This window comes from Microcebus murinus, chromosome 7 (assembly GCF_040939455.1).
Source record: "Microcebus murinus isolate Inina chromosome 7, M.murinus_Inina_mat1.0, whole genome shotgun sequence".
Classification (NCBI taxonomy): Eukaryota; Metazoa; Chordata; class Mammalia; order Primates; family Cheirogaleidae; genus Microcebus; species Microcebus murinus.
Genome location: NC_134110.1, coordinates 59,715,582 through 59,787,670, shown reverse-complemented (window position 1 = coordinate 59,787,670; position 72,089 = coordinate 59,715,582). Strand labels below are relative to the sequence as shown.

General features: G+C 39.1%; 1 protein-coding gene and 1 pseudogene across 1 annotated transcript; both read left to right on the top strand.

The window, feature by feature from the left end:
- Positions 1–18,299: 18,299 nt before the first annotated feature.
- LOC105882128 (nucleophosmin pseudogene) lies at positions 18,300–18,894 on the top strand (annotated as a pseudogene).
- Positions 18,895–21,968: 3,074 nt separating this feature from the next.
- Positions 21,969–66,785, top strand: ATP6V1C1 (ATPase H+ transporting V1 subunit C1). The gene is made up of 13 exons (XM_012784311.3): positions 21,969–22,176; positions 39,954–40,128; positions 41,156–41,223; positions 45,563–45,648; positions 47,362–47,456; positions 49,288–49,379; positions 50,449–50,547; positions 52,627–52,695; positions 60,047–60,139; positions 60,225–60,318; positions 61,796–61,893; positions 64,668–64,794; positions 66,177–66,785. Exons 2-13 carry the CDS (start codon positions 39,997–39,999, stop codon positions 66,270–66,272), a joined length of 1,149 nt encoding a protein of 382 aa, XP_012639765.1. The 5' UTR covers positions 21,969–22,176; positions 39,954–39,996; the 3' UTR covers positions 66,273–66,785.
- Positions 66,786–72,089: the final 5,304 nt, after the last annotated feature.

The window sequence follows — 72,089 nt, the reverse complement described above, 5'->3', positions numbered from 1 at the left end:
TTTTTTTTTTTTTTTTTTTGAGATAGTCTAACTCTGTTGCTCATGACCTGGAAGAAAGGGTCCAACTCAAAAGGTGAATTCTGATGAAGGAAAGAGAAGGTGAAGATTCTGTGTGGATGCCCGAGCTGGGGCACTATGTGTGGGGAATCCTCAGCACCCTGGAAGGTTGTGCTTCAGAAAGAGAAAGGCAGAAGATCTGGTACCAAAACACAACAAACAAAAAAGCCACCTTCTGTCTTCACAGTGACAGTGGATTGAGGATTGAATGGGCCCAAACCTGGGTGTTTGTAAAAAAATATATAGATTCCCAAGTCTGGGGTAGAACGTGGGAATCTGTCTTTTCAATCAGCACCCCTGTGATTTGGGGATAAAGCCCAGCTAAGGAGTCTTGTCCATATAAGAATGTCAGGGTAGAAGAAAATGCTATAGTTTTCCAGGGAACAGCTCAGCTGTCCTGACATGCTAATTTGTACCAGAATTCCTAAGAAATGGAAATTTCATTTCCTGCTGGGTGATAACACAGTCCCCTACTGAGGCAGGTGGACCTTCCACCCCCAGGAATTTTAATTCCTGTGTCATTCATGAATATATCCTGCCGTATTTTTCAAAGCCCCAGGTTAGGGCTTTTCCTTGGACTAGATGAATCTTTTTAAATAGGTGTAAGTTCTAATTATACTTCCTGTCCCTGTTTTATAAACAGTGAGATATTTACTTATTAGCTGATGGTTATTATGTAAATCACAACATTTTAACATTGGTATAATTGAATACAGTTTTTCAGGGTTTCTTTTATAGAAGCTCTGAGGAGTAAATCCACAGTCTGGTTCAAAGACAGATTTAAATTGCTAATTTCCCAGCCCTGGAATGTGAGGAAAGATTGTCACAGATTTAGCATGAAAGCTGTGTATTTAACATTCCTATGTAATAACTGTCTCTTAAATTGCATTTTGGTTTGAGAAACAGCAAGAGCAAATTCAGCACTAGGGGGAAACTTTGTTGTTAATTTTAAAGGGAATGAGAAATTTTTGAAGAGCCTCTGCTACCAGGAAAGAGCTTTCTCTTTGGTTCTCCACATGATTTTTTTTTTTTTTTTTTTACCATTGATCACATTGGAAAGAACTTCTTTTTTCCTGATGCTGAGTTCTGCGTTTTGGTGCCCAGAACAAGGAAGTGAAGGGACACGTAATTGACACACATAATAGAAATGTAAAGAACAAAGCATATCACCAGACAATAGATGTAACTGGGAACAAAGACATTTTTATTTGTGTGAGGTTCAGAATGTCGTGCCAGGGATGCTGGGAGGAAGTGGTTGGGTCCCTCCTTCCCCACATCACATCCGGTGCTCATTCTCTTTCAAGTGGCCGAGATATGGCATTTTGACTGCTAGCAAAATATCATTATGACAACTCAATGGCGTAATTAGTGAAAAGTGCCAATTTATGTTGGGCACCTTCCACATACCCCAGGGTCTGTGCTCAGCCCCATTAGGTACATCGGCTCATTGACTCCTCACAATGACTCCATTGGGGAGATTTTATCACCCACGTTTTACAGAATGGATTTTACAGTGGCTGGCACAGAGTAAGCACCCAGTGAATGGTAGCTATTGTTTTTAATCAACATTTATTACTTTTATGAATAACTTTCATATGAGGTGGTAGGAAAATTTCAGATTTTGACTTGGGCCTTAGACAATAGGTTCAGTTTTAGTAGATGAAGGCAGAAAAGAGGGAAAGAACAATCTAATACAGAGCCCAAGCTGAAGGAAGGAAGCTCAAAGGACTGTATGAGTGATTGGGAGCAAATGCATGGGTGTCTGAACTGAAGGGTGTGTATTCGGGCTTATTTGGAGTCATGCCTAACAAGATAACTTTGGGTCTAATTTTGGAGGCTTGCTAGGCCAGGGAGCTTGGACGTGAATTTAGAGGCAGTGGGAACTCACGTTAAGGTTTCTGAGTGGGGAGCTGTTCTGGAGTTTGCTGGAAAGACTGGGTTGTGGGGAGTGGTGCGGGGAGGACAAGGAGAGGAATGCATTTTACAGATTGCAGTATTCCAGGTTTAACGTGATAAAGTCAGAGCCTGAACCGGGATTTGGCTGTAAGGACAGAGAGGAAGAGATATGTGTGAAAGAGATTGCAAAAGAGGAGTTGTTAGGACTTGGAGCCAGGTGAGAACTATGAGAAAGATGGAGAAATCAAAGGGGATCCCAAGGTCTTGATCTTGAGAAAGTACTAGAGCACCATTTTCAGAAAAAGGGGATGGCTCTTGAATATAATTTGGGCTGACATTGATTTTTGTTAGACTGGACAATCTCGGTGAAACCATCTGCTAAGCAATTGCAAGTGGAGAATGGCTAACTACTTTAAACTCCAGTAGAACAGAAGAATGGAGGATCCGTTCTTTGGAAAAACTCATCTTTTGTGGGTAGAGGAGAACGGGAGCCACTGAAGGAGAAGGAGGGGAGGTTCAATATATGGGAAGAGAAGCGACATAGAAAGTAGTGTCACATAAGTCAAGAGAAGAGATAGATGCAAGCCAGGGGATGGAGAGTGGTAAAAAAGGAAGAGGCAGCTTTGGCCACTAGAACATCTTTGGAGGCCACTCACCTTCTCCTGACCTCCCTGCTTCTGGATGGTATGTAAGAAGGTACTATGACTATGATGTGTTCTTACAGCACCACGCTATTTTGACATCAAATGTGTGTGCAGTTCCCCCTTCTCCTCCCCCTGCCACCAACCAATTCTCTAACATTCCAGACCCCAACTGGGTGTCCTACAATTTAATTCTAACACTAATTACCCAGAGCTAGTACAGACCCCATAGGTTAAGGGCTCATTCCCAAAAGACTGCCCCCACTGGAGATGCCAATCAAAAGTCTGGGCCACCTGTACTTCTAACCAACCAGATATAAAGTCAGGGGGTTCCCACAACACCACTTTGTGTTTGATAATTTGCTAGAACAGCTCACAGAACTGGGGAAGGCATGCTACTTACTATTACTGGTTTATTATAAAGGGTACAAATAAAAATAATAATAATAAAGGGTACAAATAAATAGCCAGATGAAGAGGTACATAAGGTGAGGTGGGGAAGGGTTCTGAGGACAGAAGCTTTTGTCCCTGTGGAGTTTGGGATGTGCCAGCCTCCCGGCACATGGATGTGTTCACTACCCAGAAGCTCTCAGAACACCCACACCCCTTCCTTTAGGGTTCGTATGAAGGTTTCATTATGGCACGATTAATTAAATCATTGGCATTGACGATTGACTCAACCTCCAGCCCGTCTCCCCTACCCCAGAGGTTGGGGGTGGGGCTGAAAATTCCAACCTTCTGCCAACAAACCCCCATCCTGAAGCTATCTAGGGGCCCCCAGCCAGTAGGTATCTCATTAGCATAAACTCAGGCATGACTGAAAGGGGGTTATGAGGGATAATAAAAGATGCTTCTCCCATCCCTATCATTCAGGAAATTACAAGGTTTTTAGGATTTCTGTGCCAGGAACTGGGGATGAATATCAAATATGTATTTCTTACTATATCACCATATCACAGAAGGTTCTAGAGCCTTAGGAGAAAGAGGGTAGCTCTGTGGAGTAAAGATTATAGGCCTTGCATGGATATTTTTATTCACAATTCTCCAAATAAATCTTAACCATAGTCAGTAGCAACATCTTTGAAGATGGTGATTCCATCATTTTTTTTTCATGTCATTGTCAGCATCTTGAACTGACACTTATTGAGCCTCAGTAAAGATGCTTTGGATGCAAATACAAAAGCAGTCTCAAGCTGGTGTTAACAACAAATTGGGAGTCCTGAGGTAGCACAGATGTTGCAGTTGATTGATTTCCATTTCTCCTCCCTGTTCTCCCCAGTAGAAGCCTCATCCTCAGGCAGGCAGCAAGGTGGCTACGGCAGTTCCAGATCACAGCAGAAGCAGGAGTGACTCTCTGGGGGGAAAAGAGACACCACCTCTTCCGGTTGTTCTCTCCTAGGAGTGGGGAAACTTCGGAGAAGCCTCCCGGCAGATTTCCCGTCATGGCTCATCTGCCAGAACTGTGCAAATACCTAAAGCAATCACGGGCAAGGGAACGGCATTGCCCTCTTCATACATCAGAACCGTTCCTGACAGTTTCCTCTGAAATACTTGACTAAGCTGATGGGTCTCTGAACAAAACTGTGATTCTGTTAGAAAGGAAGAAGAGGGAAATGGACCCTACGTGGGACCCTGGGTGGAGGGTACCTTTGTTATCAGTCTCTAGGACTACAGAGAAATGTTTGCTCAGGATCCCTATCGCAAAGGGTCTTTTAATCTAGTTGCTGGTAGACACACCAGAAAAATGAAAAAGAGTTTTTAGTGCTGGACACACAGTAGGCAACTAAAAATATCCATTGAGGCTGGGTGCAGTGACTCATGCCTGTAATTCTACCGCTCTGGGAAGCTGAGGTGGGAGGATCACTTGAGCTCAGGAGTTTAAGACCAGCCTGACCAAGAGCAAGACCCCATCTCTACCAAAAATAGAAAAATTAGCCAAGTGTGGTGGTACGCACCTGTAGTCCCAGCTACTCAGGAGGCTGAGGCAGGAGGATCACTTGAGCCCAGGAGTTTGAGGTAGCTGTGAGCTACTTTGAGGTAGCTGATGCCACTGCACTCTACTTAGGGTAACAGAGTGAAACTGTCTCAAAAAAACCAAACCCATTGATGAATGAATACATACTAATACACCCTAGATACTAAGTGAATAACACAGCCATGCCACAGAGGCTCAGAAGAATGACTGCTCAACAAACTATAGATCAATGATGTATCAAATCTGAGGTCCTATAAAATGCAGATACCCAGGCCACAACCTACAAACCAGGCCACAACCTTAGATGCATGGACCACAGTTATCTACATTTTTCACGAGAATTTCAGGGGATTCCAGTACAGGTTCTATTAGGGAAAGCATCAGTAGGGTATGGTTGAGGTAGGTAGGTATAACTTCCCATCCTTCCCAAAATCATGTAATGAATCATCAAATTAAAGAACTAGAGGGAGGATCAAGATGGCGGACCAGAAACACCGCTAGAAAGAGTGTCTCTGCAGAAAAGACAGATTCTAGCAGAAATTAGAAAAAAACAAGCAAGAAGACGAGCATATAGCAGACGAGGGCCGGAAGGAGGGGTACCTGAGACCCCGGGAGACTCCACGGGAGGAGGCTTCAGAGCAGAACTGGAAGCTGAGACCGCCAGAGCAGCCTGGAGACCAGCAGGAAGGGTAGGTGGATAAATAACCTTTCCCCTTCCCTGCGTTTGGGACTGCTGGTGGGCTCCCCAGCGGGTAGAGACCTGCGGACACCAGCCCAGAGACAGCCACCGCCAGCTAACGGTGAGCCTGTAGCGGACATGGCACCAGACTCCCAAATCCCTGTGCACCTCCGTGTGCACAGACCCGAGCTGCGCAGCAGGCGCCATATTGCCTCCTTCTCCCCTCCACCGACCCTACCTGCGGCTGCCCAGAGAGACAATACAGCCACCAGGCGGAGGCACCTCCAGGGAACGGGACCTTCCCTTTTGGGACCCTACAGCTGACTAAGGGGAACTCAGACTGTGAGCTCCCTACGCACCAGCCCTCCCAAGTGCTGCTGGCACGGTGTTCCCAGGAGAACAGTGCCGACTCAGAGGCTGAGAGACACAGACCCAGCTTGGGCTCCCTGTGGGTGAATTGAGACAGGAACTCCTCTCCCTGGTGGGGATACAGTTTGAACTCTGGGACCCAGAGGTCAGACCTGCAGACCAGATCCCGTGCACCGAGGTCTAGCATTGCCCGGGGCACAGAAGGGATATTTGTGAACAGCCCAGGCAGTGTTTCTGCTCAGGGAACCTCCCCGCAGGCATCACAATCCGGGGAGGCCTGGTGACGTGTGGTCTGGCCTGCTGGCAGAGGCCCAGGAGTAGCTGCGGAGTTGGGGAGGGTGGAAAGAAGCGAGGCCTGCTCCAGACTGCAGGTCTCAGACAGCCCCACTCCCACAAGCAGACTTTCTGGCTGAGTGGGACCATTCCAGCCCCGCCCTGACAGCTTTTCCTGGAAGCAGAGAACAGAACTTTGACCCCTGCTGACGGCATTGGTGGTGCATGAGGGCAGGCTTACCCAACCCAGCTCTGCCCAGAACAAGAGCTGATAACAGGACACAAAAACAAGAGCATAGCCTGTTCCTCCAAGCAAGCGCTACCTACTGACAGGGTCGGCATCCTGCACAGCCTTATCACAGCACCCACTGTGTCCCGGCCCTCGGGACCTTCTGTTACTTGCGGGGGTCAAGAGGGACTGTGCCTGAAAGAGATGGGCGAGAGAAAGGAGCGAGACCAAGCAAAGGGTTGTCAAGGTCTACTTTACTTGGATTTTTAGTAGGTTTTATATACAGAAAACAAGGAAGTAGAAACAGAAAAATTGAGTGGGGGGATGATGAGGCTTGGGTGTGGGCTAATCAGCCCCAATTAGCATCCCAATGGCACCGAAAGCTGTTTGTGATGGATCACTCAACCCCAACCTGGCAGGGGGTCTGGAACAATTGCAGGTAGCATGTCCTGGAGCAAGCATGTCATGGAATGCATTCTTCTCAGAACTATAGCTGGGGGGCTGGGTGCTATTTTCGTCTTAGGCTATTTTCCCTGCGTAGGACAAGTCAGGACAAGTCAGGACAAGTCGTTGGAATGTGGAGGGTCTTAGTCTCCAACACCACTGACTCATTATACAGGGAGTGGTTGAATCTCACCCACAGACACCACCTAACAGCTCAGAAACTAAACAAGGCGTGTGAATATCCAAACAAAAACCTAAAGGAAAGAAACAACAACTGATCAACATGGGAAGAAATCAGCGAAGGAACTCAGGAAATATGAAGAACCAAACGGAAAACACACCCCCAAAGAGGAGCACCAGCCCTCTAGAAATGGACACCAACCCAAATCAGGCAACCAAAATGACAAAAGAGGAATTTCATATGTGGATCATAAGAACACTCACCGAGCTGCAACAACAACTCAATAACCAACACAAAGAAACCACAAAAAGCCTCCAGGATCTGGAAAAAGAAATGGACACAATGAAGAAAAGTTTAACCAAACTCCTGGAAATGAAGAATCAATTCAGGGAACTACAAAATACAGTGGAAAGTCTCAAGAACAGGGTAGATCAAACAGAAGAAAGAATCTCAGAGCTTGAAGATAACACCCTCCAACTAAATAAAACCATCACAGAGATAGAGCAGAGAAACAAGAGAAAAGAGCAAAGCCTACAAGAGCTGTGGGATTATGTGAAGAAACCTAATGTGAGGGTCATAGGGTTACCGGAAGGGGAAGAAGACAACACCCAAGGGTTGGACAAGCTATTTGAAGATATAATAGAGGAAAATTTCCCAGGCCTTGCTCAAAATCTTGATATACAAGTTCAAGAAGCTCAGAGGACCCCTGGGAGATTCAATGCAAACAGGAAGACGTCACGACATGCAGTCATCAGACTGACCAAAATATCAACTAAAGAGGCCCTTCTAAGAGCTGTAAGACGAAAGAAGCAAGTGACATACAAGGGAAAGCCAATTCGAATAACACCAGACTTCTCTAATGAGACTTTACAAGCAAGGAGAGACTGGGGCCCCATTTTCACTCTTCTGAAACAAAACAATGCCCAGCCTAGAATCTTCTTCCCTGCAAAACTAAGCTTCATATATGAAGGAGAAATAAAGACATTCTCAGACAAGCAAAGTCTCAGAGAATTCACCAAGGCAAGACCAGCCCTACAAGAAGTACTCAAAACAGTGCTACGCACGGAACAACATAATAAAAACTCACAAATATAAAAACAACCAAAACCCAAAGATTAAAGGCCAGACAATACAATGGCTCAAGAGAGAAATCAAAGTAACAACATCCAACCCAACAGAATGAACAGTAATCTACCTTACCTATCAGTTCTCTCAATAAATGTGAATGGCTTAAACTCTCCACTCAAGAGACATAGGCTGGCTGAATGGATAAGAAAATACAGACCAAGTCTATGCTGTCTTCAGGAAACACATCTAACCTGCAAGGATGCATATAGACTAAAAGTAAAAGGGTAGAGATCAGTATTCCAGGCAAGTGGAAGCCAAAAGAAGGCTGGCGTGGCAGTTCTAATTTCAGACGATTTAGTTTTTAAACCAACAAATGTAGTGAAAGACAAAGAGGGTCATTATATAATGGTGAAGGGCACACTTCAACAAGAAGAGATAACAATTTTAAATATATATGCACCTAACTTAGGTGCACCAAGTTTCATAAAGCAAACCTTACTGGATCTAAGCAAAAGGATTAATAGCAACTCCATAATCACCGGAGATTTCAACACCCTACTGATGGCACAAGACAGATCCTCCAAACAGAAAATTAATAAAGAGATAATGGACTTAAACAAAACCCTGGAACAACTGGGTCTGACTGACATCTACAGGACATTCTACCCAAAATCCACTGAATATACGTTCTTCTCAACAGCTCACGGGACATTCTCTAAGATTGACCATATCCTAGAGATTTACACAAAGTAAATCTCAAGAAATTTAAAAAAATAGAAATCATACCATGTACCTTCTCAGATCTCAGTGGAATAAAAGTAGAAATCAACCCTAACAGAAACTCACATTTCTACACAAAAACGTGGAAATTAAACAACCTCCTACTAAATGATTACTTCATAAATGAAGAAATCAAGATGGAAATAAAAAAATTCTATACTCCTACACTGCTGGTGGGACTGCAAATTAGTTCAACCTCTGTGGAAAGCAATATGGAGACCTTAAAGCGATACAAGTGAATCTACCATTTGATCCAGCAATCCCATTGCTGGGCATCTACCCAAAAGATTCAATGACACTCTACAAAAAAGACACCTGCACTCGAATGTTTATAGCAGCACAATTCATAATTGCAAGGCTGTGGAAACAGCCCAAGTGCCCATCAATCCAAGAATGGATTAATAAAATGTGGTATATGTATACCATGGAGTACTATTCAGCTCTAAGAAACAATGGTGATATAGCACATCACATATTTTCCTGGTTAGAGCTGAAACCCATACTACTAAGTGAAGTTTCCCAAGAATGGAAAAACAAGCACCAAATATACTCACCAGCAAATTGGTATTAACTGAACAGCACCTAAGTGGTCACATAGGTACTGCAGTAATAGGGTATTGGGCAGGGGGGAGGGGGAGCGGGTATATATAATGAGTGAGATGTGCACCATCTGTGAGATGGTCATGCTGGAGAATAAGACTTGTGGGGGGAGGGGGGAAAATGGGCATTTATTGAAACCTTAAAATCTGTACCCCCATAATATGCTGAAATTAAAAAAAAAAAAGAACTAGAGGTTTACCTTATGGTATTTGAAAAGTGATTGCTAAGGTCCACAAAACAGTGTTTTGTAGTTCTTACCAAAGAGCCATATGTTCAAAGGATTGTGCAACTCTTCCCTTCTGGGTCTAAAGTTATTGACTGATGAAGCAAAGGTGAATCATGTCTTAACAACTAAACAATGTTTCCAAGTTCAAAAGTATTTGTTTTATTTTAGAATACAATCCTATAAAATTATGAGGCTGCTTTTTGAAAATGAATGGGAAACATTTGCTTATATTTATCTTCCCTAACACCAATTTATTCCATTGGGTTGATTTATAGTTTATTGTACTCAGTCAACTTATAGGTATCGAGAAAGAATATTATTTCTTCCTTGATTGCAAAATTAATGTTTTCTTTTTTCTGTTTAAACAGAGTCTTGCTCCGTCACCCAGGCTGGAGTGCAATGGCACAATCATAGCTCATGGCAGCCTCAAACTTCTGAGCTCAAGTGATCCTTCTGTCTCGGCCTCCCGAAGTGCTGGGATTACGGATGTGAGCCACAGTGCCCAGCCCTATTTTTCCCCTCTCTTAATTCACTCTTTTACTTCTGGACTATAGTCATTCCCTTTGCTTAGCGTATGGGTATGTATGTGTGTCTATTTTATCTTCTCTATGAACCCACTGGCATTGATAAACCATTTTGGATTGGATAGTTCTAAAGCCTAGCTGGAGAATGTATTTTATAATCATAAGCATAATTAAAACTATATCACAATTATGATTTCAAAGCACGCTCAGTTCTATTATTTCAAACCCCAAAACTCATGAGGTGCTAATATTAACATCATTTAACAGGTTAGAATCTTGGCATTTTCTCAGGATCATGCAGCTAGTAAATAGTGGATCCAGGGCAGTTTTTGTTTGTTTGTTTTTATGTAATGGTGGATTTGGAAATGTTATATACACTGGATTTAATTTTGAGGGATTTTTTTAAATGCATAAGTTTATCTCATATGCTTTTATACAGTATTAGCTATATCTAGATACTCTGTAAGCAAATTGATTCTTTCTGGGTGTTCTTCATGTCAGGGATTGTTTTAGTGTAAACTGGATGTTTAATGATACTTTAGCTTTGAAAAACTAAAGTTAAAAAAGAAGTTTCAGGCCAGGTACAGTGGCTCATGCCTGTAATCCCAGCACTTTGGGAGGCCAAGGTGGGAGGATCGCTTGAGGCCAGGAGTTCCAGATGAGCCTGGGCAATATAGCAAGACCCCATCTCCATTAAAAAAAAAAAGGTTTTAAAAGTATGTGTGTGTGTTTTAACAGAAAATAGGTTGTGATTGTTCCCATAGTTCTTTAGGCACTGCTTATGTTCAGTTTCTGCGGCAGTTGTTTTTCTGGGGTCAGGGTTCTGCTCCCAGGTCTGAGGCCTACCCTTTGAAGCAGAGACGTGAGCCCCTAGCTTACCACGTGGCAATTCCTGATCGTCAGTCTATGTCTGACTGATCAGCTACCTCTGTTCTGGTAACCTGGCTACTGCCTTTTTTGAGACTCCATTCCCTTTCTTGTATTTCTAATTCTATTCATAAAAGTGATCATTATGGTTAGTGTTTTGTGGGGACTCCCTGGGTGCCAGGTTCTTGCTTAAATGCATTATGTGCACTATCTCATTCAATCCTAATAACCCCAATTAGGGAGGGTTACAGGTGAAAATATCGTGATTCATACACATTAGCAAGTGGCAGAGGCAGGCCCCCCCCATTCATTGCAGCGTCCCTGCCTCCCCTCAGTCCTGCGGAGAGAGTGCTTTACAGCCCTCCTTCCCTGTGTTGTCCATGCTTCCTCTCCACAATCATAAGACTCTCATGTCCCCAGAGAATCAGTTATGCCAAGAATATTTTGTCAGGTGTTAATATCTATAATTTGTATGAAACACACTGTGTTGATCCCTCTCCCCAAGTGATCCTATAATATTAATTTTACTTTTTTTATTTTTATTTTTATTTTTTGAGACAGAGTCTCACTCTGTTGCCCAGGCTAGAGTGAGTGCCATGGCATCAGCCTAGCTCACAGCAACCTCAAACTCCTGGGCTCAAGCAATCCTAGTGCCTCAGCCTCCCAAGTAGCTGGGACTACAGGCATGTATCACCATGCCTGGCTAATTTATATATAAATAAATATATATATATATATATATACATACATATATATATATACATACATATATATATTAGTCGGCCAATTAATTTCTCTCTATTTATAGTAGAGACAGGGTCTCGCTCTTGCTCAGGCTGGTTTTGAACTCCTGACCTCAAGCAATCCGCCCGCCTCGGCCTCCCAGAATGCTAGGATTACAGGCGTGAGCCACCACGCCCAGCCTAATTTTACTTTTGAAAGTACATCCCCACCGTGTTTGAGGATCCTTACTCTCGATTCTGGGTCCTGCATCTTGCATACCTTTTGATACTGTTTAGCTCAGGACTAGAATCCTACTGCTAAACTCCAGGCCAGGAGCCAGAGTCCTCCTAACGGCTCATGGACCTCACTCAGCACCTGCCAGGACTGCCTGGTGCTGTGCTATGCTGACATGACTTACTATGAGTTGCATCCTCCTCATGTACCCTCATGACTACGTGACAGCTGTACCTGAGCTTTCTTCCTGCATCCTTTGGATACCAGGCTTTATTAACCGGTCTAGTCACTCTAGACTTCTGTCATACCCTGAAGATGGCTCTGATCTGTCCAACTCCCCAACACACCACTTTTCTCTCATCTTCACCCTTACTAGTGACTGCTTTACTCCCATGGGCCTGGATAGCATGGTCCATTCCCCTTCAATTGAATAAGCAAAGACTGATTGATATGACCAAGTTCTTTGCAGAAATCAACCTGACCTCTGGCCTCAAATTCATTCTACATAGTTGTTAAATTATTAGCTCATTTTAGTTCAGTTCAATTCAATATGTATTTATTGAACAGGAACTTGTTGCATGCCTTTAAGGAGCTTACAGTCATGTGGGGAGTTGGTAGTGGTGGCGGGCTGATTGTCAGAAAGTGTGAAGGGTTTGGGATTTTAACCTGTGTGCAAGCTAACAAGTGAGTCTGCCATATTTTAATGGATGCTGGTATGAGACACAAGTCTCCCGGGACAGATTAAAAGGACTTTATTGCTCGTGGCACAGCAGCATGAGCATAATCATATTTCATCAGCTCCCCTTGTCACCAAGTCCCTCAGAGTTGATGTGGGTGGACCAGATTGGATGCTTCGACACACAGTGGGGTGCATTACAGGAGAGGAACCCTGGGCTTAGGGAACTTGAGTCTTTCAGACCACACGTTATAAAAGCTTACCTAGACAAATGTGCCATGCTGATGTAAGATGTTACTAGTGGAAACTGAGTGCAGGGTGTATAAGAACTCTTTGCTATCTTCATAACCTTTGTGTAAATCTAAAACTATTCTAAAACAAATATTTATTTTTTAAAAAAAGCTTATCTGTCCTTTGTTCTGGAGGGAGATGCCATCTCTATCTTCCAACACTGTTTGTTATACAAACATCCTTGAAAAGACTCCAGAACAAAGGCAGAAATGCAAGAAAATGAAGTATTGTCTCCCAATAATATCCACCCCTAGTTTCTACACTGTCTTGCTTCTGGTGAATTTTCCCATAAATATGCCACTCCACTGGCTACTCTGACTAACCTGACCAAGGCTAGGACCAAGTCTCTTCAATTTGTCGCAGGCAGCATCTTATCAAGGCTACAGGAGTTCAAGCAGCAGGAGGATGCCATCCTGTAGCACTGACCTCAAATATGCCCCTCAGGGTCTCAGAATCAATTCATCAAACAAATACCATAAACCATCAGGTTCTGACTTAAGAAGAGTCAGGGAGAGGCACCACTTCTTAAGTGTCTGAATTGACTTTTCCCCTTGGTCCAAAGCATTAATGTATGGACAACAAGCTGTATTAATAATTGTACAGATGACTCTGCCTTGGTCCGAAATGCTATTACAGCTGGCCAGTAAGTTGAGGCTAACCTTGGCCTTCTAGGGCCATGGTGGTATCATTGATCACTTCTGCTAAAGTCAGAAACAGATTTTGTACTGCTTTTCCTAATTGGATGACTTCCATTGTAGCAATAACTGGCTGCTGATTATTCATAAATAATGAGCCAGTTATTCCTTTGGGGGAGTTCTTCTAGGCAATCAATAGGAAGCTTCATTTTGGACAAACCTCCACAGTCATCTGAGAGCTATGTGACCTATTAGTGGTATGCACTTAAAGGTCTCTTATGCTCACACCTAAGGTGCAAGTCACTCCAGACAGTACCTGGCTTCCATGCATTCCTAGGGGTGCACATGGCAGTCCTGAAAAGAAAGTGTTATTTATTTTTAATTGTTGGGCCCCCCAAAATGTGACCTACACCATTCAGTGGGCACAGAGCAACAATCGACCAACATGGCCTCCTGTTCAATTGTCACATCCGAGTTCTCAGGTCACTTTGCATAATCAAGTCTAGTACTCCTTTATGGAGGACCTGCCTATGGGCAGTCAGCCCAAACACTCCTGTTTATCCATGTCACCAGCCGGGTGACATTTATCCACTCTATGGAATGAATGAGCCATGGCTATAGAATGGGGCTGAGAAAGACATCCAGAAGTGTTGACAGGTGTTCTGTGTGGGCGGTGCAGGAGCTGGGGCTATCTCCTGCTGTTGCAGATAGACTTCTTGGTAAGGTTAAGGGGAATGATAATCAAACTGTGGTCACAGCCAGCTGTGATGGGGATGGCAGACCCAGCAATGAGTTAAACTGAAGGTGCAGGCAACAGTTTAGGAGGATCACACTAAGATGTTTTCCTTCCCGAGGAAGGCTCCAGGGATGATTCTGAAAGCCACAGATCATTAAGGTCCCTCCCCCGCCCAATACCTACTGAGGTCTAAGGTGTTAATTCCCCAGGTGCTGGGTGGCTGTTCTCTGTCCACCATCAGATAAGTGTGTCCCTGATTTCAGTAGGTATAACTTCGTCTTTTTTCCAATCATTCCCCACAGGCACCCAGACTTTTCATCTCGAAGAGTCATGTGAGACAGACAGGGCATTTTTGTAAACTTACAGCAACTTATTATGACCCCTCTTTGGCCCCCATGGGCGAGTAGTGTATTCACCAAGTGGTCATTATTCTTATGGTCTCTGTGACTGTTGTTTGATGGAGGTGGGACTTCTGCCTACCTATGTATGACTAGTCATTATAAAGTACTAGTCATAACAAAGGATGGACTTGAAGTTGATTGCCAGAATGACAAGTGCTTCTGGCTGGAGGAGAGTTAGTAACAACCATGGCCCCATATGGAGTCTTTGAGTCTATGTGGCCTGCAACCAACCCCACCATTCCTCCTCATTAACAGGCAGTGAAGCAGAGGACCATTTATTGCTCAGCAGATCATATAACTTAACCTATAAGTGATTCCCAGGGACCACACAATTTGGCTTACTATCAACTCCCATGTTCTTCCCTCAGATTCCATTAATTGGTCTATGAGATCCTCATCCTTTCTCTTCCAGAAGGCTGTCTTTGATGTATCTCATCTTTGTCATCAACACAGTTGAGAACTGGGAAGGGTCTGAGATTTTACCCTATAAATTAGCCTGGCCTTTCACAGTTTCATGGAGGCTGGTAGCAGACACGAGACCCCTGGGTCAGAGACAGAGGACTTTTACTCACAGCACGGCCAGCAGTGTGAGCATCAGCAGAGGCTTAGTTCCTCTTGTGTTCCCATAGGGGAATAGCCTGGGCACACAGTTGGTTTCATTACAGGAGAGTAATCCTGACTTAGAGAACCCAACCCTTTTGTACTGTATGTAAGTGTGGCTGTCCATTGCTCCAGAGGGAGATATTATCTTTATTTTCCAATGTTGTTTGTAACCCAAATATCATTGTGTTTGCAACACAAATATTCTTGAAAAGATAGTCTGGAACAAAGGCATTCAGTGCCTCTAGTCACAAGACATGCAGAAATGTGACAGAGCCATAAAGAATTGTTTCCCAACAGTAGTCACATAAATAAAGACATTCAATAAAATAGTAAGAACTGAGATAGAAGCACTCAAAGAACACATAAGATGAATGTTCATCACTTCTGTTGATAAACATATATATTTTAAGAGACATGGTCTCACTCTGTTACCCAGGCTGGCATCCAACGGTGCAATCACAGCTCACTGCAGCCTCCAACTCCTGGGCTCAGGCAATTCACCAGTCTCAGCCTTCTAAGTAGCTGGGTCTACAGGCATGCACCACCATGCCTGGCTAAGTTTTAAAATATTTTGTAGAGATGGGGTCTCAGTATGTTGTCCAGGCTGGTCTTGAACTCCTGGCTTCAGAGGATCCTCCCACCTTGGCCTCCCAAAGTGCTGGGATTACAGGCATGAGCCACCAACCACATGCAGCCCCATTGCTGATAATTTTTTATTCACACCACCTTCATTCAGTCGCCCTATGTATTATTAATTATTTTGAAAGATATATATATATTTGTAAATTCAGGAATTAGGTGTAACAATAAATAGGGGACTAAAGAGATGCTGTTCATAATTATTAAATACAGTATATAGGGTTTTTTCCTAATTGGATTGATACATTATAACTACTGAATACTTGCTTCCTGTGCTATCGTTTTTAGACTATTCAGCATAAATAAGATGAAAATTAAATAGATTTAGTCCATAGGCAACCACTCTTAGTATAACACAGTGGTTGTTCAAAGTCTTTCCCACTATGCCATAGAAAGCTGGATTGAGCAAATTGGAAAGTAGTAATAAAGGGAACAAAATCCTGAAATGAAAGTGGGAGGGCAGAACTAACTAAAAAAAATTATCTTCCTATTTCTATGAACATTTGCTGCTCCTAAGAAGATTTCATAACATTTCTAAGGAGATAATGACAAAGATGATGATTTCTATTAGTTCAGGGACCAAGAATACAGGGAACAGAAGAAGGGAAATGACAGGCTTAATTACTCAGATAACACAGTAGCTCTTCTCTTCCCCACCCTCTGTCATAAAATGTTTGAAATCTGGCCTTTCATTTGGTTGTGAAATCTATTCAGCTACCACCTATTGAATGCTTACCAAGTACAATGCATATTCAAGACTCTCCGAGTAAAAGGTGGTCTTGGTAAGGCTGATAAAATGTAATACAAATGAAATTAGCTAAATGCCATAAGACTGCCATGAAAATTCAGAGTATGAAGGAGTGTGTCGAAGAGACAGTGTGCCAAAAGGCTTTAAACTGCAGAGGACATGGGTTCAGGTTAAGAGCATGGACCTAGGAGTCAGACAGCTTAGATCCAGAATTCATATCTGTCACTTATTAACTTACTGAGACCATGGCACAGGCTGCATATATGCAAGCTTATGAATAGAAGTATTCTGGAAGGGGCCTGACACCATAGCTCACACCTATAGTCCCAGCACTTTGGAAGGCCAAGGTGGGAGGATCTTTTGAGGCCAGGAATTTGAGACTAGCGTGTGCAACATAGCGAGACCCTGTCTCTCTATATATAAAAAAATGATCTGGGCATGATAGTACACACCTGCTGTCCTAGCTACTGGGGAGGCTGAGGAGGGAGGATTGCTTGAGCTCAGGAGTTCGAGGCTGCAGGGAGCTATGATCATGCCACTGCACTCCAGCCTGGGCAACAGAACAAGATCCTGTTTCTAAAAATAAATAAAATAAAATAAACATTTTAAAAAAAGAAATATGGCCAGGCACTGTGGCTCACACCTGTAATCCCAGCCCTTTGAGGCTGAGGCAGGAAGATTGCATGAGGCCGGGAGTTTGAGACTAGCCTGAGCAAGAGTGAGACCTGTCTCTAGGAAAAATAGAAAAATTAGCTGAGTATGGTGTTGTGCACCTGTAGTCACAGCTATGCAGGAGGCTGAGGCAGGAGGATCACTTGAGCCCAGGAGTTTGGGTTGCAGTGAACTATGATTATGCCACTGTACTCTAGCCAGGTCAACAGAGCAAGACCCTGTCTCGAAAAAATAATGAGAACATTCCCCATATGTTTTAGCCAGCAGTATTTCTTCTTTTCTCAATTGTTTGTGCTTTTTGCTCATGTTTTTTTTGGGACCTTAGTATTGTTATTAATTTTCCAAGCTCTTTTTATAATGTAAACTGGATAGCATAAATTTCTACAAAAAAATAGTTCATATAAGCATAAGAGCTTAGACTTTATTAAAGGTTTGGGCAGATGGCAAAGGATTTACATAACAGCAATTGAAGCAATCTCAAATGGAGTTTTGAACACTCCTCTTTTTACAAATCTTTTGTCATTTGTCATTCTCTTTTCTCTTTCCTTCTCTTACCTATGCCTTCTTTCCACCTCTCCACCCCCAATTTCCATTCCTTTCCAATGGAGACCAGTTAGTTATCTCTTTGGTTTCTTTGTCTCTTTTACCCAAGTTCGCAGTTTATCTTCCATCCTACTAGTTTATCAAGGTATTTTCCTAAGCAAGGACACTTATTTTCCTAAGGGGAATACCAGTAACAACTTTCAAGATATCTTTAATATTATATGGGAGTGGAAAAGGGCTATGAAACCTATTGCCCTATTTGTTTCTACTATTTTCCCCCTTTGTTTAATTTAAAATTTTTATTGCTGGTGTGATTCCATCCTGTGCAGCTGTTCTCTGGAATGTGGTCATTTAGCTCTGTCCGACTTCTTTCCCACCTAAGAGTGTGCCACCACTCCATTGAAGATTCAAAGGACAAGGACATGAACCTCCTAAGACCCCAGAGCTATCTTTTGGTTGTGAACTAAAGGCCAAAAAAGCTTATCATTTTAGGGTGGATAATGATTAAAATGAGCATCAGTTATCTTTAAGAATGGTTGGTTTAGGGGCTGGTGCCAAGGATGAATTGCACACTGTTGAAGCAGAGGCAATGAATTGTGAAGGCAGTCCAAATAAAGAAACACTGGCAACTCTGGAAATGTCTGTACAGCCAAGGTTTCCCTTGGGGGCTTTGAAATAACACTGCCTGTGACCTTATGGTTGAACTGTGGTTCAGCACCTCTGTACATTAGTGGACAGCACTTAATAGCTGTGGAGGAATCTGCAGAGTCAGAAGACGAAGAAGAGGAGTAGGATGTGTAACTTAAATATATCTTGAAAGTGATCTGCCCCTGGAAGTCATAGCATTTCCACAGAAAAAAATAAAACTTGCTGTTGATGAAGATGATAATGAGAAGGCGGAGGAAGATTTTGATGAAAAGAAAACTGAAGAAAAACTCCAGTGAAGAAATCTATATGAGATACTCCAGCCAAAATGCACAGAAATCAACCCAAAATACTCAAAACTATCAACACACAAATCAAAAAGTTAAGAATCCTGCAAAAAAAAAATAGGAAAAACTCCTAAAATTCCTAGTTCTGTAGAAGACATTAAAGCAAAAAGGCAAGCAAGTATAGAAAAAATGGATTCTCCTCCCAAAGTGAAAGCTAAGTGCCTTAATTATGTGAAGAATTGCTCTGGATAATTGACCAGGAGGCTGTATTCAAGATCTCTGGCAGTGAGAACTCAGACACAGAAAGACAAATATTGCATATTTTCACACTTATTAGTGGGAGCCAAATAATGTGTTTATATGAAAGCAGAGTGTGGAATGATAGACAATGGAGAGAGATTTGAAGGGGTGGGAGGGATGAGGGAGTCAATGATGGGAGGTTGCTTGGTGGGTACAATGTCTGTTGCTTCAGTGATGGATGCGCTAAAGGCCCGGACTTCACTACAGTGCAATATATCAACGTAACAAAATAGCACTTGTACCTCATGAATATATACAAATAAATTTTTTTTTTTTTTTTTGAGACAGAGTCTTGCTTTGTTGCCCAGGCTAGAGTGAGTGCGGTGGCGTCAGCCTAGCTCACAGCAACCTCAGACTCCTGGGCTCAAGTAATCCTTCTGCCTCAGCCTCCCGAGTAGCTGGGACTACAGGCATGCACCACCATGCCTGGCTAATTTTTTACATATATATTAGTTGGCCAATTAATTTCTTTCTATTTATAGTAGAGACAGGGGTCTTGCTCTTGCTCAGGCTGGTTTCGAACTCCTGACCTCGAGCAATCTGCCCGCCTCGGCCTCCCAGAGTGCTAGGATTACAGGCGTGAGCCACCGCGCCCGACCTACAAATAAAAATTTTTTAAAAAATCTCTGGCAGTGGAAGAAGTATCTTTACAAAAAGAAACAGTTTGTTAAAAATTATTGTCTTATTTCATTTTAGTAACAGTTGATATCTGGCTGTCCTTTTTATAATACAGAGTGAGAACTTCCCTACTGTGTTGGATAAATATTGTTCAGGTTCTATTGCCAAGAATGTGTTGTCTAAAATGCCACTTTAGTTTTCAAAGATGGAACTCCACCCTTTGCTTGGTTTTAAGTATGTATGGAATGTTATGACAGCATAATATGATATAGTAGCAGTGGTAGACAAATGGAAATGGTGGGGAAACAAAAGTATACAAGTGAAATAAGATCACTATTTCAATTAGGTAAAAATAAATGAAATAAAAATTTTATTTTTTTTCCCTTAAAAAAGTTGCCAGTGTCTAGAGCCATACCACCTTGGACGTGCTTGATCTTAGAAGCTAAACAGGGTTGGGCTTGGTTAGTACTTGGATAGGAGACTGCCTGCAACTACTGAGTACTGTAGATTTTAAATTTTAAAAAGTTGCCAGGAAAAAAATAAATCTTCTCTATGCATCTTACGGGTACTTTCAGCTTAGATGGTGCTTCCAGATGGGTAGTATTTAGATAGTTGGGAATAGAGGGAAAGATGTAGCATGTCCATTACATACTTAGAGACCTAGTATGCTCCTCTTATACACAGTACAGTATAGAAAAGTGAGCTTCCTCTCTCTTTGTAAAAACACATTCTTTTACTATTAGAAACCATTAGAAGGCAATTATTCCCTGCTTATGTTAATACATCTGCCAGATTTTTAAATGAGATATACTAGGCCTAATAATAATTAGAACTAACATTTGCTGAGCACTCTACTATATTGCCTCCCAAGTATAACATGGTAATTAAAACATTGGAAAGTGGTGCAAGGTCAGAAGTAGGTGAACTTCAGTTCAGAAATTAAGAATCTGAGATGAGAAGTCTGCGTCAGGACCACACATAACCACGAAGAAACCAAGAGGTTTCAAATGCAGACAGACCATAAAATTGCACTGTCCAAAGCTGTTGTCACTAGTCTCATGTGGCTATTTAAATTTTAATTAAGCTGAAATAAATTTTAGAATTCAGTTCCTAAGTCACACTAGCCATATTTCAAGTGCTCGATAGTGGCCACTGGGCGCTGTACAGTCAACACGATAACATGTCCATCTTTGCAGAAAGTTTTATAGGACAGCACTGATCTAACAAAAAGTTGCCTTTAGGCTCATTTTGTGATGGCAGATAAAGCCTCTGGAATTCCTAACAAGTTTTTAAAACTGTGTTATAGAACTGGTTATCGGACTTGCCTGAACTTCACACAAAACTGGTGAAAAGCATCAGATGGGGGTCAGTTAGGTTGGTTACTACTTCCTGTCCAACCTAACACTGCAGCTCTAAGAGATTCTGCTGTGAATTTCTACAGGGACTCACAGCAGAAAAGGCATAGGGTAGGTCAGAAAATCTGGGTCCCATGATATATAGTAATAATGGTGGCCACTTACCAGGTGTTTCCTAGGTGCCAGGCACTGTGCTAAACACATACTTCATTTAATCCTCACAATACCTCTCTATGGTATGCATTATTATCACCATTTTGCAGGTGAAGAAGCTGAAGTTTAGAGGTGTAAGGTCACACAGCTACCACGTAGGCGAGCCCAGATTTAACACCAGGTGTGTCTACTCCCTTGAGCTAAACAACTCTGTGCCCTCTGGTTCTTCACTTTCCTCATCTGTAAATCTAAAACGATTAAATCTGAAAATCTCAAAATTCTCTACCGTTTCCAAAACTCCATGTTCTAAGTTAGAATAATATCACCCATCTTCCCAAGCTAACTAAATATGCAGGGTTCGGAGGAGCAGCTTGCAGCTTACTTTTCCCCAAAGGATGTGCCGTCCCCTGTGCGCCTCTGTCCAGAATCCTTCCTTGGTTTCCCATTATCTCATGTGGTTTCAACTGCTTAGGACGAGTTCTCGTGGCAAGGAGTGATTCACCCCAGTATGTAATCCTAAGGAGCAAGAGCACATGCCTGGCGCACAGCAATGCTCCGTGGACATTTATGGAACTAAGCTGAAGTGGACTGCAAGGGAAAAGTGAATCAGGTGAAATGCACTATTAAGGCGATGACTCAGAAAACCCCGAGTGGAGACGCCCGTGTAGGAGGCTGGAGACAAATTCCGATCCGCGGAAACCTGCACTGGGGTCTAGCTAGGCACGGTGGCGACGACGATCCCACGTGGCCCACGGCACGCCGCCACCCACACTGCCGGCAGCGGCAGACCCCACCCTCCCGGGAACCGCCCCGTCCGGCCCCGCCTCCCCGCCCCCTCCGCTCCCGGAGCCTCCCAGCCCCGCCCCTCTCCCGAGGCCGGCAGCGCTGCGGCTGCGCAGTGGCGCGCGCGTGGGCGGAGCGGCGCGCGCCACGGTCAGCTGACTGTTCCGGCTGGCACGTGACTCGCTCTGTGGGCGCTGGGGTCGAGGAAGCCGTGAGGCCGGAGCTTGGGTCGGGGAGGGATGGAGCGCTGAGCCGTTAACGTCTGCCAAGCTGCCTGCCTCCGTACCTGCTGCTGCTGCCACTTCCTCGTTTGACACCTTTCTGGGTCAGTGAGCGCGGGCTCTCCCGGACGGGGAGTCCCGGCCAGGCCGAAGCTTGCGCTGCGGTCGCCGCCTGGGAGGGATGGGGGCGGGCGCGGGGGCCCAGGCCGTGGCGTTGGAGCTGGAGCTGGCCGGGTAGCTGTGTCTGATTGCTCGGCGCCGCTTCCCCGCAACCTGGGGCCTAGGTTCCGTCCCTAAGGAAGAGGAAAGAGGGAAAAAGAGAACGAGCCCTGGCGGTGCTCAATGACAGAGGCAGGAAGGAGAGACGCAGCGGTCCGCGACTTTTCTTCTTGGGGAGGGGTCACAGTGAATCCATGCCACCTGATTGAGGGGGAAGAAAGGTGACAGAGTGGCCCAGGTGAGGGTCTAGGGTGGTGTGTGTGAGGTCACAGCCAGCGCAGGAGCCTTCCCTGGTGTACGCGCTTGTGTGGTATTATGGGGAGGGCAGTTTAAAGGGCCTAGGAGCCCCTCACTGCAGGCAGGGGATCCTCACAGAGGATGCATGGACCTTCTAGGAAGAGGAAAAAACAGGAATCTAGAGAACTCAACAATTTATTAAAATGGGGGAAGGGTAGGCAAAAAAGAAGAAAAACCCTGAAAGGGAACTTGGGAGAGAGTCACATAGGGCAAATTGAATTATCTGAGAAACAAAGGAGGAAAGGGGGGGGCTAATATTCTTTTCAGAGGAAAAATCTGGTATATTAGGGAAAAATGAAATATTTATTGCTCTGGGAGTGGAGTGTACACAGGCTTAGGAGTTTGCACCAATGTTGGGGGGAAAAGTCACACACAGGACACATGAAAGTACTGTGAAGTTATATGTAATTATCAGAAAGAGAATGTGAAGTGCTTTGAAAGCGCGGAACAAGGACAGATGTATGAACTGGCACTTTGGAAAAACAGCCTGGAGGAAAGAAAACTGAGTCTTGGCAAGCCTGTGGGATTGGAACAGATTGAGAGAAATGGGGATAACTACGGGCAGGGAAAGACACAGGATTTGAAAGCTTCAAGATGAAGGGGGAAGAGTGCTTCTGGGGGGAATCAAAAGTTTAGGTTTGTGGTGGATTGCATTGTGGAGAAGTGGGAAATAAAGTCGAGGTCAGGTAACAAGGACTTTTGAATAATATTCATTTACCTTATTTGTTCAAATAAGATGTATTGAGTGCAAACTATGTATCAGATATATATATTGTGCTGATGCTAGGGTTTAGGAAATAGGGTCTCTTCCCTCACAGAGCATACAGTCAAGTGTAGGAGATGGATTTTCATAATAATCATGCATGTGTGAAAAGTGCTTTGAAGGAATAACAGAGAGTGGTATGTAAGAGTTTACCAGGGCCATGACCATTATGGAAGATTCAAGGAAGGCATTGCTGAGGATTTAACTTTTGACCTGAGATCTGAAAAGAGGCTGGAAAGGAGATGTGAAGGTGTGAGTGAAAAAGACATTCCAGGCTGAGAGAACATCATCTGTCAAGGCCCTGAGATACGAGGAGGAATAAAGCTTTCGAGAAGTTGTAGGAGGGCTAGCATGGCTGAAGCCAGAAGGGAATGGTGTGAGAGAGACAAGTAGGGAAAGCTGGGGTCAGGCCCAGCAGGGCAGTTATAATATCCCCAAAGCAAGGGAAGCCAGTGAAGGTTACAGGCAGTGGAGTGAGTCAGACTATGGCTTTTAAAAAGACAATTTTGTGGAGCAGAGCACCTGGAGAGTGGCAGAAGTGAATGAGGGAAGGCCAGTGTGTATGTGGGGGCATTGTTGTAATCCACTGAAGAATTTGAAGGCAGGATACCTTCTCTCTCCACTGAGGACTTAACGAGAATGTTTAACTGTACTCACTTCTAGAGGGAATAAGGAGTTGAGGAAGGGAATGAATGATTAGATTCTGTTTACACCCTTCACTGAGAGTAGCTGTATCTACCCCTGCCCCCCAGCAGTCTTGAAGTAAATAGGAGAGGCTTCTTTGTAAAAATTTGTTTTGGCCTTTCAAATTTATCCTTTCGTAATGCCATTTATTTCAGAATATCTTTTACTGAAATGCACTTGGTTATAGGGAGGGATCAATTTTCATATTTATTTTGTTCTCACAGGTCTTTGAAAGACAGTAGATGAAAATGCTATTCATTGTATGAATAGTAACCTATCTAGAATTCTAGACCCTTGGAATTAGAGGTGAAGTGATTTGTGTAAGTTACTGTGGTGTGACTCCCACAGTTTTCTGACTGCTGATATATTGTTCCTGCTGATTACCTACACAGTCCTTACCACAGTCACATCTAGAGAGAAGGATAAGTTTTTTGAAATGCATTATAATCTTTGATTCAGCACTCTTGGTGGACTTTTTCTAGCAGGACAGTTTCAAAGGGATTTGGCAATGGTGCTCTATGCTTTTGAAACTGATCTTCTATAATCTTGGGTAAAGCTATTCAATTTACAATTCAGCTAAAGGAGATTATAAGCAAAAAAGGTGAACTGAAAGTGCTCAGGTTGTCAATCACAGTTCTTTGGCAACAAGTGGGTCTCAAATTGTGCTGAAGACCGAGCCTCAGGGTTGTGTCTCAGAACTACCAGATCTTTTTCTCTTCTGGTATACGTTGCAGGGACTAGATAAAATCTAAGGAAACAGTAGTCAGGATCTCACTAAATGCTGAGAGCTAGGTAGTGTAATTCAGCTTTTAAAACTGGGCAGAAAGTACTAATTTTTATTTTTTTATATACTAGTCTTAGGAGCCTCATGTACATTAGTTTTTACAACTAAAAAGAGACTTTTGGGTGTCAGGAATATGATTCTCTGATTATTTCCATAACTTGTGAAATAATTCCATTGGCTAAAGAGCAAGACTGGACTGCCAAAATAAACGTTTGCAAAAGGGTCTCGTTGTAAGTCCACCAGCCCCTAAGAAGTAAGTCTTCCTTCTGAACTTGATTCTGCTTAGGAGTAACTACAGTTTTGACTAAGTACCTCCTATTTAAATTTTGCTGTAGTGCATATTCTGATCTATCTGCAGGATACATCTTTTTCACTCTTTGGATGTGGAATTATTTATCACTTTATTTATAAATTAATTCATGTTAGATTTCCAGTTCATCACTGTTTTTAAGACATAGTAGGAACCATTAGCATAGTGCCCTTGGAAAGGGCTCAGGCAATGAAATGAACCAGGGCAGTCTAAAATTTCCTATTGACACACGTGATCCTTGGAACTAGAAATTTCAAACTGTATTCTTTATAATGAAACAAAATTCTTTTCCAGTGGGAGATCTAATATTATACCATTGTGCAAATGTGCTATACATTTATTGAGTTCAAAAATGAATGAGGTAGGCAGTCGGGGAGACCTGCTTTGGTTATATCAGGGGCAAAAAGACAGCATTAACTGTATGTCTACAATGAGGGTGTGTGTGTGTGTGTTTGAAAGTGAGGTATATGTGTGTTTGAAAATAAAATACCACCTAAATCCAAAAATGGTGTTTTATAGAAAAAGGTTAATGTATCTTCTAAGGTATTTTAAACAGACTGTTAATGAATAGGAAGTTATTTGTAAATTTAGGTAAGTTGGTGGATTAACTTTACCATGAAAGGCTTTCTTTTGAACCCTATAGTTTAGGGTTTCTGCATGGGTGCTATTGGCATTTTGGACAAGACTATCCCTTGTTTAGCCCCCATCCACTAAATGCTGATTAGTGACCCTCACATTGGGACAACTCAAAATGTTCTCATACATTTCCAAACTCCTGGAGGAGAGGGGTACCGTTTGGTTGCAAAACATGTGGGTGTTGCCATTATTTACATTTTGGTCAAATATTGGATGTTGGGGATACAGAGGTTAAGAGTAATATTTTAACAGATTAGCATATAATTGAAATAAAGGCATTTAAAATTCAGTTTTTGATGTTTTAATGTGATTCCTTTAGTGTAAAACTACAGAAACTGCATTCCAATATTTCTTCGAGGAACTTGTCTTTTGCAAAAACTGCATGAATAACTCAAATAGGTTCCTCTCAGTCCCAATAAAATGTAGTCACTAGCTGTGTGACTTAGGGCAAGTAATTTCATTAACTGTTCCTTCATCTGCAGGTGGTAGTGATAACATCTACTTTGAAGAAATTAAGTGCAAAATTGCTTAGCATGTAGAAGTGCTTATCACTGGACACAGAAAATGATACGTATTCAATGAGCAGTGGTTTTTACCAGTGAAGAGAATCTCATGCTTACTAGAGCCATAAACTGCGGAAAATTAACCTATTTTAAGTCTTTCAGTTGATGACTTTCAGGCTAGAATACATTGTATTCTAGAGATATCAGCAGCTTTTAGCAGAATGTGGTATTGTGGTCCAGTCACTATCATAAACTGCCATCCCAAAAGAAGGGAAGTAGTGTCTTGGGAGCCATGAATGTAAATTCAGGGAATCCCCTGGCATGGAAGGAATTATTTGCTCTCTGGGTCACTGCTGAGTTTTCTGTGTGGAGAGGGAGTCTCTGGAAGCTGAGAAGGTTCTCATGATTACTTTAAGTAATAAGTGTACTACAATGGCCTCCTGCCAATTCAGCCAGCTTTACCAGAAATTACTAGAAATTTTCCATCATTGGATTATATGTTATCTCCCCAAGCCCCCCAAACATATTTCCAGATTTTGTCATAGTCATCTGTGTGAAAGTAAGGCTTTGCTTTCATAAATTAATTTCTAGCTAATTGTGGAATAAAAAGATGGTAGTTGCTTATAAAATACGTCCGTTAAAGATTAAATTGCCTTTCATATTTAAGTATATTTATGGCATGAAATTCAGGTAGTCTTCAACAGGATTATAGAGCATTTATAAAGTATTGTTTCAGTTGAAAACAAAACATGCAAAAGTTAAGATTTATTTAACAAAGGTTTGTTCTGACAGTTTTATAATCTCATTCCATATGAATCATGGAAGTATTTCTTGCAAGGTAAAATCTTCTTTTTAGTTATTGGAAACATTTAAACAAGTTATATTGTAACCAAGCCCCCCTCACAATCCCAATTAAGATACTGTGTGTTGAAGAATAGAATTTTTACCTTTAAAAAGGAAACAGTTATTATTTTTATTTGTATGGTGTTAATAGTTGATTTCTAGGGTAGGATGTGGCAACGTTTTAAAATGAATGGATCAATTTTGTTTAAAGTTGATATGCACATTAGGAAGGCTGTGTGATATTTCACTGATGGATCTAAGGCCTGCCACTGCCTTTTTGTGCTTGTTCAAATAAGCCACGTTAGTAAAGTTGGTATTTTCAAGGACTGAAAAGGAAGTTGTTGTGCATGTAGACCACCTTCCAGGCTTAATTTATTGTGCAATTTAATTTACTGTGAAAGGTGATTGCATTTCAGATACTACAGTATTGGTTTCTTTTTTTTTTTTTTTTTTTTTTTTTTGTTTTTTTTTTGTTTTTTTTTTTTTTTTTGAGACAGAGTCTCACTTTGTTGTCCAGGCTAGAGTGAGTGCCGTGGCGTCAGCCTAGCTCACAGCAACCTCAAACTCCTGGGCTTGAGTGATCCTTCTGCCTCAGCCCCCCGAGTGGCTGGGACTACAGGCATGCGCCACCATGCCCGGCTAATTTTTTATATATATATCAGTTGGCCAATTAATTTCTTTCTATTTATAGTAGAGACGGGGTCTCGCTCTTGCTCAGGCTGGTTTTGAACTCCTGACCTCGAGCAATCCGCCCGCCTCGGCCTCCCAAGAGCTAGGATTACAGGCGTGAGCCACAGCGCCCGGCCAGTATTGGTTTCTTGAAAGCATTAAAATCAGTTAAGTGTTGGAGCTCTTAGTAAAGTACTGTACTGTTTTCTATGGTCACCTCCATCTTGGGTCAGGCTTGTGTTTTCCATTGTCAGAAGTCATGCTAGTAGATCTCCTATTCAGGCTTATCACTCCCACCTTTTGCATTGTTGTAATAGTTGCTTTATTATCTTTATTTTATTTTCAAATCAATTGTGGTAGGAAAATAATCCACAGCCTTCAAACTACCAGAAGTGGGAGATAAAGTGAGTAAATAGTCCCAGAGCTTTGGACCCAGGTTAACCTATCTTTTCTCCTTTCCTCCCACTTTTCCTTCATTCCTTGTTGAAAAAGAATTGTTAACTGCTTTTTTTTTTTTTTTTTTTTTAAAGCAGCTTACTTATTGCAGTCAGAGGAGATAGAAATGTTTTAAAAATTTGACTTGGCGGGGTGCTGTGGCTCACGCCTGTAATCCTAGCTCTCTGGGAGGCTCAGGTGGGTGGATTGTTTGAGTTCAGGAGTTTGAAACCAACCTGAGCAAGAGCGAGACCCCGTCTCGACTATAAAGAGAAAGGAATTAATTGGCCAACTAATACATATATACACAAAATTAGCCAGGCATGGTGGTGCATGCCTGTAGTCCCAGCTACTCGGGAGGCTGAGGCAGGAGGATTGCTTGAGCCCAGGAGTTTGAGGTTGCTGTGAGCTAGGCTGACACCACGGCACTCACTCTAGTCTGGGCAACAAAGTGAGACTCTGTCTCAAAAAAAAAAAAAAAATTAACTAGTGTTGACTAGTGTTTCCTTTGTGCTTCCACTGTATTCTGCTGAGATTTTTTTTCTATCTTGGCATCTGCATGGTCTCTTCACCCCTGCCTGCACACACAGACGTACCTGCCCATGTAGACCTGCCACCTTACAATCCGGAGTAAGCTCCTTGAGGACAGGGACTACATTTTATTTGTTTTGCTTCTCAGAGCCTACCACAGTTCTGGGGACTTAAGCACCTAAAATATTTTGTGAGATGAATGCTACAACCCTAAATGGAAAACAATTACAGTCAAATAAGAGATGTGTGCAAGATGTGCAATGTTTGGGGGATGGACACGCTTGAAGCTCTTACTTGAGGGGGGAGGAGGGCATGGGCAATATAAGTAACCTTAACACTTGTACCCCCATAATACGCTAAAATAAAAAAATAAAAAAATTTAAATGTAAAAAATAAAAATAAGAAAATATTAAAAAAAACAAATAAGAGATGTGTGACAGAACACAAAATAGATGTCTGCTTTAATGCAGTTAATTACATGAGTTTAAATGGACATGTGGGTCGAGGAAGAAATAGTTGGGATTATATTCATGGATTTGGTGCATGGATAGACTTAGTTGGGGGGATTATTTTGTTAGGAGAAGCCCAAGTTTGTATAAACAGGAAGAAAGAGATTGTGTGTAAAATGGACTGAGCAGAGGCAGAGTAGGAAAGAGAACAAAGGGCAAGCCTGAAGCCCAGATGGGTAAAGCGAGTTCAGGATGATTGTGAGGATAAGGCAGGAAAACCCAGACAAGGACACTAGTAGTGATGACAATGAAAAGTGGCACATTTGAGCTTTATTTCAATAAAGAAGCAGGACTAGGGGCTTTCTGTGAGTTGTTTAGCCTTCTCTCAACTGGTGAGGAAAAGCTTTTTGAAGTAAACTCTTGAGAATTAATTAGGACTCTACACTGTGGTCACGAGGCCACCTGTTACTTAGGGCATTTAAAATCCATTTAGTCTGCTCTTCATAAATTAAGTAAAATTGTACATTTCTTGAGCAAAGCAAGAGTTTGCCCAGATTTAATTTTGTTCTGTACTTGATTTCATATCACTATTGATTTATTTTTCAAGTTTGTAAGTTGCCATTGAAAGCTTACAAAAAGTGCATTGATATATTCAAAAGTTTCTAAACTCCACCGAGCAGAAATCCTTGTCTGTATTACGTGTGGTTCTTGATAATGACACTGTGGCATTTAACCATCTTATTAAAAAGTGTTGCCATTTCTTATAACATTGAACTCACTATATAATCTTAGAAATGCCTATTATAGTATAGTGGTTCTGAAATTTGGCTGAATTACCTGAGGGACTTAATAAGAAAATAGAAAAAAAGGCTCCTGGGCCTCACTCAGTATAGATTCAGGGAATGAGTATAGGATCAGAGAAGGATCCCAGATGTCATAATCCAATCCTCTCATTTTACAAGTGAAAAAATTTATGCAGACAGTGATATGCAGAACTGGGATTAGATTCCAAGTCTTTGTATTCTCAGTGCAGTGCTCTGGCCATTACACTGTGCTTCCTGAAATTGGCATTTAAGTTTTCTCTGTCTGTAATTCCAAGTGAGATAAAAAGGCTCTTTACCAATCTTGATCTCATGTTTCAGACATAGCTGCTTTTAATGGGCTTTGCCATTCTCTTTGTTTTATCTCCAGGGTTCTTTGTCATGATGTCATTTAATGGTCTCAGAATTTTTCATTATTTTCAAGTATGAAGATACTGCCCTATTAGGGGTATTTTTTTGGTGTTTACATGTAGTGGTAGTTCATTATTTAAAAATTAGAGAATAAAAATATATAGAAAGAATGAAAATAAACATTCACAATCTCCTCCCAAGAGGCAATCATCAGCAGATTTTTTTTATAGTTTCATGCTGTGGTCTCCAACTCATGGGCCGCAGACTGTTACTGGTCTGTGACCTGTTAGGAACTGGGCTACGCAGCAGGAGGTGAGTGGCAGCATGCAAGTGAAGCTTCATATGTATTTACAGCCACTCCCAATTGCTCACATCACTGCATAAGCTCCGCCTCCTGTCAGATCACAGTGGCAGCATTGAATTCCCATAGGAGCGGGAACCCTACTGTAAACTGCATGCGAGGGATCTAGGTTGTGTGCTCCTCGTGATAAACTAATGCCTGATGATGAGGTGGGGTTGAGGCGGTGCTGCAAGCACTGGGGAGTGGCTGCAAATACAGATTATCATTAGCAGAGAGGTTTGACTGCACAATAAATGTAATGTGTTTGAATCATCTTGAAACCATCCTCTCCCACCCCAGCCACTGTCTGTGGAAAAATTGTCTTCCATGAAACTAGTCCCTGGTGCCAAAAAGGTTGGGGACTGCTGGTTTAACGTCTATACCTATACATACCTATATCTTAAAGTTGGCATAGCCATAGTTTTTATGGCTTTTGATAAATACTGCCAAATTGCATTCCAGAAATTGCCTTTTTAAAAAAATTCATTGAATTTTCCTGGGCTCTCGTGTTTATATAATTATTTTAGATTATTTTAGCTATAGATGATTTAATATAGCTAAGATGTATTTTATTAATGATGGCAAATTACTATAGCTTTATTAATGCTTTTAAATGAATTTATTTTACCTATCAAGATAACATGCTGTACATTTGCAAATCATTGGCATATATATGAATGTTAGAGATATTCATTTAGTCAAGCTGCATCTATTTTTTTTTTTTTTTTAAGCAAAAGTGATCTTTCTCTCCCTTATTACTGAAGCAATGCCTGTTTGCTGTTTTGGTCCATTTTTCCCAAACACAGTATTACTTCAGTCTTTCAACCTAGACATGTTAAATTTTTGGTGTTCATCGTTAATCCCTTTTCTATTAAATGTTGAAACATAGGGTTGAGAGAGGCTGGAAGTTGAATCCTTATATAGAAACAAATACTAATTAGCTAGCAAAACCAAAAACTCATGAATAATACAACAAAACTAGGCGAGACTTCAATTTCTGGCTACAGTGGAGTAACTGATACCAGACTTGCTTTTCCTCTTTAAACAACTACAAACTTAGACAAGATATATGAAAGACTGCTTCCATGGACATTGGACAACAGGCAATATGAGAATTGAGAAAAAGGAAACAAATGAAGTTCTATAATCCCTCTTGCTTTCTCTCTGTAGACACTCTGCATGTTTTAGGAACCCTGTATACAAAGGGAAAGCCAAGCAGAGCAAGTTGGGCTTGCTAAGTTGAGGAAATTAGATTTGGTGGAAGGCTTGTGTGGCTGGGATTTGCAGGTCAGATTGGCAGAGAGAAGGAGCTAGGCAGAGAAATAAACACTGGGAACTTATGTAGGGATCTCTGCAGGTCTAAGGGAGAATGACTGGAGAGCTTTAAACTGAACAATTGCCAGAGCTCACAGGGCTGAGAGGCATTTGAATTCTGACCAGACAGAGGGGAGAAACCTTATTGAATACATGTGGCATTCGGTAGCATCCCCAAAAGGTCAGGCCTTAGTAATAGGAACTAAATTAGCCCTAAAGTAAAGCCTTAGACCCATTCTAGCAAGGTTTTAAAACAAGCCTTGAGTGGATCAAGCCGATCCTCACATAACTGCCTGCTGGAACAAAGTACTGAAACAAAATACTCTTAAAAGGAAGACAGCAGAATCCACAGTGTAACATTTTGAATTATAAATATGCTCAGCGATGTAACAGAAAACATGAACATAATGAAAGAAATGGAAGACTTTAAAAAATAGAACTTAAAACAGAAAAGTATATCTGAAGGGAGACATTCACTGGATTAGAAGAAAAGCATATAAGATACTCTGAAGGAAAGGTCAGTAAATTAGAAGATATAGCAAGAGACTGTCCAAACTAAAGCATAGAGAAAAACAACTAAAAAAAGAATGAAAACTCAGTGACCTGTGGGACAACATCAAGTGGTTTAACATACATGTGATTTTGTCTCAAAAGAAGAAAACGGCGGAGCAAAAAAACTTTTGAGGAAAAATAATGGCTGAGAAAATTTTCAGATTTGATGAAAACTGTAAACACAGATTCAAGAAGCTCAACAAACTCCAAGCAGGATAAATACTACCTCTCTAATAGGGTTTTTTTTATTTGTTTGTTTGTTTTTACCACTAAGTGAATTAATATAGGTGAAGTGCTTTGCCTGGTGCTGGTCAAAAGGAAGTGCCCAATAAGATGGCTGCTTTCTTGAGAACATTCGACAGTCCAGATTGTCTAATGCTGCAAGGGCACAGCTGTGCTAAGTCTGGGGGCACTGGAGCAGAACCACATATTGGGAAGAGGTGATGAATTTACTAGAAGTGTTTGGTTTTAGCTGCTTTTGAAACATCCAAGTGGAAATGACCTGTAGTCAGATGTGAATACCAGTTGGGTACAACTCTGGATGCCACAGAGGGGCCTGGGCTGGAGATATAAATCTGGGGAAGCGTCTCGCATCTAGACTGGATTGCCGCAAGTGTAGAGGAGATCATCAAGAGAATCACTGTATACACACACTGAGAGAGGGACATACCCGGATCTGGGTCTTGAACGCCACCATTTAAATCGATGTGCCTTTATAATAATTTTCTTCTCTATTCGGCATATGATTTGCTTATATTTATGCCTGACTTCCAGCATACGAGATTAAACAAAGGAAAATAATTAGGAATAAAAATGGAAGTTGTTTGAAGCAGTGAAGGAGGTGGAGGAGTCCAGAGTCTTGGTGAGTTGATAACCAGTGGCCACCAATTTTGAATTTTTTTTTTTTTTTTTTTGAGACAGAGTCTCACTTTGTTGTCCAGGCTAGAGTGAGTGCCGTGGCGTCAGCCTAGCTCACAGCAACCTCAAACTCCTGGGCTCGAGCGATCCTACTGCCTCGGCCTCCCGAGTAGCTGGGACTACAGGCATGCGCCACCATGCCCGGCTAATTTTTTTTTATATACATATCAGTTGGCCAATTAATTTCTTTCTATTTATAGTAGAGACGGGGTCTCGCTCTTGCTCAGGCTGGTTTTGAACTCCTGACCTTGAGCAATCCGCCCGCCTCGGCCTCCCAGAGAGCTAGGATTACAGGCGTGAGCCACCGCGCCCGGCCTGAAATTTTTTTTTTCTTTTAACAGGGAGAAAGAGGAAATGTGTTTTGCAACATGGATTTCATTTTCTGACCCCCAAAAGCATACATATTCATTTGCAGAGATACATTTTGTTGGGAACTAAGCTTAAATTGTTAGTTTAGAAGAGCAATTTTGTGTGTGTGACTTGTGTAAGTGACAGGTTGACAGTGGACATTGCTTAAAGATGGAAAAAACAGATTTTGCAAAAAGCCTTATTGATGCTGTTATTGTGGGCAGTTCTTCCATTCCTTCTTTGGTACTTAAGTAGCTTGTCTTTCCCATCAGGCTCTTGTTAGATCTAGTTTGCTTTGACTAGGTGTAGAAGAACTGACACAGTAGGCTTTGGCTGCAATACAGATAGGTTCTTTCTCAAGCCCTATATTTGTGACTGTGTTTACCCTTGAAATAAAACACAAAGGCTTACTTAGGAACCTGCAACTTTGCCAATTTTTCATTTATAAACTACTCTAAAATAAGAATTTGTTTTCTGAAAGACTTTAAATAAAAAAATTAATAAAAACACTTTAAAAATATGATTTGAATGTTTTTCTTGGCCTTTTTTTTCTCTAATCAGGCTTTTCGATTGGTTCAGGGTCATTATTATATTTGCATTTCATTTATTCATTCAACAAGCATTTATTAAGTCCCTGCCATTAGAAGGGATTGTGTATGCTGGATCTTAGAGTTTCACAGAGAAAGAAATGAGTGTAGCCCTCAGGATTTCAAGTAAGGTGAAGAGGAAGATAGGTTATGCATATGAGGGAGGATAACATGGTAAGTGTAGAATAGTGGCACTTACTAGGTATAAGTAAACAGGGTATTTCCCACCTGGGGCACTGGGGAGGGCCTTGGGAGGTAGGATAGGATGAGGCAGCAGCTAATATAGTCACCCCTAGGAAGGGTGGAAAAATGGAAAGGGAAGATCTTGGTACATTATTTTATTCATTCCTTCCAACAGCTGTGTGAAGAGATGTGTGGTATTTCCACTTTATACAAATGAGGAAACTAGAAAGGGGATAGAGTTAGGGTTTTAAGTTGTGAGACTCCAGAGTTTGTGTTCTTTCCTCTATGGCCTGGCAGGCCCCTTGAATCTCTAATTTTTGGTCTTTTTCTTTGGAGTAATCATTGTTCTTTCTAGGAGGAAGGACACTTTTAGGTGCTGGCTGATGCTGTTTTAGAAATTGTGACAATCCTGAATGAAAAGGGAAAGGAATCGTGAAGCTCAGATCCCTTTATCCAGCAGAATGAGTTGGACCTATAGGGTGCTCTGAGCCTAGAATTAAACATAGTTGGTAAAGGTGTTCCAGCTTATATTCTGTCTTCACATAGCAGAGTTCAGGTGCACTTGAGTGCAGAATGTTCTTTTCTCCTAGCATGGCACAATAGAAAGAATGTGGCCTTTATAGTCAAACACAGCTAGGTTTGAACCCCATCTGCCAGTTGTGTGACCTTAGGTAAATTCCTAACCTCTGTGGGTATCACTCCCTATCTCATGGGGTTGCCATGAGAATTAAATAAGATAATGGATGAAAAGTTAAAAGCATGGTGCCAAGCATAGAAGTTGCCTTTTCCTTTTCTCCTCATCTCCCAACAGTTAGGCTCTACAGAGGATTCCAGTTAAAAGCTAGAATGAGGCCGGCGCAGTGGCGCACGCCTGTAATCCCAGCACTCTGGGAGGCTGATGCGGGAGGATTGCTCAAGGTCAGGAGTTCAAAACCAGCCTGAGGAAGAGTGAGATCCCATCTCTACTAAAAATAGAAAGAAATTAATTGGCCAACTAAAAATATATAGAAAAACATTAGCCAAGTTTGGTGGCGCGTGCCTGTAGTCTCAGCTACTGGGGAGGCTGAGGCAGAAGGATTGCTTGAGCCCAGGAGTTTGAGGTTACTGTGAGCTAGGCTGACGCCACGGCACTCATTCAAGCCAGGGCAACAAAGTGAGATTCAGTGTCTTAAAAAAAAAAAAAAAAAAAAAAGCTAGAATTAGAGAATGTTCTTTATTCCGAGACATTTCTGGACTATAGTTTTATTAGAAGTTATCATCATGGTATCTCTTTTGATCCCGATAAGAGCTCAGTGTAGTAGATACAGCAGGTATTATTTATGGAGAAATTGGGTCCTCTTTCCCGTTTTTTGAAATCCTTTAGAGAAGATTTTGGTTGAAAAGGTTGTCTGGAACTCTAAATGGTATGATAGTGACATCTACTGTAATAGCTTATATTATTACAGAATTTGAAGAAGCCACAGTTCAGATAATATAACACTATCATCAGGAAGAATTTAACAGTTGATTTCATTAGCTACCATTTTGGGTATAAAATGTGAGGAGATATAAAAATGTGTCAAATATACTTTTAACAGAACCACTGTATAAAATAAATCATAATAAAACCTCAATTTTTCAAGAACTACCATCACTTAGAAGATCTGGATTACTAAAAAAGGTTCAGAGGTGCTGTTGGATTCTCTAATGAACTTGGAATCTTAAAGTTCAAGGTAGTCCTGTGATTGGTGTTTGAGCTAAAAAAGCTAGATATCTCTCTCCTGTTTCTCTTTAAAAAAAAAAAAAAAAGCTAGATTTGGTAAGTATAAGAGTCTTAGCTGGAAGAAATCAGAGATAGGGAAATAGCCAAGGCTGAAGTGGCCAAAGGAAAGCGAAAAGCACAGCAGCTGTTGGAGCATCTTTGGTGAGGCGATCCAGGGTGCAGTGGACAACAAACAGAATGACAAGAAGGCAGGAGATAGACCCACAGTACTTCATCAGGAATTTATTTTAAAAAGCAACTTCCTGAGATAGGTTCTGGAGTTAGTAGAGGTATAGCCTGAGCTCCTGCCCTTGCAGCGTTATACAATTAGAATTGTTGAATATATTGACCCCAAAATACTTTTTAAGAAAAAATCCCCAAACTTCAAAAAGGTTTGTGTTCAAATATCAGTACTTGATTATAATAGAATGTAAACAGACTAGAAAGCATTTCTGCTAGAGGTAAAACAGAAAAGTTGTGCTTGGAGGATGAATTTGGTAACTAGATTATTCTCTGAATATAACATTTGAAAATTCACTGAAATTTTATTTTTTTATAAATTTGCTATGCATTGTTATATTTTAACTTAGAGAAGAATTACATTCTTGTAACAGTTCTAAAAATATTTAATTTTGAAATATTTCAAGTAGAAAAAATATTGCAGATTAATAGACATCTATGTACCCACAACCCAGATTTAGTTAAGTATTAACATTTTGCCATATTTGCCCAAGACTTAAAGAAGAAATCTTCTATATAAAACTGAAGCTCCTTTCTTCTATGCATGTTTTTATATTTTCTGTAAGTATATAACTATGAACAATATATACCATTGTGTGTCTTTTTTTTTTTTTCCAGATGAATTGGTGTAGGATATTGTGTGTCTTTTTAATTGTGGAAATAGAAACTCTTATTCTGCTGGTGGGAACTTAAATTGGTAATGGCTTTGGAGAATGGTGTGGCAATACTCAACAGAGTTGACATTGGTCTGTGTCAGTTTTCTCATGCTGCATAACAAACCACCCCCAAACTTAGTGACTTAAAACAGTGACCTCTTATTTCTCCTTATTCTGTGAGTTGTCAGGGTGGTCCTTCTGTATGTTTTGCCTGGGCTCATTGATGGCAGCTGCATTCAGCTGGGAGATTGGCTGGGCTGGAAGGTTCAAGATGGTCTCACTCACACGGCCAGCAGTTTTTGCTGGTTGTTGGTTTCTCTGGCGTGTGGCCTCTTCTCTTCCAGTAGGCTAGCCTGGCTTCCTTATGTGGTAGTCTGAGGGCAGTGGTCTAAAAACAGAAGTGGAAGTTGATGTCTTGGGCCTGAACCCACACAAGTGTGACTTCCATGCATTTTATTTGTCAAAGCAAGTCCCAAGGCCAGCTCCACCTTTTGATGGAAGGAGTGGCAGTCACATTGCATGTAAAGGAGTATGGAAAGACATGTTGCCTTCATCTTTGAAGACAATGTACCACACGATCATACCCTGCCATTCAGCTATTTTACTCCCATCTGTCCTAGAGAAATTCTTTCATAGAAACAGAGACTTGTATGAAAGTTGTTCACAGCGGAATTGTTTTTAATAGCAAAGAAGTAAAAACAGTTTAACAATCCTTCCAGGGAAAATGTAGATAATAAATTTTAGTTTATTCATATAATGGAATACCATGCAGCAATTTATACATGGATCACAATGGATAATTCTAAAATTAGATTGAAAAAATCAGATTGGAAAAGAATATGGGTAGTATGATAATATAATATGTAATATATAATAATATAACAATAGTCCTAAATTTTAATATTTGAAGTTTCTCAGGCAGGCTAATGAAAATTTTGCTTTTGCTTTTAAAGCTTATTTTTGGCCTCATTAGAGCTTGGTGCTCTAAGTGTAGATCTTCATCACTAAAAGCTGATAAAAGTGTAACTTCATTAGTAATGTTGGAAAAGTCATTGTAAAGGACAATTTCTTGAGATATTCATTTAATACCATTATATTTTATACCAGTTTAAGCCCTCTGTGTTTTCAGTTTCTTATGTGCAAATGGGGAAGATATTGTTTATATAATTGAGATGTTAGGAAGATTAATTGAGATGATAATGTATAAAACATCTGGAGCAGTACTTTGTATATGATAGATGCTCTATAAACAATAGAAAAAATAACAGATACATGGGCTGGCATCTGTGTTTAGTTCATTTTTTCAATGGTATTATAATGAATAGGTAGGTTTAATTAAAATGAGCTACTAAAATTGGGAAAGTCCACTATGATAATAATACTTTACATTTTAAAGGAAATTTAACATTTTCAGAGTTTTTTCACATTCATTATCTGATTTTGTTATCAGGACAACTTTGTAAGAGGTTTATATTCAATTTGTAGACACAGAATCGCAGTTTCAGGAGAAGTTAAATGAGTAATGATAGTAGAAAGGTGGCCCTTATGAAGGCACATTAAATTGGAAATAATGATACTGTAGTATTTTAATTTTTATAAGTTATTTTGTGTTTGTGTGCTTTACTTACTTAGATTGTAAATAGATTTGTCCCTGTAAATAGATTTTTTCCCTCCTCTGTGTGTATGGGGAAGAGGTGAAGGAGGAAGAGGAGGAAAAAAGATTGTAGGAGAAAGAGGATTGAATGTATCTTAATGGGACTGTTTGGAAAGGGAGATGCACAGCCTTTCTCTCACTCAGATCCAATAATGTTGGCATTTTAAAATAACCAGGCAGATTGGCAAGTTTTTTCCCCCCAAATTTGTAAATGTTTGATGGCAATTTAGTATACATTAAGGATTTGAGATTTAGTGACTACTATTCAAATGTGTTAATTCAACTAAAGTTTTTCTCAAATGCAAAAGTTACATATTTTTAAAAATTTCCTACTTTGGGTGTTTTAAAAGTTTAAGATAAACCTATAAATTTGTGACTGTCCAACTTCTTTGATTAAATGAAACTATTGGTGTCTGGTATTTTGGATAATCCCACTTCTGAATAATTTCAATTTTGAGGATGTTTTATGATTTTTTAAAATTAGGTACTTTCTAGTATTAACTTTTTATCATCTCCTTTTCTTTGTATCATAAATAAATCACCTTTTACCATTTAGATGGATATACTTCCAGATAAGTAAATTTGACTTTGCTTGGAATTGTATGCTGGTATTAAGATTAATTTTGAAACAGTTTATAGTTTATCATTTATCCTGTGACTCTGAAACACTTTAGAAATAAATGATATTAAATGTATTTTTTTTTTTTTTTTGAGACAGTCTCGCTCTGTTGGCCAGGCTAGAGTGAGTGCCATGGCATCAGCCTAGCTCACAGCAACCTCAAACTCTTAGGCTCAAGGGATCCTACTGCCTCAGCCTCCCGAGGAGCTGGGACTACAGGCATGCGCCACCATGCCCGGCTAATTTTTTCTATATATATTAGTTGGCCAATTAATTTCTTTCTATTTATAGTAGTAGAGAAGGGGTCTCGCTCTTGCTCAGGCTGGTTTCGAACTCCTGAGCTTGAGCAATCCGCCTGCCTCGGCCTCCCAGAGTGCTAGGATTACAGGCGTGAGCCAAAATGTATTTTTTTGTTTGTTTGTTTTACATTTCAGAGTCTCTCTTGATTTCTGAAGAAATATCTATCTGGTAACAAACATGACTGAGTTCTGGCTTATATCTGCTCCTGGAGAGAAAACCTGCCAGCAAACATGGGAGAAACTGCATGCTGCTACTACAAAGAACAATAATCTTGCTGTTACTTCCAAGTTCAACATTCCTGACTTAAAGGTAAAGTGGCACTGTGCAAGAGTGTATGAGTTCATCAGGGAGGGTCCATTCTCTCTTTTAGTAGAAATGAGATACCCAATTTCTTTTAGAAGAAAACCTTCTTCTCTCTAATCATTGGCATAATTTAAAATGTATTTTATTCTTTGAAATTTTAGGAGTAAACTACCAAAATGAAATGACATCTTTTTCTACTTAGACTTTTTTGTTCTTTTATAAATTGTAATGAGAAATATTATGAAAATATTTGCTATATTACATTCACAGATATTTTCAGAAGTAGAAAATCTTGTGTTTCTTCTTAAATATCATAGTGAATTTTTCTGTTATTAAATTTATATTTTGCTAACATTATAAATGTTATAGCACTTGCCTAATCATACTTGTCAATATAACCTGGTTATTTAATCTAGACAATCTATTTAACATTTATTAAAGATCAGTGATCTAGCAGCCTCAAAGTGAAACAGGCTGCCAGTAATCAGTTGACTGAACTTTTGTAAAGAATGGAAAGATCATGATGTTTACATTTTGCTGGTTAACTGAGTGAGGCAATCATAGGCAGCATTCATTGAAGAAATGCTTAAAATTACCATTTCTTAATATTTTTGGAGTTATGGATGCCTTGGAGACAGGACGTTTCCTCCAAAACATGCTCATTTATGCATAGTTTTGCATATAAATTCTCTTACAAACCGACCCTCTACTGCACATCCAGGGACCTCCTGCTTTAAGAGCCCATGTTGTAAAGCAGGACTTCATATGACCCACTGTCACTGGACAGCACAAGCACGGGCTTGTCTTTGAGAAGTCTTCACATCTTAAATGCTGCTTGCACCCATGAATTAGAGGATTATCCTGTACATGTAAATAGCTTTGAAGTGTCTGGCAAACATCTTTTAACCACACTAGCACATTACGAAATAAAATATGGACAGCTAGAGATTTTTGGGACCTTCAAGTCAAGATGTATCATTTTATTAAAAAAAAAGTAAAACCTAAGTAACAGAATGCTGTATTTCCCTTTTAGGTTGGCACACTGGATGTCTTGGTTGGCTTGTCTGATGAACTGGCTAAACTGGATGCATTTGTAGAAGGGTAATGTCCTTACATGCATGGAGTAGAGCAAAATGGGAGACAGTGTTGTCAGGCTTCCTGGACATTGGGTTTATTATCACGTGTATACTCTGCTTATTGGAATGGTTTTAGGAAATGATTATAAATCAACTTTATGAAGGTATACTTTACATACAATAAAATGTACCTATTTGAAGTATGAAAATAGTGATTCTCTTTTTAAATCTTTATTGAGATAGAATTTACATGCCATATAATTCACCTATTTAAAGTATACAATTCATTGAGTTTTAGTATATTTGTGGAGTTGTGCAACCATTGCCACAATCAATTTTAGAACATTTTCATCATCCCCCTGTTCCTGTTCCCATTAGCAGTCACTTTCTATCCCACACCATCCACTAATCTTTCTGCCACAATACGCTTGTCTGGACATTTCATCTAAATGGAATACAATATGTGGTCTTTTGTGACTGGCTTCTTTTGCTTAGCATACTCTTTAAAGTTCATCCATGCTGTAGCATGTATCATTATTTCTTTTTATTACTAAATAATGTTCCATTATATAGATATACCACATTTTATTAATCCATTCATCAGTTGATGGGTATTCAGTTTCTAGTTTTTGGCTTATATAAATAATGCTGCTGTGAACATTTGTGTACAAATTTTTATGTGCTCATATGTTTTTATTTCTCTTGGGTATGTTCCTAGGCATGGGATTGCAGGGTCATATGGTAACTCTATGTTTAGCTTTTTTTTTTATTTTTTTTTTTATTTATTTTTTTTTTGTTTAGCTTTTTGAGGAGCTAACAGACTTTTCCAGAGTGGCTACACAATTTAATATTCCTAACAGCACTGTATGAGGATTTGAATTTCTCTACATCCTTGGCAGTACTTGTTACTATCTGTCTTTTTGATTATAGCCATCCCAGCGGGTATGAAGCAGTATCTCATTTTGTTTTTGATTTGCATTTCCTTAATGACTAATGAGACGTGGAGTATCTGTTCTTGTGTTTGTTAGCTACTTGTTTTTCTTTTTTGGAGAAATTATTTGGATCTTTTGCTCATTTTTAATTGGCTTATTTGTCTTTTTATTATTGAATTACAAGAGTTCTTCATACAGTATACTCAAGATATAAATTCCTTACGAGATCTGACTAGCAAATATTTCCTCCCATTCTGTGGATTGTCTTTACTTTCTTGATTGTGTCCTTTGAAGCACAAAAGTTTTTAAAAAATTTTTTTGTAGCGACAAGATTTCACTCTGTCCCCCAGGCTGGGGTGCAGTGGTGTGATCATAGTTCACTGCAGCCTTGAACTCCCAGGTTCAAGTGATCCTCCCATCTCAGCCTTTTGAATAGCTGGTACTACTCATGTGCCCCCATGCCTAGTAATTTTAAAATTTTTTGTAGAAACGGGGATTCGCCATGTTACTTAGGCTGGTCTCAAACTCTTAGGCTCAAGCAAGCCTCTTGCCTTGGCCTCCCAAAGTGCTGGGATTATAGGTGTGAGCCATCATGCCTGGCCAGTTTTTAATTTGATGAAATCCATTTTGTCCGTTTTTTCTTTTGTTGCTTGTATTTTTGGTATAGTATCTGACACCATTGCCTAATCCAGGATCACACAGTTTTATGTCTATGTTTTTTTCTAATAGTTTTAGCTTTTACATTGAGTTCTTTGATTTATTTTGAGTTAATTTTTATATATGTTGAGAGGTAAGGATTCAGCTTTATTCTTTAGCATGTGAATGTCCAGTTGTCCCAGCCCCATTTGTGGCATAGACTGTTCTTTCCTCATTGAATTGTCTTAGCACCCTTGCTGAAAATTACTTGAACATAAATGTGAAGGTTTATTTCTGGACTCTCAGTTTTGTTTCATTGCTATTTCTGTCCTTATGCCAGTACCACATTGTCTTGATTACTGTGGCTTTGTAGTAAATTTTAAAATTGGAAAGTGTGAATTCTCCAACTTTATTTTTCTTTTTCAAGATTGTTTGGCTATTCTGGGTTTTTTGCATTTCTACATAAATGTTAGGAACACAGTGTCAAATTTTGCAAAGAAATCAGCTGGAGTTTTGATGAGGATAATGTTGAATCTCTCAGTGAATTTGAGGAGTCTTACTATCCTAACATATTGTCTTTGATCCATGAACATTGGATGTTTATTTGAAGATGGTGATGCTTTTGTCTTCAAAATTTAGTTACATTAGAGGAGTTTTTCTAAACTACAGTTTTTGTCACTTTTGAATATGGTTTAAAGTTTGCTTGAATTTTCTAGGGACGGAATCTAAAAAGTATTTATGGCAAATGTAATTAGTCTGGTCCGTAAAATTGAAAGTTCTGTGCAGTTTGTCAGCTAGTCTTTCTATACTGCTCTGCAAGCCCATCTTCTTCAGTCTTCCTGAAAGATATGAGGAATTTAAAAATCATGTTGTTGTAAGACCCTGGTAGAAATGACAGCTGATAGTTTAATGATTTGAATGCTCCAACTTTTAAAGTCGGAACATTGTGGTATATGGTATATGAGGTAAATCATAGTTTATATTTTCTCAATAATGTAATCATTAGAGCATTTTTTTTTTTTGAGGTAACAGTGTGTACATTGACATAAATACTCTTACAGAGATACACAGGGAGATCATGAAGTTCTGGGTTACATAATGTTAAGTTTATAAATTTGACACCAGCAGATTCTACACTCTGTACTATTTCTGTGGTAAACATATGCACATTTTAGAATGTTCATAGCAAATGATTCTTTTTATAAGATGCTTATCAAGTTATATGGGAATAATGCTTTTTCTCCTTGAAGGAATGGATGAATTTTGGAGACACAGTTAAGTGTATGTACAAACCCCAAATTAATCGTGCTGAGGACTTATAGCTTACATCGTTGTTTCTGAAATTGTTCACTTTTTAAGGCTGGATTCTCCCCATTCTCTGAATGCCCACTGCTTTTTCACCTCTTCTTACCTTGAATCATATGATGCCCCCTGGCAAGAATATACTTTCTTCCCATGTAATCATCCTTTCAAAACCATTCCTGTCCTTCATTATCCTACTCATGAGCTGTTAGGCTTTCTTTATTATAGTAGTTGGAAGTGATCCCTTTTTCCTTTATGCCTCTCTGTAACCTGGTAAGCTCAGCTGGCACTGACCTCAAGGTTGCTCTTTTTGTTTAGTCATTTATATATTTTCCTATTTATCCAATAAGAGATTTTAAGCAATGTGAAGGTGGTGATTTTGTTTTGTATGATTTTGAATCCCACCCAAGACCTGTAGGCAGACATGGAATGGGAAAAGAACACTGGACTCCAAAATCAAGACACCACATTTCTAGTCACTGCTTTGCCATTATCTGGTCTTATGACATTGGTTAAGTCACTTATTCTCCACCTCAGTGTCTTATAAATGAATGGATTGACAAGGTCATATCTAGATGCCTTGGTAGTTTTGGCATTATATAATAGTTTCCACTATAGCATAGCTCCTTGCCAATAGTAGATGCTTGATAAATAGTGAATAAATAATGTAGGACCTCATTCTTCATCATGACTGTTGCTTATGTTTTGTTGCCTGTCAGATCCCTTTCATCCTGTGAAAGCACAGTGTCTGGCATGTAGTAGGAACGCGGTGAATGCTAGTTTACTGCTTCCTCCTTTGATCTTGGTCCTTGTGGTCAGATCTGTTGTTCAGTTTCTTAGCATATCAGTATATGTCTATTTACAGACCTGTTTCTTACTAGCTTCTCACTACTTTCTTTTTTTTTTTTTTTTTGAGACAGTCTTTCTCTGTTGCCTGGGCTAAAGTGCTATGGCGTCAGCCTAGCTCACAGCAACTTCAAATTCCTGGGCTCAAGCAATTCTTCTGCCTTAGCCTCCTGAGTAGCTAGAAATTAGCTGGACAACTAAAAGTATATATAGAAAAAGTTAGATATATACTTTTAGTTGTCCAGCTAAGTTCTTCTATTTATAGTAGAGACAGGTTCTGGCTCTTGCCCAGGCTGGTCTCGAACTCTTGAGCTCCAACGATCCACCCACCTCGGCCTCCCAGAGTGCTAGGATTACATGCATGAGGCACAGCACTCAGCCTCACTACTTTCTTTCTAGACTAAAATATACATTGTATGTAGTCTCCTTAAAACCTTACAGTTATTCATTTGATTTTTGCATATAACAAAATTTTATCCTTAAAACATTATTTATAAGGTGAGACCCATTTGTTCTATAACATAAAGATAGGTATAATGGGAGCATATATAGTAAAATTCATGTTTTAATGTAATATTTTCATTGTATATTATGGACTTTAAGTCTTTTACCTAAAAATGGTTGTTGATTTTTTTCCCCCCTCCCCAGGGTGGTTAAGAAAGTGGCCCAATACATGGCTGATGTACTGGAGGATAGTAAAGATAAAGTTCAAGAGAATCTGTTAGCCAATGGAGGTAAGCTAATGTTACATGATTTGATCATTATTAACTCTCATGAAGTGAATGACTTAACTACAAAAAAGAACATAAAGAAATATATGTATGTGGACATCAAATACAATTAAAAGCCTTTTAAAAATACAATTATTATTACTGAATTTGGTGATGCTGCCAGTTATATCCTGTCCCCTGAAACACAATCTCATAAAGACAGTATTACATAATATATTATATAGCTTATGATATGATGTTGAGTCTTCTGAAGAAGCAATATTGTAGAGATTCACCTTAGCTCTTTCTGTTAACTCATATTTGTAAGTTTCCAAGATATGTATCTCTGCATTGTTCCAGTTGAATCCCTGCTGTCTTCTTTAGCTTTTTGTATTTAATAGCATATAACTGCTAAATTTATTACAGTATAATGCCTCTTCTCCTCAAATTTGAATATGGCATTTCTTTATTTAATGTCCATAAAATAGTCTACTGACTTCTCTCGAGCTAGCAGCCAATATTTACATAGAGTTTGCTCTGTATAATAATGGCTTTATAAAGGTAGTTTTGACCTCATTGTTGTCGTTTGTACTTCCATTTTTGTTTTCTCATGAAATATCACTTTAGCATTTGCTTCATTTAAAATTAGATCCACCTTTAATGATACGTCATTATAATAGGAAATAACCCTCTTCTTGCATTCTATACTATATTGCCTATTCTGATAAGGTCACTGTATTTTATATTCAGTGTTGTGTTCCTCTAATCTTATTTCTTCTCCTTGCAAATAATAGATGTTTACTAAATATTTAATCAGTTAAAAATGTGGTAATTCTTGCTCTTCGTTATAATAGTGATTCTGATCTGATTGTTTACTATTTATGCTAATTTATGTTTTGAGACAGAACAGAAGGTAACTATATTAATTTATGGCCCCTTAACTGATCTTCTAAGTATTTCACAAACTAGGACAATCAGTCTAGTAGGTGGAATGCATGGAGGGGCAATGCATCTAGAGTTGCTTTTGGAAATATCATTTGTGGTGTTGACTTGTTGGTATTATGTAAGGAGAAATTGAGGAGAGGAAGATATTTTGATGTGAATTACTTTTGTCAGTTAGCTTTGCCATACTTGACATTTGGTGTCATGACCTTGATCCCATTAGATTTGAGGTATAAAGTAATCATTTTGATTACTAAACTTCCAAGGAATTAGTTGAATGTCTCTTTGGCTCTACATTTTTTGTCCTTTCCATTTGAAAGTAAAAGGGTCTATGTTTTGAAAATTATTGAAGTGTAGACTTTTAGAAACAATCATCACGTGGTTTTAAAAGACAAGTTTATTTTCAATTTGTTTGGGTGAGTTATCAAAGAAAGAACATACTTTTGCTGCCTCCTACTGAGGAGGCAATTTGAAGTAGCTTTTTAATCTTTGTGTTTCTTCTACATATGAGGCATATTATGGATATGTACATTTTTCATTAAGTCATCCAATTATAAGGAACATCTTAATATATATTTAAATTTTGATTAAGGAGAAGAGATTACAAGATAGAAATTTTGATTAATCCATGTTACTTAAAATAGTTCCACATTTATTTAATCAGGACTATTCAGAAATGATATCTTTGCTGATTGTCTCTATGCCAATTTCAATATTAAATTGTATCGCTATGTAAAAATCTATTTAAAAATTCTATTGGTTCTCTTCAGTAATTAAATTATTCCCCTATTTCAGTTGACTTGGTTACTTATATAACAAGGTTCCAGTGGGATATGGCCAAATATCCAATCAAGCAGTCCCTGAAAAATATTTCTGAAATAATTGCCAAGGTAAGATAAGAATTAAGATAGGTAGGACACATTGATTTATAGTGGCTTAGTTTATTTTATAATTTAGCTATGAAATACTTTTTAGGTTTTTGACAAGGCAACTTAATTATATGTCGCAGATACAAACAGATGCTGTCCTTACTACAATTTAGATGTTAAAAGATGTGTAGGTGTTAAAGGTGTTAAAAAGTATAACACTTTCATGTGTAGATTATATACATTGCTTACTTATTTATGTGGTTAACTTAAATATTAAGTTGACAGTGTTTAAGAAAGAGTATTTAAAATTCTATAATTATTAATTATACAAATTTTAAGGATAAGTGAGATCATGTAGAATAGGAAACTGGAATCTATTAAAGATTTCTAGTAGGTGATAATATTCACTCAAGTATGTTTATGTACAGTACTTGTTAAATCATTAAACTTTATGGATTCTCCGTTGCCTTCTGACTATTTAATATTGATCGCCTGCCCAGAAAAATGCTCATATTCATGTACCACATGGTTTTATGTACACTTTCAGGGAGTACAATGGACCCTGAAGCCCATCCATGAACCCACCGTGTTAAGAGCTCCTTTTATATTGAGAAATCTTTGAGTTTGAGATTATATAAGTCTTAACAGGAACCATAATGAGGCAAATAGACAACCTATTAATTGTTTGTCAGCATTCTTAATGACCTGGATGGAGTGAAAAGTGTGGTTTAAATTATTGAATAGACTTTCCTTGGCTCCCAGTGACTTCAGTTGTACCGTGGTCTGTATAGTTAAATAGAAAGGAGTAAACTATCAAAGATTTTAACTAAAGTCATCATATAATTTAAAGAAAATGAGCAGCTTGATAATATAAGATGGTGCTCTTCCTATGGCTGAGCTTTATTTTCTTGGCCTTTATCAAAGATTTAATCATCTGCTTTTTTTTACTATTGTGATAAGGATACAGGCTTAGAGAGGTGAAGTGACTTACCCTAGTACTACACAGCTAAAAATGGTAGAGCTAAGTTGAAACCAGTTCTTTACATGTTAAGTCTACTTTGCATTTTCTCTGTAAGTAGTTAAGTAGTTTTAGTCCTCTTTTGAAAAATAATTATAATTTTATTGAAAAAATATTTTGTGTAAGGTATTTGTAACAATGAAACTCTCTAGTAATTTAGTTCCTTCAGCCTTGTGAACTGAAGCCTTTTAATTAGTAATCTGAGATTCTATTTCCATGGTTTAAGAATTGATGGAGTAATAATAATTAAAATACATGTGGACTAAAAAAAAACATTGTCATAGTAGAAAAGGTTTATATCGAACTTACATTAAACATGAAGTAGGTTATTTTTTAAATGACCTTTTAAAGTTGTGCTTTTAAAATATTAGAATATTCTGGCTGAGTGCAGTGGCTCATGCCTGTAATCCTAGCACTCTGGGAGGCTGAGGCGGGTGGATTGCTCAAGGTTAGGAGTTCAAAACCAGCCTAAACAAGAGCGAGACCCCATCTCTACTATAAATAGAAAAGAAATTAATTGGCCAACTAAAAATATATAGAAAAAGTTAGCCAGGCATGGTGGTGCATGCCTGTAGTCCCAGCTACTCGGGAGGCTGAGGCAGGAGGATTGCTTGAGCCCAAAAGTTTGAGGTTGTTGTGAGCTAAGCTGACGCCATGGCACTCTAGCAGCCTGGGCAAAAAAAGTGAGACTCTGTCTCAAAAAAAATTAGAATATTCTTACATCAGAAACTAGTGTTGTTTTTAATAGAAATTAAAGTTTACCTACTTTAATTATATTAGTAGAGGCAGATTTAGGAAAATTTTGCTTATTTTTCTTGCTTTTCTTTATTGAAGGGAGTAACTCAGATTGATAATGACCTGAAATCTCGAGCGTCTGCATACAATAACCTGAAAGGGAATCTTCAGAATTTGGAGCGAAAGAATGCGTAAGCATATTAAGTATATGTGAATGTTAAGAATTGGGGAAGCACACTAGCATACAATGCATGAGATTTTCCTGGGATTTGGCTTAGTGTAAGTTCCAATTTATGCTATTTCTCTAATCAAAGTGGAGAAAAGTTCATTAAGGTAAGTTTACAGAATTCAGACTAGTCAGAACTGATGTGAGGCCGATTTATTACACTTGTTTCATAAATAATACTTATAAATGGTCCTGGTTTATCCCTTTATCCATTTGATATTTCACTGAAAAATTATCTAAAATTAATTGTTTTAAATCAAAACAGTTTAGCTGCATACCAGTTACCTGCTGCTTAACAGAACTGTATGGAAGGGGACTCTTTATGATGTAATAATTATTCTCTTATCTATCTGTTTGCTGAGTTTAGGTTTTTCACACATAAGGTTTTTAAAAAATAGGACACAATTGTTTTGGTTGATCTTGTAGTATGACTATTACAAGTACAGTGTTGGGCATGCAACTATTCAAATTGTACATTCAAATCCCAGAGGGAAGGTTGGTTTAATAATATCATTGATGCCAACAGGGCAAGATGTTTTTAGTATGGGAAGATTTGATTACTGGAAGACCAGTGAAGACTGATTTGAAAGAGTTGATTATTGGGTTAACTAACCAAAATTACGTGGTATCAAATGATACCCAAGGAGAAGGGGGAACACTAAAAGTGTTGTGCTTAGATGACATAATTTCATAATGATGATGAAATAGACTTTAATTGGTATCTGATGAATAGCACTTTCCCAGGCAAGATGTTATACATGTAATTAAGAGAAGAGCTGAGTTATAATAATTAAAGCAAACACAAAGGTAGACACTAGAGGCAAATTTGATAAATGTTGACATTTCTTTAAGAGTGGGATATGTTCACCTAAATGTTGACTTCTTACAAAGTAGAAATGTACAAAGTAGAGAGACCAATCCCTGTCTTGAGATGTATATGTAGTATATATGAATATGGTTAGTCTCCTGTTTTTTTTACTTATGTTACAGAAGCACATAATTATCAGCCAAATGATTTTTTTCTTATTCCTTAGAGGAAGTTTGCTAACTAGAAGTCTAGCAGAAATTGTGAAGAAGGATGACTTTGTTCTTGATTCAGAGTATCTTGTCACATTACTGGTCGTAGTTCCCAAGTAAGTTTGTAATTATTACAAAAGATTTTACTTATTAGAATACAAGAAAAATGTTAGTATCTAGTATTGCAATTGAAATTTTTCATAAAATCCAACTGTAAAAGGAATATTATTTTGTCATTCATTCTCTCAATCAGCATTTGCTCATGTGGCACATGAAGTAGAATTTAGATCATAACCTGGTAATGGAGACATCAGTTATAAGTTCAGATTCCAAATCAAATTAAGCAGCTTGGTAGAGTTGGCTCATTCAAACAATTATGTAATGCTAAATTATTGTATTTTTTAAAAATACAGATTTTAGATTTTTCAAAATAGGAAGATATTTGGATTTTCTTTCTTTTTTTTTTTTTAGCACACAATTCCATGGATGGTGAGAAGGGATTTGTTTTTTTTTTGTTTTTTTTTTAAATCTTTGGTTAGGATGAATTAAGCCCTATAAGAAGCAAAGAATGGGATCAGAACAGAGATGAGCAGATTCTTTTCTGTAAAGGGCCAGATAGTAAGTATTTTAGGCTTTGCGAGCTGTATGATCTCTGTCACAACTACTGAACTCCGCTGCGTCAACTTTGTGCATATAGCTGATGCAGCCATAGACAGTGTGTAAACAAACAAATGTGACTGCGTTTCAGTAAACCTTACTTGCAAAAACAGGCTCGGCTATAGACATAGTTTTCCGATGACTGAATTAGATAACCCTTTGAAACCTCATTAGATTGAGCCTTCTGTATTATTAATATTAAATATTTGATCATAGTTAATCCTAGTAAAATGAAACCTTTGGACACTCGTAGGAAGATCAGAACTGTGTGTATGTAACACTGTTAATGGTTTCACTCTTGACTTACACTGAAGTCTTATCATCAGGGAATCTTGGGGGATCCAGACTGAGGTGGGAGATTTGGGTCCTTTTCAGAGCATCAGTGCATGAAGCCTTCTTTGCTGTGCTCTGCATTTTCATCTGCATAGGAGACTGGGAACACTAGAAAATGATGTCTCCTGGAAAACGGAGGGAAAGCACCTCCATAGAATTTACAGTGGCTACAATATCTGACTTGTGCATTTCCCCCCCTTTACTATATAAATATATGGGCTTTTGGATTTTTCTTTGGACATGGAGAAGAGCTTAAAGGATTTGGCTCTTAATGTTTTATTTTGTGTTTTAGTTAACTCCCCTACTATACTGAAACTCTGATTATTTATAGCAAATTTCTGTGCTTTTATACTCTAGGAAAATAACCTTTGCCCACGTAAAAGATTTGTTTCATTTAGCCATTGTTTAAAACTTGCATTCAAAACCAAAAAATTTCAGTTTTCTGTATCCTGTAATTGAAACATAGGACCCATGGCACCTCACATAATGAATTATTTTCTATCTCGGCCTGCAAACACTATAATTCTTTATTTTAAATCACTAACATAGTTGTCTTCCTCCATAGCCCCAGAAGCCAGTGGCCTGGAGAGAAGGTTGTTGCACAAGGTTCTGTGGCAACATAGTTTACTGTCACTTCGCTTACTCATTGCTTCCTGGTACTCTGTGCTTTCTGCAAATAGAGTTTTATTCAGCTCTTCATAATAGCCCCTGAATAGAAATGATAAGTGATTTCAGCGTAGCCTTTTTCTTTTTTTTTTTAATGAGGCATAACATATATCAGCCATATGGTTTAAAAATAATTTAGAATCTATACTTTGCTTTACTTCCTTTCCAAACCTAGTTCTAGAATGTGCCTCTTTTGCAATAGTTACTGGATGTAAGAGGATGGTGATCTGTATTTCCTGCATTACTCAATATATTTGAAATTCATTCCCAGTAGGAAACTTGAATTTTTTTTTTTGCTAAATAGATTTGAGATATACTTAATCAGAGTTTCAGTATAGCAGGGGAATTATGTAACTAAAACACAAAATAGAACTTCTGGAGCCAAATCTTTTAAGCCTTTTTCCATGTGCAAAGAAAAACACAAAAACCCACATACTGTAGCCAAATTTCCTATTTGTCTCATATTTTTTTCTCTTCTGCATATGGAAAGAAGTAGGACTTGTTTTTCTTTTTCAATGCTTATTGTACCTTTTCTTCAGGTTAAACCACAACGACTGGATTAAGCAGTATGAAACACTAGCTGAAATGGTAGTTCCAAGGTCTAGCAAGTAAGTAGTAGTCTTTGTACAACCATTTATTCCCTAGAATTCCTTTTATAGTTTGGATGTTGGATTAGGAAATGTCTTTGCTATCTTTCCTTTGTGATAAATTTACAGTTTTAAAACCATCACTTTTATCTTATAAATGAGTTCTGTTAACTCTAGTTATAATTTTAGACCTGGAAAGAACTTGGCACAGTCTGTTTGACCCTCTCATGTTTATGGACGTAGAAGTTTGAGGCCAGTGAGGTGAAATAGTTTGCCCAGAGTCACACATCTCATTCGTGGCAGGGCCTGCAACTGGAGCCCAGGTCCCTGATGTGGCACTCTTTCTGCTGTGCTGTGCTGCCTTCTGAAAATTCTTCATTCATTGTTTATTACATACCTGCTACGTGTCTGTTTTTCCTCATTTTACCTGGCAAAGGAAATATACCAGGATGACTTCTAGACTGCAAGTGCTGATCTCCAAATGTTCGCCATCACTTTGATCATAGATTTTACCTAATGTATATATTCCTTAAAAAAAAAAAACACGCACACACACAAAAATTACTTTTTTTATTAAGCACTTTTTAACTTTATAGATTTAACATACATAGTCTAATTTGATATTTACAGTAATTCTGTGAAGCAGTGTAGGTATTATAATTCTTATTCTTATAGAAGAGGAAGTGAGAATGCTTAAATACTTGCCTAGGGCATATGGCTGCATAAGTGTCCAGTGGCTAAGTTAGGGCTAGAACTAAAATCTTTTTAACTCCAGGTCCTGTATTCTTTTAAAACTATTTCATGTCATTTCCCCCTGTATTCTCCCGTTGCCACATAAAGTGTTCTTTGACGAAATGATAAATACAGTGTATATACACCCCAAAGGATTCTTTTGTGTACATGTGCCTCTAGAGAAGGTGACTTTGTGAGAGAAAGGTATACGAGAGAATAAAGAAGTGGAATTAGTAAGGTCAGGCCCATGAAATATTTTCTTTTCCAGTTTCATTGTGTCATATGGGAGGTAGCTTAGTATAATGGAAAGAGTCCTGGACCCAGGGATCTGAGTTCTATTGCTGGTTCTGCTACCAACTTGCTGTGTGACTTGGGTAAGTCTTTTAACTTCTCTGGGCCTCATTTTCTTTGTCAGTAAAGTGAGCATAGCACCTTCCCTGTATATGTTACAAAATTATTTTAAGGCTTGTTAGACTATACAGAATATAAGGTAAGATTATTATAGTTTCACTAATGTTGCCTTTTGGAAACTAAACCACAAACCTGTGCTCATCATGAATTTTTTTTTTTTTTCATTTGGGGGAATACCTTCCATTCAGACCAGCCCTTCACCTGGTAAACTGAAGACTGCAATTGTGTCTTGATATTAGTTTCTCACTCAGGCTGTTTATCCTGGCATAACACCTTCTTATCTGGAAGGCATTAAGATTGTAGAGGTGGACTTTAGAAGGCTTTTGGAGGAGGAGAGGGTAAGGACCTGGCACATAAAGAATGTCCTCCAAAGGTGGCATATTCCAAGCCAGATTTCCAGGGGATGGTGTGGAGGCTGGTTAAGTGTAGGCCCTGAGTTACTCTGAAAGAAGTAGTTTGTTCGTTCTTTTAAAGACAGGGTCTTAGTCTGGAGTGCAGTGGCACAATCATGGCTTATTATAACCTCAAACTCCTGGGCTCAAGTGATCCTTTCACATCAGCTTCTTGAGTAACTTATACTACAGGTGTGTACCATCATGCCTGGCTGATTTTTTTATTTTTTGTAGAGACAGGGTCTCGCCATGTTGCCAGGCTGGTCTCAAACTCCTGGCCTCAAGCAATCCTCCCATCTTGGCCTCCCAAAGTGCTGGGATTACAGGTATGAGCCACTTTGCCCAGCCTGAAAGGATTAAAAAACTTTAAAAAATTACTTTAGGGATTTACATCTTTTGACAATCACGTTAGTAGTTTAAAGGGAAAATGTTAGGCAGGAACAGTTCAATGCTTTGTCTCTGAATGATCCGTAAGTACACACTAACCCTCTGAGAGTTCCCAGCCCTTCCTCACTCAGTGAAAACATCTGTTCTGTTTCTCGGTTCAGAGGACATTTGGAATTGCTGATTCAAGCATACCTATGTAAATTCAGTCATAGAGAACATAGCAGTCACTCAAATACCACCGTTAAGAGTATGTGTAGTTCATATAGAACAAATAGGCTTTTGTGGGTTAGTGTGGAATTTCTTCTGCTATTTGGGAAAGATCTGTATGACTTGATGGTGAATTTTTTGCTTATCAAAATAATTAACTTTTGAATAATTACCATGTGCTAGTCATTGTTCTAAGTGCTTGACACAAATTAAGTCAATTAATTATAGGTGATATAACACTTGTTACTTTTTGGCATGCTACTTCAGTGTTTACTCTTGGGAGCAGTGAAGATGAAAAGTGAAATTTTGAGATAGAAGAATGGATTGAAAAATACCATCCTCAAACCTACAAGCAATAATTTATTTTTTAAAAAAACACAAAATCTACCTATTTGCAAAATAGCCTAAGTATTAAAATATTTGACAATTTGAAATACTGCCATTATTATGTGACTAAATGCAGGATGTGTATAAATGCCATGTCAAGGTTATGGCCAGGGAAGAGTAGGCTGGGCTGCTGTTCTGCTTTTCTTTTTTGGAATGCTGTTCAGAAAGAACGTGTACTTTTCACATGTACTTTCAGAATCACTACTTTCCTTTTTTTTTTTTTAATCTGTCTACTTTTACTTGTTAAAATTGTCTGATTGGGTCAGAGTGCTGATTAACTTTTACCTTTTTCTGCTATTGGAAACAATACTATAAGCACATTGGTACTTCACAGAGGTTTTTGTTCAGGGAGCTGAAGTTGCAAATGAAGCAGAGGAGCCTGGCTAGGAAGTGCAGAAAAAAATGATACTAGCCACTGTGAGAAAAGTTTCTCTTGTGTTTTGGAGCAAGGATTGCAAAGGTAACTTTTGTGAAGAAAGGCAGGGAAGAAACAAGTGGATCGATTAGGGAGCAGAGAGTCTTAAGAGAGAGGGTAAGAAATCAAATGCAGCAGCAAGAGCTTATAAGCTCCAGAAAGCACTGCCACTCTCATGGGTTGCTGAAAATGTCATGAAACATCTGAAAAACATTGACTAGCCATTGACTTTTAGTTTCCTCTAGGCCCAGTTACATCTATGAGAAGATAGTGTTACTACTTCTACATAACAGTAGAACTATTAATAATTTGAGCAAATGATTTTGGTTCATTTATTTGAACCTAGTAGAACTTTTTGAGAGTTGGGTTAAACTAACCTCAGGGATAGTTCCTGACCAACATCATATCTGGGGAGAGTTCAAGTCCATGTTTAATCATGCAAAGATGTGACTTTCTTACCTCTTTTCCTCTTCTCGTGGCTTTTGTTTTGTTTCTTTACTTTGGTCTCACATGCCACTTAAGGTCACTATTGCTTTCAAGTCCATCCCTCATGTGCCTTTGCACCTCCCTGTCGATCTCATGGTGGATCATCACCCCCACTCAGTTTCTGCAGGCCGTTCCCTTGTTCCCTTGGCCTCACCCTCCAGAAAGAATCTACCTCTGGAACCTTCTATCTACAATCCAACTCTTTACCAGGCTTCCCCTCCATCTTTCTCACTCTCACCGAACCTGCCCTTTGACTGTGTTCACATCTCCAGTCCCCCAACCCTTTGTTTGCATTGACTTTGGTGATTTTCTCCAATCACACATCCTCTCCTGCAGAGCCTGAACTCTCTCTAGTCATCACTGCAGCCATTCTCTTGCCAGTGCTGTCAGCTCTGCCCCATGACCTTCTACAAACTCATACTCCAGATCAATCTATATGTAATCTCCTGGCTTCTATACCTAAATTGCTTGAGTGAGTGGGAGAGACTCTGGTAGCCCTGAATATTGACCGCCCCAGACTTAGGCTATTCTGTCTCAGGGGGACACAGTCTTTTATCAGTGCTGTTTCAACCATACCCATGGCTCTAACCTCACCTGTGGTTTTAGGACCCTTACATCTTCATCTGTAGCATGCCTTAACCCCCAGCTTCAGACTCACATACCTAGGTTCATTCATACTGGACTGCTCAATGTGATATTCCCTAGGTAACCAATTATTACCCCAATCTCAGACTCAAACTCTCTGGGTTCCTTGTGGTATATGGCAGCAATGTCTACCTAGTGATCCGAGCCAGAAGCATGGTAGCCAGTCATTTTGGACTCTCACTTCTCCCCAAAACTCCTCCCTCCCCCATCTAATCAGTTGTATCATTTCTTCCTTCCATAGTATTTGGTTGAACCATATGAAATCACTGTTTAGTAGGTCAAAAATGATCAAATATCCACAATTTCATATGGTTAAATCTACTTTAAAACTTGCTCCCCCTGCCACATACCTACTGCTGCTGCTGCTCAGTTTATACTCTTGCCTGGACCATTGAAATTTTCCTTAATTTGTCTCCTTTTCTCCAGTATCTCCCCTCTCATTAGTCCTCCACATTGTTGCAAGTTTTATCTCTGTGACATACAAGTCTGTTGGTTATTGCCCTGTTTAAAGTCCTGCTGTTGTCACTTTTGCTGCCTCCCTTAACACATATACACACCCCCTCCTAGTACCCTGCATCCCGGCTGTGCCTCAAATGCACCATGCTGTTCTGTACGTGTGTTCATTTGCATATTAGTGTTCTACCTGGCACGATCTCTTTTGCCTACTTTATGAATGAATGAATGAATGAATGAATGAATGAATGAATGAGTCTTGCTCTGTTACCCCAGCTACAGTACAGTGGCGTCATCATAGCCAATTGCAACCTCAAACTCCTGGGCTCAAACAATTCTCCTGCCTCAGCCTCCTGAGTAGCTGGGACTACAGGTGTGTGCCATCTTGCCTGGTTAATTTTTCTATTTATTATAGAGATGAGGTCTCTCTTGCTCAGGCTGGTCTTGACTTTCTGAGCTTAAGTGATCCTCCCAGAGTGGTAGGATTACAAGTGTGAGCCACCTCACCTGGCCTCTTTTTCCTATCTTTCAAACTTCCACTTGACATCACCTCTTTTGTGAAACTCTTTTGAATGCCCTAAAGTAAAGTTCCTCATTCCCCAATGTATTATATATATCTTCTATTATAGCACTTACTGTTCTGTGTTGTAGTTACCAGTTTATATACTCTGTAGACACATTCCTTGTGGTCAGGGAACCATGTCTTAATAATGTTATTCCTAATAACACTGGCAATAACATCTGGCAAGAGCCTGGCACATTATAGAGTCTCAGTACACGTTAAATGACTAAAAGTCCATTACAGTAAAGACTCATGATTTATTTTTTGGAAATACCTTTCCTGAAGGAGGGAGGGAAAGCAAATGGCTTTTATTTATTTTTTTTCTTAATAAGGCGGCACAGTGGGATTTAGTCATCAAACAAGACTGAGTTTTTATCTTGGCTTCTTTCACTGTCAGAATTTGAGTAAGCTGTGCGACGTGGCTGTGTCCCAGGCCTCTACACGGATAAGTAGGAACCTGCTAATAGACACCTGCTCATGGACTCAGGGCCGTGTCAAGCATCAGATGCTTTTGAAAGGGTCTTCAAAACAGCAAAGTATTGGATAAGTTTAAAAGATTAATATGACAGTGGTGGGATATATTGTTTATGTCTCTGAAGTAGCTTGTTGAGTTAGATTTGGATTTGTTTTGCTCTCAGCCATTTTGTACATCACTGCACTGAGTCAATCTTGGCAGACCAAAAGATCATTAAAAGATGTTTTTATTGAGCTCTGTCCACTGGCTAGCTGCCTTGTTTTAGGTTTCGTGGGCATTAGGATTAAGAACTTTGAGAAGACACAATTTAAAAGATTTAAACGTTCCAAATTTGAAGTAGTTGACTTTTCCATAAATGTCAGTTATCACAGTGATCAGTACTCCCAAAAGTGTGTGTGCTGCTCATATGCTAGGCAAGTGGCCCCTGCTGGCTGGCCGACCAGGAGCCCGGGTAAGTTCAGTTCTTAAAGCCATTCTGTGATTAAACATTGTAACTGCTTTCTGAATTTACTTGGCTAACTAGGCAGTTCTTAGGCTTCAGGAAAAACCACTTGCTTTTAAAAAAAATTTAATAAAGTATCTTTGAATTCCACAAGCACTCCCTCTGTGTTTTTGTTTTTTTGTTTTTCTTTAAGAGATGGGGTCTTGCTTTGTAGCCCAGGCTAGAGTGCAGCGGCACAATCATAGCTCTCTGGGGCCTTCAGCTCCTGGGGTCGAGTGATCCTCTTGTCTCAGCCTCCCAAGTATCTGGGACTATAGGCACACAGCAACATATCCAGCTAATTTTTAAATTTGTTTTATAGATACAGGGTCTCGCTATGTTCCCCAGGCTGGTCTTGAACTCCTGGCCTCAGGCGATCTTCCTGCCTCAGCCTCCCAAAGTACTGGGATTATAGGCATGAGCCACTGTGCCCAGTTTCCCTCAGTTTTGTAAAACTTATTATTTTTTCCAATTTTGGAAGTACCACACTATAAATAAAAACTGAACATTAAAAAAACAAAAAAACTCTCAGTAATATTCACCTACCCCCAGGTCATCACTGTTGAACAGCAGAGTGTGCAGCCTGCTAGACGTCACTTAAGGGACTCTGTACATAATAGGTAAAATTCTGAAAGCCGAATTAGAACCCCATACTATCCATGTGCTATGCAGTTTGCCTTTCCAAACAGTGGACTTTTCCCCAAGGCATTATAAATTTCAATGACAGGTAAAATTTCTTGGCAGTTGTGTCTGGAAAGGTCTTTCCAGTGATAACCTTGGAGCTGTGACTGAATAGAACTTCTGACTTCACTGAGATTGTCTAAAGCCTCAAAGGGACGCTGGGAGGCGTGCAAGCACATTTATTCAGAGATTATTTAGACAGTTGTGTTTGTCATTTTTGACTTAGGAGTGTGATGGGAGAAAAGGCAAAATCTGAGGTAGGAGGTGCTGGGGAGGGAAGAGAAAATTAGGCTTCCAGAAAAGGAGAGAGTGCTTAGCAGGGAGACTCTGGAAACAAACCAGTCTGGCACTGATGTAGATTGAAAGGCATGGTTCTTAGAGTTTGGATGCTTTACTTGAGTTAATGTTTACTTTTTTGGTTAGTAAGAAGTAAATGTAATATAGCATGTTAAGGCATGGCAAACAAAAAACATAATAAACATTCAGTGTCTTTGGTGTTTGAGACAATATAGATGCATAGCATTGAGGTGATTTGGGAAGGGCCATCATACCCTGCTGTTCCTTCTCTGCTATTCCTCCTGTTTGTGAATGCTACCCTTACTATGAAAGAAGCAATAAGTATAAAGCTTTAAGTGGACTTTTTCTTTTTTTTTCGTAGTGTTCTCTCAGAGGATCAAGACAGTTATCTTTGTAATGTCACCTTATTTAGGAAGGCAGTTGATGACTTTCGACACAAAGCCAGGGAAAACAAGTAAGATTATTATTATTATTTTTTTTTATTTTGTTAGTTCATTTGTATGCAGCATGGACAATTTTGTTTTATTCTCCAAATTTAGATTCATCGTTCGTGACTTCCAGTATAATGAAGAAGAAATGAGAGCAGATAAAGAAGAAATGAACAGGCTTTCTACCGACAAGAAAAAACAATTTGTATGTATTTTTAATATTTAATATTATCAGGTGTTAGAAGCAGAAGAAAAAGTGGGTATTGCTTTCTTTGATTTAAAAGAAAGCAAAGCTTCTCTGATTTTGCTTTTAAGAAATTTGATTTTAGTTTTTTCTTTTGAGTAGTCAGAATGAATTTCCTCTAAAGCTTAGATCTATGAATAGTTATCTTAAAATACATACCTAAAAATTAATTACTCCACATAAATCCACATCAGAGATTAATTGTAAATGCAGAATTTTGGTTAATGTCCTTGTAGTGAAGGGTGATTCTAGTTAATAAAGTTCTGTCTTTTCAGTAAGAATTTTAATTTTCTTAAGGAAAATTTTTCCAATGCCTCAATCTTCTATTGAAGGAATTTGTATGTAAATTATTGAAGAGTTGGTATGTTGTAGGCCTCATGGGCAACAGGGATGGAACTGTGAAAATGAAAGAGCCTCGACTTTCTTGCCATCTTAAGTGTAGGATCACTGTGAAAACTAAAGGCTTGTATGGAAAGGGAAACATGTAATGAATGATAATGTGTTTCCCTTGTAATATGGGAAAGAAAGAATGGCAAATTCCATTGAAAATTATTTCTAAATACTTCATAAACCATCTTGACTGGGAGAAAATTAACCCTAACCAAGTAATATCTAGTATAACCAACTTGTTGGGGAAGACCCAAAACCCTTAAGAATAAATATTTTCACCAAAGATTTTCATTTCATTATCCTTATTGCTTAAATTAATTGATTGGTACATCAAATGAGCCTGTTAATGTTATCCAAGCAAGTGTTAGCTGAATTATAATGTATGTGTTATGTCTTTATGAGTATGGAGATGCTGTATTATTTAAAATTTGTTTCTTTAAAGAGGTATTTAATTCTACCAGATATTTTAAGTTCAAAAAGAACTTAATACCGCATAATAGAAAATCAGCAAAAATTTAGAATGTAAAGAGGTTTTGGAGATCTATATCAACCCCCTTATTTTACAGATGAGAAAACTAAGAGCTAGGGCTATTAAATCACTTGCCTGCATAACTATAATATTTACTTTTGTTTCTGAGAAGTTGTTTGTAGGTAGAATTCTATTTTAAATGTATTAAATGTTTTAGAGTATTGTGTAGTAAATTCAGATTTTTATATTTTGGTTTTCAAATCTAGGGTACTCCTATATTTTATACCACTTTAATTAAAATATATGTCTTTTTCTATGTTAGTGAATTGGTTCAGTGCATTTTAGTGTCTATTGAGGTGACCTAGTAATGGTTAACCTTTTAATCTAATTCAAGTTATAAAGTATCCAAGATATTGAGAATAATACTTAAAACATTTAAAAAGTGACTTATGTGACTTAATTCTCCTATAGATTCCTAGTGGGTAGTTACTTCTTTAAAAATAGTTGATCTGTCAAATTGTTTTTTCTAAGACCAAATTTGTGGTAATTTTTTTTTTTTTTTTTTTTTTCATTTTATAGGGACCACTTGTGCGGTGGCTGAAAGTGAATTTCAGTGAGGCATTTATTGCGTGGATTCACGTGAAAGCTTTAAGAGTTTTTGTTGAGTCTGTTTTAAGGTAAAGAAAGTTAATTGCAAAACTCGTAACTGAAGAGTTTGTAGATTCTTTTACACTGGACCTCTTTATTTATAACACAGTCTAGCAATAGGAAATGGATTTGGAGAAACTAGAGGGCCCATCATGAAGGAGAGATTGTCAGTATTGTACAGCTTATAAAGTGTGTACCTTTAACACCAGGTTTAGAGAAAGATCCATACTGGTATGCTCTAGGGTTCTTTGCTTATGTAGTGATTTAAGTTAAAAGTAGATTGTAAAATATTAGCCAATGTTTGATTGAAAGAAAGGTCTTTCTAATATTTTACATGTATTAATAGTTTGATATGCAATATACTAATACTTATTGAAATCATCTCATATTAACCTAAACTATCTTAATATTTTGAAATACTTACAATTTCAATCATCTTGTGGTCCTCTGTATGTGTTATTCTAAGTATATTAGAAATAGTTTTTAAAAACTTGTGTGTAGGCCGGGCGTGATGGCTCACGCCTGTAATCCTAGCTCTTGGGAGGCCGAGGCGGGTGGATTGCTCAAGGTCAGGAGTTCAAAACCAGCCTGAGCAACAGCGAGACCCCGTCTCTACTATAAATAGAAAGAAACTAATTGGCCAACTGATATATATATATATAAAAAAAAAAATTAGCCGGGCATGGTGGTGCATGCCTGTAGTCCCAGCTACTCGGGAGGCTGAGGCAGAAGGATCGCTCCAGCCCAGGAGTTTGAGGTTGCTGTGAGCCAGGCTGACGCCACGGCACTCACTCTAGCCTGGGCAACAAAGCGAGACTCTGTCTCAAAAAAAAAAAAAAAAAAACTTGTGTGTAGCTGTGCTAACTATTTCTTCAAATTTTCAATGTAGATGTGGGTAATCTCATGTTTATTATCATAAAAGTATCTACTAACTTTACATGTTATTATTTCCTGAGGCTATTCATAGATTACTTTAAAAATTGAATACTATTAATAATTAATGTAATTCCTCCTAATTGGCTCATTTTATTTTATTTTATTTATTTATTTATTTTTTTGAGACAGAGTCTCACTCTGTTGCCGGGACTAGAGTGCCGTGGCATCAGTTTAGCTCACGGCAACCTTAAACTCCTGGGCTCAAGCAATCCTTCTGCCTCAGCCTCCCGAGCAGCTGGGACTATAGTAGGCATGTGCCACCATGCCTGGCTAATTTTTTCTATATATTTTTAGTTGGCCAATTAATTTCTTTTCTATTTATAGTAGAGACGGGGTCCCACTCTTGCTCAGGCTGATTTCAAGCTCCTGACCTTGAGCAATCCACCCACGTCAGCCTCCCAGAATGCTAGGATTACAGGCGTGAGCCACTGCGCCTGGCCAAATTGGCTCATTTTATCTTTTTTTTTTTGAGACAGAGTCTCGCTTGTTGACCAGGCTAGAGTGAGTGCCGTGGCGTCAGCCTAGCTCACAGCAACCTCAAACTCCTGGGCTCAAGCAATCCTTCTGCCTCAGCCTCCCTAGTAGCTGGGACTACAGGCATGCGCCACCATGCCCAGCTAATTTTCTATATATATTAGTTGGCCAATTAATTTCTTTCTATTTATAGTAGAGACAGGGTCTTGCTCTTGCTCAGGCTGGTTTCAAACTCCTGACCTCGAGCAGTCCGCCCACCTCAGCCTCCCAGAGTGCTAGGATTACAGGCGTGAGCCACCGCGCCCGGCTTTCTTTTTTTTTAATTTTTTATTTTTTTTGAAACAGTCTTGCTTTGTTGCCCAGGCTAGAGTGAGTGCCGTGGCGTCAGCCTAGCTCACAGGAACCTCAAACTCCTGGGCTCAAGCAATCCTTCTGTCTCAGCCTCCCGAGTAGCTGGGACTACAGGCATGCGCCACCATGCCCAGCTAATTTTTTCTATATATATTAGTTGGCCAATTAATTTCTTTTTATTTATAGTAGAGATGGGATCTTGCTCTTGCTCAGGCTGGTTTCGAACTCCTGACCTCGAGCAATCTGCTGCCTTGGCCTCCCAGAGTGCTAGGATTACTGGTGTGAGCCACTGCGCCCGGCCAAATTGGCTCATTTTAAAGAGAGATTTCTAGTGGACAATGAGGACCGCAGGTTTACGTTTCTATGTATATTACTTTTAAGTTTTTTATGTAAATTAGTTTAAAGTTCTGTGTATATTAGTTGAACTTGTGACGACGGTAGTCATTAAAATGAGATACCCTTTCCCTGTTAATCATGACCAAAGAGTTTTAAAATACTTGTTTTGTATTTTATTTTATTTTATTTTATTTTATTTATTTTATTTTATTTTATTTTATTTTATATTTTATTTATTTAATTTAATTTAATTTTATTTATTTTATTTTATTTTATTTATTTTATTTATTTTATTTTATTTTACTTTATTTTATTTTACTTTATTTTATTTTATTTTACTTTATTTTATTTTATTATTTGTCTTGAGACAGAGTCTCACTCTGTTGCCTAGGCTAGAGTGCCATGGCATCAGCCTAGCTCACAGCAACCTCAAACTCCTGGGCTCAAGCGATCCTCTCCTGCCTCAGCCTCCCAGGTAGCTAGGACTACAGGCATGTGCCACCATGCCCAGTTTATTTTTCTATATATTTTCAGTTGGTCAATTAATTTCTTTCTGTTTTTAGTGGAGATGGGTCTTGCTCTTGCTCAGGCTGGTTCTGAACTCCTGACCTTGAGCAGTCCTCCCACCTCAAAAATACTTGTTTTAAAAACAAATCTCATTATGTGCCTGCTTGTGTCGCATACTGTATTTCTGCTTCTTTCTCAGGTATGGCTTGCCAGTGAACTTCCAAGCAATGCTCCTTCAGCCCAATAAGAAAACAATGAAGAAACTGAGAGAAGTATTATATGAATTGTATAAACATCTAGACAGCAGTGCAGCAGCTATTATTGATGTAAGTACTTATAAGATAGCCAGGTAGAGTAGGAATTAGAGTGAATTTCAGGAAAAAAACAATTAGAAGAAGATAGAAAAGGGATAGTAAAAATACTTAATCATTTTTTTTTATTACTTTGAGGTTCTCAGTTTGTTAGAGGAATGTAGCAAGTAATTTACATTGTTGACCCTGGTTTACACTATTATAGCTGTGCTTTGCTTCTTGATATTTCTAAAAGCCAGTCATTTTCCTGCTGTATATCAGATGTTTGTAGCTGCAGATACACAGAAACAACCAGTGATACTAGTTGTTTACAGTAGTTATTTTAATTTTATTTGGCAGAGGTAATGGAGTCAATGGATGAGCATTTTGAAAGGAGCTATGATTTTTCTAAAATGGTACATGTTTATATCTTCTTTTAAGCAAAATAGGATATAAACAGACTACATGTGTTTTTTATTGCTGCTGTTTAAAATTGCAGTGTGCTTTTATATTTTATATTTCAATTTTTTTTTTTTTGACATAGAGTCTAGCTGGAGCTAGAGTGCAGTGTTGTCATCATAGCTCACTGCAGCCTCAAACACCTAGGCTCAAGGGACCCTCCTGCCTCAGCCTCCGAAATACCTGGGACTATAGGCATGCGCCATGTGCCAACATACTTGGCTAGCTTTTATTTTTTTCTTATAGAGACAGAGTCTTGCTGTGTTGCTCAGGCTGGTCTTGAACTCCTGGGCTCAAGTAATCCTGCTGCCTTGGCCTCCCAAAGTGTTAGGATTACAGGCATGAGGCACCATGCCCAGCCTTGATTTCAAACATCTTGCTGAATTTTTTTGTCTTTAGAGTGATAGTATCTCACACAAGCATTAGTTAGAACCATGAAAAATCAGTTTTTCTTGATAGAAGAAAATGCAGGAAATGACTTGCTACATTTTTATGGAATTGCACATAAAATAAGAGGTCTATTTTATATATAATTTCCTACCAGTACATTCTTGTAACGTGTATCTAATAAGTGTTATCTAACATGCATATCTAAATAAGTGTTATCTTTAAAACCATATTTGGTTTATATTCATTCAACATTTCATAAGCCTTGTATCTCATAAACTCAATATCCCAAGCCTCCAAAAAAGGATGGTAGGATCGTGGTAGCAACACAGTAGCTTTGGAGTCAGAATGCTTGAATCTGGCTTTGCTACTCACTGTCTGTGTTTCCTAGGACAAGTCAATCTTTCACAGATCTTTCCTCATATGCAAAAATGGAGATAATGCCCATCTCAGATTAAATGAGCATATGTGCATACATTTAGCCCAGAGTAGGTATCTAATAAAAAGGTAAATGATAATATTTTTTTCTTATGTCAAGTACATGATTGAATAATTGTCTTGTTTTTCCATAGGCTCCTATGGATATTCCAGGTTTAAACCTGAGTCAACAGGAATATTACCCATATGTGTACTACAAGATTGATTGCAACTTGCTGGAATTCAAGTAAAAATGAGCTCCTCCCCAGCCAATCCTGTCCTTGTGTTGGTGTATGTAACAGAACTAGGTTGCAGTATGGTAGTGCTTTTAACTCTCTCTTATCCTTTGCTTGCCTACCCCTTTTCCTAGGTTAGTTCTCTCATAGTGGTCCAACATTTTCTTTTTAAAGGAAAATATATATATATTGTTTCTTTTTATTGATCAGGTCTGTAAATGTGTACTAAAAAATCAGAGTTTATTTATAAACAGAATAGTTTATTTAAAGAGAAGGTCTTTTCCTTATTGATATCGTGGTATGCATTAATTCCATTTGTTACTATTGTGCATAAAAACCTTGTTTACAAGGGAATGGTGTAAACATTTATACCATTTTGTTCACTGTATTTAGTAGACATAACTGTTCAATAGTTATTGAATTGTGATGTAAAGAAATGTGACAATATTCAGGTATGAATGTTTCAAATTACAATCTATGAGCACTGTTGACACCCACAGGAAGAATAAAATTACCTGTGTAAAGGTGTATTGTGGTGTGTATAAGTAAGATTACGATTCAGTTTGAGAGTTTAATAAATGACGTCATAGCTAACTGCTATGCTACTTTCAGGATTTTGTTATATGCTGAGGTGTGACCGTTTGTGTCATCTGACTTTCCTATGATTTAATTGTGCCAAATTTGGGTCAGAGCACAAATTTGAAGATTATTTTTCAACATGATGAATATTTACATTTGGACAGTAGGCTTTTAGTTTTCTCAAATAATGGAGAAGTAGAGCCAGTTTTGAATAAAGTGTAGCAAAACTATGCAGCTTTAGTCATTTGTTTTGTCTAAGTCTTTATTTTACATGCTTACTTTTTAAGATCTATAATTATAGAAGCCTTCATTTTGATGTTTATGTCATTTATGACATAGTCTGAAAATAGAGGTATTGCTAGCCTTTAAAATTTATGAAATGAGGCTGGCATGCCTATAATCCTAGCACTTTGGGAGGCTGAGGTGAGAGGCTTGTTTCAGGCCAGGAGTTAGAGACCCCATCTCTACAAAAAATAGATAAGTTAGCTGAGTGTGTTTGGCATATGCACCTATAGTCCCAGCTACTTGAGAGGCTGAGGCAGGAGGATCGCTTGAGCCCAGGAGTTTGAGGTTGCAGTGAGATAGGATGACACCACTGCACTTTAGCCTGTACAACAGAGCAAGACCCTGTCTCAAAAAGAAAAAAAAGACCTCTGAAATGAATGACTTAGTGTCCTGAATGAGCTTTTGAAAGAGGAATTTGTAGCAATGCTGCCCTTACTATGTACTCTCAGGTTTGCAAATGGAAGGAAGAAGTTTACATTTTGTTTTAGGGGCATGTCATTATTATTCTATTCCCTTTAAAAAATTAGCCTCCAAAATTCTTTTTATTTCAAAATTGTATATTGTTATTTCTTAAATAATTATCAATTTCAAACAAATACAAACATCTACAAAGTGGAACTCGAGAGTCACTCACCCCCCACATCACCCCAATTTCTACCTCCCAAGGGATACTTATGTATTCTTCCAGGCCCTTTTCTATATCTCTACAACATCTCTCTCTCTCACACATACACACACAGTTTAATAAAAATAGGATCATATTACACATTCTGGCACTTGCTTTTTTGCTTAATAGTATATCCATGCTATCTTTACAGTGTAGCTGGAGCCATCTCATTCTTTTAACCAGCTCCATGGTGTTCCATCATGTGTCTGCCATCTGCACTATAGATGAATGGAGGGATATTCAGGTTGTGTTTTACTCTTAAACACTGCAGCAGTAAGCATCCGTGCACAGTTCTTTTTTGTATACTTGTATTAATACTTCTGTAAGAGAGATCCTAGAAGTGGAATTTGCAGGGTCATGTATAAAAATATATGCATATATATTTAAAATTTGGGTACATACTGCCCAGTTATCTGTCAGAATTCTAAATTCAACACATGCTTGGAATGTGAGTTTATTTTCAGTTTTTCTTTGGACAAGAGGAAGCTGTAAAAATTTTTGGTTTTGATATCAGAAAATTCTGGTTCTGTGTCTTTTTGCGTGTCCTTTGAGTCTCAGTATCTATAAATTGAGAATAATCTCTCTCTCTCATAGGGGGGTATGCTTTGACTATCAATAATTGAAAATTTAAAATCCCAGCACAGCTGGGTGCCATGATGTGCTCCTGTAGTCCCCGCTACTTGGGAGGCTGAGGTGGGAGGATTGCTTGAGTCCAGGAGTTGGAGGCTGTAGTTTGCTATGATCATGCCAGTGAGTAGCCACTGCACTCCAGCCTGGGCAACATAGAGACCCTGTCTCTTAACAACAAGAACAACAAAATCCCAGCATATGTTTGAAACTGTGGGACTTTAACTATACTTTCTATCAGGGCTGCAGTACCGCAGAGTGGCTGAGCATGTGGCTCTGGAGCCAGACCCCAGCTCTACTACTCATGGGCTCTGTGGTCTGGGCTCAGAGTGATCTCTGCATACCAGTCCCTCCCTGTAGATTGTGCGTAATTAGTGCCCACCTCGTTAGGGCTGGGTGCTGAGAAAATGAGACCTCATTTGCACAGAAAGTGCTTAGAGTACCCGGTGAGAAGTTGGTACATGTACTTACAATCCTTGAGGAGTACATGTAGCTCCTTTTTCACTGTGTTTCCTTTGGTAAATTTAAGATACACATCATTGTATCTGAAGGTTAGAAGGAAGTAATTGTGTGGGAGAATGTAGGAGGTGAGTAATAGAGTCGGTGTCTATAACATAACATTAAAGCAGTTTGAGAATCACTGAGCTTCAGTCTGTGTTGGGTCGTCTACATTGTTAATGGCGGGTACCGTCCCTGGGAAAGGACTGCTCCTGTCCCTTGCCTCGCTCAGGAGTCTGCTGGTTCTCCACTAGGATACAGCTCAGATTACACTGAGATTCATTAAACATTGAGTATCCTTTAGACACCATTCCCATCTGTCACCTCAGCTCCTCCCTGTGGTGTTCGTGATGGGAAGACAGGCAGTCCCATTTTTCATATGTGGAGATATAGGGTCAAAGAATTTAAGTGATTTCTAATGTTAAATCACAAATTTTGAATCAGGATGTGAACCTAAGGTTTCTGACTGCTGGGTATCATACTTCCACTAGGCACTGTATGAGTGAGCCTAACACATTCCTTAACCTTGGTCTAAGATAGACAATAATATAGAAAAGGTACTAGCTATGGATAATCAGGTATTAAATTGTGTTGGTATTTGGTAGGAACCCAGGAGTCCAGAATATTTCATCAGTGATGGGTGATGATGTGTCTAGTTGTTTAATGCTAATATCAGTAGCCTGAGTTGCTCACCCTAGGAGATTTTCTACCTCTTCTACTGCCCTGCTGAAGTTGCTCTTAAGCAGAAACTCTTTGTGGAACATACTCCACACAGCTTTCTGAACCAGTGCATATCACGTAGTACCTTTAAAGTAATACTTTGTACATAAATACTCAGCAAATGTGAACTTTTATTTGCTCTTGCTTCAAAATTAGTTGCAAGCGTTGCTAATAAAATATAAGAAATTGATCTAGTAATGAGGTTTTTCTCCTTCATTCTCAACTATCTTTTTAATCTAAAAAGAAATCAAAGTAACATATGTACAAGGTTAAAAACCACATATGTAAATATTACAGAACAGCTTATAATGAAAACCTTGCCTGCTTTTAGAAAAAATATTGTCTTCTGTTAACATCAATAAAAGATGGTTTGTCGTAGAAGGTCTATAACAGTATTACATTTTAGAGGAAATATAGCCAATTTAGTACTTGTCCTCTATATTGAAGTTCACCCATTTCAATAATGTAAATTTATTCATGGTCTTTATTTTCCTAGCATTGATAGCATTAGATTCCTTTAACGTATGGATGTAATCCTCCCTAAAAAAGGAATATTGCACATTGGAACCATTTGATTCACCAGTGGATTTTTACTCTTAAAATAATTTTAGATATGAGCCCCATGATTTGTGAGAGAAAAGGGGAACAGAGTAGAATCGTAGAAGTCCTGAACAGTAAGAGATTACCTCCCCAGATTGTTTAGCTCTGCAGAAGAAAATAAAACTGAAGAGAAACAAGACAACATCGTCACACCAGGAGTGGACAAGATAATGCAAGAAGAAGAAAAGCTTTAAAACAAAGCAGAGGGCCGGGCGCGGTGGCTCACGCCTGTAATCCTAGCTCTCTGGGAGGCCGAGGCGGGCGGATTGCTCGAGGTCAGGAGTTCGAAACTAGCCTGAGCAAGAGCGAGACCCCGTCTCTACTATAAATAGAAAGAAATTAATTGGCCAACTAATATATATACAAAAAATTAGCCGGGCATGGTGGTGCATGCCTGTAGTCCCAGCTACTCGGGAGGCTGAGGCTGGAGGATCGCTTAAGCCCAGGAGTTTGAGGTGGCTGTGAGCTAGGCTGACACCACGGCACTCACTCTAGCCTGGGCAACAAAGCGAGACTCTGTCTCAAAAAAAAAAAAAAATAAATAAATAAATAAATAAAAATAGAAAAAACTAGCTGGGAGTGGTAGTATACTCTTGTAGTCCTGGATACTGTATTCCAACCTGTGTGACAGAGGGAGACCTTGTTTCTTTAAAAAAAAAAAAAAATAAATAAAACAAAGCAGAGGCAGTCAACAAACACAAGGGGGATCAGGGAAATGCAAATCAAAACCACAATGAGATATAACCTAACCCCATTGAGAATGGCCATTATTAAAAAGTCAAAAAACAACAGATGCTGGTGTGAATGCAGAGAAAATGATCCCCTGTTGGTGGGACTGCAAACTAGTACAACCTCTATGGAAAATAGTATGGAGATTCCTCAAAGAACTAAAAGATCTACCATTTGATCCAGCAATCCCACTACTGGGTATTTACCCAAAGGGAAAAAAGTCATTTAATCAAAAAGACACTTGCAGTACAATTCATAATTGAAAAGACATGGAATCAACCCAAGTGTCCATCAATGGATGAGTGGATTAATGTATGCCATGTATGCCATGTATACATGTATGCCATGGAGTTCTACTCAGCCATAAAAAAAAAGAATTAATACCTTTTCTAACAATTTGGGTGGAACTGGAATGAAGTATTGCAAAAATGGAAAAACAAGCACATGTATTCACTATTAAATTGAAACTAACCAATCAGCACTCGTATCTGAGATGGAAGTAAACAAGCAGGTAGAAAGAGGGTGGAGGGGATGGGTGAATTCATACCTAACAGGCACGATGTACACTATTTGGATGATGGGCACACCTATAACTTTGACTCAAGCAGTACAAAAGCAATCCTTGTAAGCAAAACATCTTTATTCCCATAATATTCTGAAATTGAAAAAAAAATAAAAGGGGGAGTTGCTTCCTGGTAGTTGCTTAATATTGAAATTGGCTATTACCCACAGGGGTTCCTACGTAGGGAATTTAATGAAAATGCAGATTCATTACCAGACTCTACAGAGATGAGGTTTATAGTCTTGAGTAGATGCGAGAAACAATCTACATTTTTAACAAACACTCAGGAGAGTCAGATGCTGGTGGCTACTATTACAGTGTGACTGCCTTGTAAAGATTCTGCCTCTGAACCTCCAGACTGGGGCACTGACTTACACGGTTTGTAAGCATCTGCCTTAACAGGAACTGATCAATGACGGTGTCCTTTACCCTTGCAAGGCCATAGAATATCAAGCTGAAATTTGTAAAAACTGCCTAAAATGATCAAGGTCAGATTTTTATGTTTCATTGAGACAACCCACCCTGGACATCTGGATGTGATTTATCACTGCTTACCTAGTGTAAA

Excerpts from the sequence above, each read along its gene's own strand:
- ATP6V1C1 (XM_012784311.3), top strand. The coding sequence starts at position 39,997 with ATGACTGAGTTCTGGCTTATATCTGCTCCTGGAGAGAAAACCTGCCAG. Across the intron at positions 52,696-60,046 it reads GTAGTTCCAAGGTCTAGCAA|TGTTCTCTCAGAGGATCAAG; the intron begins GTAAGTAGTAGT and ends TTTTTTTCGTAG. Across the intron at positions 60,319-61,795 it reads CCGACAAGAAAAAACAATTT|GGACCACTTGTGCGGTGGCT; the intron begins GTATGTATTTTT and ends TTCATTTTATAG.